The sequence below is a fragment of the Astyanax mexicanus genome, chromosome 5, assembly GCF_023375975.1.
Source record: "Astyanax mexicanus isolate ESR-SI-001 chromosome 5, AstMex3_surface, whole genome shotgun sequence".
Classification (NCBI taxonomy): domain Eukaryota; kingdom Metazoa; phylum Chordata; class Actinopteri; order Characiformes; family Acestrorhamphidae; genus Astyanax; species Astyanax mexicanus.
In genome coordinates, this window is record NC_064412.1 from 50,497,910 (window position 1) to 50,569,998 (window position 72,089).

At 37.9% G+C, this 72,089-nt stretch overlaps 2 protein-coding genes and 2 long non-coding RNA genes across 9 annotated transcripts; 3 read left to right on the top strand and 1 right to left on the bottom strand.

The window, feature by feature from the left end:
- The first annotated feature begins 5,479 nt into the window (after positions 1–5,479).
- Positions 5,480–22,507, top strand: lrrc8db (leucine rich repeat containing 8 VRAC subunit Db). Of its 4 annotated transcripts, none has more exons than XM_022675436.2 (3): positions 5,480–5,755; positions 7,568–7,667; positions 18,694–22,507. In XM_022675436.2, the coding sequence occupies exon 3, from the start codon at positions 18,696–18,698 to the stop codon at positions 21,207–21,209; it is 2,514 nt and encodes an 837-aa protein (XP_022531157.2). In that variant the 5' UTR covers positions 5,480–5,755; positions 7,568–7,667; positions 18,694–18,695; the 3' UTR covers positions 21,210–22,507. The 4 variants fall into 4 exon arrangements, with proteins under 4 accessions (XP_022531157.2, XP_022531158.2, XP_015458406.3 ...); XM_015602920.3 differs by lacking the exons at positions 5,480–5,755; positions 7,568–7,667 and adding exons at positions 7,728–8,348; positions 9,208–9,305; XM_022675437.2 differs by lacking the exon at positions 5,480–5,755 and having other exon boundaries at positions 7,479–7,678.
- A 184-nt stretch (positions 22,508–22,691) lies between these two features.
- LOC125802174 (uncharacterized) lies at positions 22,692–23,805 on the top strand. Its single transcript, XR_007439146.1, has 2 exons — positions 22,692–22,917; positions 22,976–23,805. It is a non-coding gene; the product is annotated as an uncharacterized LOC125802174 (long non-coding RNA).
- A 2,773-nt stretch (positions 23,806–26,578) lies between these two features.
- LOC125802175 (uncharacterized) lies at positions 26,579–28,514 on the bottom strand. Its single transcript, XR_007439147.1, has 7 exons — positions 27,973–28,514; positions 27,643–27,892; positions 27,498–27,602; positions 27,378–27,457; positions 27,258–27,337; positions 27,153–27,217; positions 26,579–26,902 (listed from the first exon to the last, which is right to left on the bottom strand). It is a non-coding gene; the product is annotated as an uncharacterized LOC125802175 (long non-coding RNA).
- Positions 28,515–31,100: 2,586 nt separating this feature from the next.
- znf326 (zinc finger protein 326) lies at positions 31,101–38,800 on the top strand. Of its 3 annotated transcripts, none has more exons than XM_007238943.4 (14): positions 31,101–31,531; positions 31,623–31,715; positions 31,853–31,899; positions 33,078–33,156; positions 33,269–33,617; positions 35,338–35,503; positions 35,871–35,887; positions 36,007–36,049; positions 36,208–36,289; positions 36,928–37,075; positions 37,193–37,286; positions 37,374–37,504; positions 38,250–38,345; positions 38,430–38,800. In XM_007238943.4, the coding sequence occupies exons 2-14, from the start codon at positions 31,633–31,635 to the stop codon at positions 38,544–38,546; spliced, it is 1,452 nt and encodes a 483-aa protein (XP_007239005.3). In that variant the 5' UTR covers positions 31,101–31,531; positions 31,623–31,632; the 3' UTR covers positions 38,547–38,800. The 3 variants fall into 3 exon arrangements, with proteins under 3 accessions (XP_007239005.3, XP_022531156.2, XP_022531155.2); XM_022675435.2 differs by having other exon boundaries at positions 31,101–31,409; XM_022675434.2 differs by having other exon boundaries at positions 31,101–31,715.
- Positions 38,801–72,089: the final 33,289 nt, after the last annotated feature.

Below are 72,089 nucleotides of genomic sequence, written 5' to 3' on the forward strand. Positions count from 1 at the left end.
ATGACATGGAAATTTAAGATCTTCTACTTATGATTAATCATTGATGATTTTCACGAACTCTCATGAAGCATGAATTTTCATGCTTCTTGGGTTGAAGAGGTGTAGACAAACACCTTCATGAGAGTTCATGAGAATCATTAATGATTAATCTTTAATAGAGGATCCTAAAATTCCGTGATTCCACAATATGTTTGGTAAATGTTTTAAAACCAGTGTTGGGTGAAGTACTCAATTTAGACCTTTACTTGAGTAAAAGTACAAAAGTATTTACCTTTAAATGTACTTAAGTACAAAAAATAATTAAGTGACTATTATATCACTATAATGTCATAATGAATTGTTAATAATGTTTAATTATTATTTATTCTGCAGAATTCTGAATAATTAGCCCATTTTAGTCTTTCTTCCTTTACGAATGATTTAATAGGATGTCAATAATTAATTGTTGTCCGAAGCAAGTTGCTGAAAAACGTTTTTTTTTGTAAACAAGTAAGATTTCAGTATTTCATTATTATTAATAATATTAGCTGCAAGCTTATATATACATAATTTATGGCGGTATGGACATGCTGCCAAAATTTTACACTGCTGCACTGTAGGGGTTGCACGACTAGTATTTTTTACTAGTGTATTTCTAACTAGTGTACTTTTCCAAAAAGTAGTTGACTAGTCTATGGAACCCTACTGCACTTACACTGACCTTTTTGCTGCACTGGGTAGCTTTGTCCAACAGGTCAAAGCCAGTCTAAAATTTAAAAAGTGGACAGATCCTGTTCTCTGATTGGTGAGGTGCTTTCTGATTCTTTTGATTTGATATGTTACATTTTTACGCAAAAATGAATCAAAAAACTAAAACTTGCCTTTTATTTTTTTCCCAGAATGTAATGGAGTAAGAAATAAAAGGAAGTAAGGTAAAGTATCTGAAAAGGGAAATGCTTCAGTAAAATACTTCTTATATAAAGTAATTGCTTATGTACATTTACTTTGTGAGTGAGTGAGTTGAATCAATACTGTTCAGCACTTACACTACAGATCTCAGACTCAGACAGATGGCGGTTGAAGGCGATGCCGTTGAACTTGAGGTTGTGGCTTGTGCCGAAGTGCGAGAGTTTAACCTTCGTTAACCTTTAGACAGAAGTGCTTTAGCTGTGGGCCTGCGGGTCTGCACAACATACGGCCTGCTGCTGTTAGTCATACTTAGTTAAACATCTGCAGGAAAAGCACAGGCTCCACTGTATATGGTGCATATATGAGGTGTTATACAGTATGCCCAAATGTTTGTGGATACCCAAGCTATTGAGTGCTTTCAGCTGCTTTAAGTTTCACCCATTGCTGTGCAAATGCACACACACAGCTTGCATAGTCTATGTGGAGAAGTACTGCCAATAGAACAGAAAAAAAAGGATGAGCAAGGATGGGGTAGGTCAGTTGCTGCTGTCCCCATGCTTAATGCCAGGCGTGGGCTATAAAGGGGTATAAAACCCTGAGCTATGGAGCAGTGGAACTGCATTCTCTGGATTGATGGAGCTCCATCCAATACTTTATAGTGAGATGAGTTGAGGTGGTGAACATCACACATCCTGACTTAAGCTGTAGAGAGGTGCAGTTACTCCAACAACAGCAGGATAACCTCTTTTAATACCCTTGATTTCAGATAAAAACAGTGAATGAGCAGCTGTCCCAATACTTTTAGCATATAAATCCCTTCTACCAGTGCTACTGTTCTACATATCTACAGCCGTAAATCAGGACCGCTGTTACCTTTATTGTCCTCTTAATAATGGTTTATTTACTTATGATAAGTGCTGATAAAGTGTGTTTGACTGGAGTGTTTAACAAATGATAAACACAGATAACTAAAAGCTACAAGCCAAAGGAAAAGGACATTTACAATATACAGCGACATGCTTGGGTACCCTGTCAAACTTTTGTTATTTAAGTGAGTACACAATTAAGTGAATATTTAAATATAAAACATATTTTCCATAATTTTAGGAATTTTAAAGTGAAACAAAAAAATGAGCATCATGCTGAAGTTTAAATACACTGTAAAATTTGTGCAGGAACAGTTTAAATTAGTAAATGATGGCAAAAAGAAGAAATGTAACATTCTTCTCAGCATTTTATTATTTATTATTATGATTATTTTTATTATTTATTTTATTTTTACAAATTTAAAGTGACCCTCAAGAGATTTGAGCATTCATAATATGGACTTACACATTGTTAGTAAAATGACTTTAAACAGTCACAAACAAATTCTAGCTTGTCTGTCTGACTCTTAGCAAACTGCAGACAGATAACAGTGTTCTTTTTTCTAAAATTATCTGCTAATCCTAAAGGTCCACATACTTTTGCACCTCAGAGATAAGCAATATTCGATAATTTCCCCCAAAAAAATAAACAAGATTGTCTAGTATGTAATTTTAAAATACTACTACTACTAATAATAATATTTTTTGTATAGTACCTTTTATACATACATGTATCTCAGAGTGCTCTAAAAAGAGGGGTTTCCACAAATTAAATTATGCATATAAATCTTGAAAACAATATAGTAATAAAGAACTGTAATGTAATTTTAAATATAAAAAAATAAAACTGATATGGTAAAATTACAAAAGGTGGTTTCTGTAAAGTATTAAAATAAATTGATTTAAACAAAGGTAGCATATATAAAATCGAATTAATAAGGAAGGTAGAACCAGAGAAACCATTTAAACAAACAAACAACTAAATAAATAAAAAGGTTATACAAATTTGTCTTCATCTGTTTTTAGAAAGTTCTAAAGGGTTCACTTACTTTCTGTGAACACTGTAATTGTTTTGTAAGAAAGAAGAATTGTCTTAGAATTGTTAATTATGTAGTTTAGTGCTCAAAAAACTACAATGCACCCATCTGAGCTTCAGTCAATGAAGATAGCAGACACAGCACAGCATTGTGAGTTCTCATAGTTAAACACTGACTGCACGTAGTGTACCTGAAATATGTTCCCTGCACTCCTGCCAAATCTCCTTTGTGTTGCCTCTGAAAACACACACACTCGCACACACACGCATCTCATTTCCCCAGGCCCTGACACTACAGCTAGACCACTTTTATTTCATCTAGTTAGAACTGGCTAAAGCCTGCCCATTCTTACTGAAGAGCCGAGGACCTGAATGCCAGGGAGTCTCCCCGTGTGCCGGAGCTCTGCCTGCAGTGCAGATCTGCAGCTGGAATGTGATTCACCTTGTCAGACCCTGTTCTGATCAAACCCCAAAGACTATAAGCCTCAGGACTTAGTTTGGGTCTGTCTTTCATATTTCTCAGTTTTACAGTCACACAAAACCTTTGGCTTACAAACTGGACTCATCTAAAGAGTGATAAAGCTGATAAAAGCTTAAAACCTGTTCTTACCAGACGTTTATTATACCAGTTTCTCCTATGTCCATACAGTGAATATATATATATAGAAATTCATACAGTGTATATATACACTAGTAGTGGGACAAAATGTTGATATTGTGATATATCCTATTGTTTTTGATACATTGTTGCTATATGACATTAAATATGTATATTTTTATTAAAACAGGCGCTCTAAACTCCCAATTTGACCTAAAGTTGATGCTTCATTACTCCACATGGTGGCACTAATTAAATGAATAGGGTTAACCTATGGTGAAGTATATTAGTTGTCAAATTCTGTGAAACAGACACCAATAAATCCAAAATTACTGATAACTGCTTTTTTAGGAGTATTTTATCCTCTTTAGTAACACAGATGCAGTGAAGTATAATAGAGAATTGACTTGTGATATATCAAGTATCGCAGAATCACAGTATCATGATATCATCATTATCGTAGGCAATGTATCGTGATATCATAATGTGAACACCCCTACTGTTCTTGCTTATATACACTGATATGCCAAAAACCATAAGACAAAAACTAGCATCATATCCCATGTATTTTGTCATGTCCCAAAGAAGTTGAATGCTGCACTGACCTGGGGGTATGTGAATGGGGTCTCCTTTGACATTTCTAGCTAGAAGCTGCTGCTCACAATCATTACACCTCACCGCGATGTCCACTGTTAAACAAGTAACATTTAAAAAGTGCAAGATCAAATAAACAATTATAGAAAAAAAACTGACTACTCAAACCAAGAGAAATAAGAAGAGGGAAATTGAATAAATAAAAGAATAACAGAATCCTAATTAAATATAATGGTAAAAGAGATGCTTTTAAGAATAAATCAAATAATAAACATCATGTTGGTTATTGTCTTGCTTTTAAACAAATAATTAATACACAAATAGTCAAAATAACAGGTAATTGTATAAAAAAGTACACCTGCCCTGTTTTCTATTAGATCTAATAGATCGATGCCGTGTTTCACACATTGCGGTGCAGGCGATACAGAATGCTTGCCCAGCGTTATTTCTGGGGAATTTTTTAATATTTACCTTTTTTCAGACTTTTTTCAGATTTTTCTTTAATATATGATAACATACAGGTGGTTTCCAAAACTGAATACTTCAGTTGAATGTCCACTCTTATAGTACATGCAGTGGTTTTAGCCTTGTCCTGCTTGACCAATAGGGCAAGGATTCATAAAGGTGCACTTAATATTCTCAAGGCCATATGGCTTACCAGCCCAAAGCAGGGATATATTTTATACAAGCAGGACTCAAGGCTGAAGAGAACTTGCTGAAGAGAGAAGCCAAGCTAATTCTGAAAGGTAAGCTGTTACTCTGGTGGTGTCCATACCGTAATATTAGAAGAAGAAAAAAAGTTTGTAAAAGTTTATTTGGGTTGCGTCCTAGTTAAGTCCTGCACACTAATACTATTAAGACTAAGACTACTATATACTAATCTTAACAAAATATTCAAAATACATACTAACCCATTTTGTACTAGTTGTTATTGCAGCTATATCTGCATCGTTATCCTCAATTTTTGTAGCTCCATGTATGAGCCTTCTACAAAAAAGTAAGAAAATCCACATCTCTGAAAAAATAACACTAACTGTGCTTCATTCTGGGAAGAAAAGGGTTTCAGCTTCCCCACTCAGTCACACATTGTGGTATTTCTATGTTAAACTCCTGTCTTGGCATTAAATTAAAATTAAAATTAAAATTGGCTTAAAGTGCACTTTAGTGTAGGTGTACAAATATTAACTTGTACACAATATTTGTATCAATATGCAAAGTAGTATATTAACAATGTACATCCAGTGTATTAAAACTGATGTTTAGAAAAACACATACTTAAATCTACATAACATTGCAGAAGTTATATAAAAAAGAACTTGCTTTAATTATGCTTAATTATAGCTTAATTACAATTTAAATGTATTAAAGTTGCCATGAGTGGTTCCAAAATAGTACATTTAGTATGTATTTAAGTATGTATTAATTTTAATGTTGAAAGTATGTACTTTTCCATGTTAAGTATACTTTAAAAAAAAAAATAGCCGTTTAGCTCCGTTCACCCCAGTCACTGAGTGCTCAGTGCTGATATAAGAGGAAAGAGATATGAAAGTAAGTAGGGTCTCAAATCTGTAAAACAAAAGCTATATAACACACTTGCCCAAAAATAAAGGCTAAAGTGAGCTGGAGATCATAGAATCTGTAGGAGCACAGCTTTTCTAATAAACAGCAGGAGTTCAGTTCTGAGGTAAAATCGTTAGCTTAGCATAGCTAGGTTAGCTTACTTTTACCTCAGACCCGTTTCTGACCTGAGGGGCTTCGCATTGTGTTTTTCAGGTAAGAACATTGTGTAAAATGAAACATAACATAAAAACTCATTCTATCATTTCTAGTAGGTGAGTATACCTATTTTTTTTTTTTAGCTAGCTAGCTAATGTTAATCAAACTGTAAACAGTTGTCAGTAGCAACTACACTAGATGATTCCTGATACTGAATGACATTTAAATTTAATTTATTTGATTCTAATTAAAAATAGTTTGACTTAATTTTACAGCAAAAGTAAAACATGCAGGTGCTAGAAATATTATTTAATGTTTTTTATAAGTATTAAATGAATTCTGTTCTACTCTAGTCTCGAATTGTGTAAAGAAAGAGGTCTTCTCAGCTGACCTGTGCACACTGGAATAATATTAGGCAGATGATTTTAATCTTTGGCTGTTTAGAGTAATATATATTTAGTCAGTCTATAATTTTAAACAGACTTATCAAGCCTTTTGGTTTTTTTAATCAACTGACACCACAAATTGTCATTTTGTATGCATTTGTTGTTGCTGTATGGAATCCTATTCCCACCACCTAAAATAATATATATATATATATATATATATATATATATATATATATATATATATATATATATATATATATATATATATATATATATTATTAATAAGTAAATTACTATTTCATCATGTTGAGATACTAAGATATTATTTTGATCAATTGTCATTATGTAGAGATACTAAGTCATTATTTTTTATAAATTTAGTCATTATGTTGAGATACTAAGTCATTATTTTGAGATACCAAGTTGGTATAGTGGAGAAGGATGCATCTATACCAATTTTTTTCAACAGAGCATCAGTACATATAGTTGGGTATTCCCAGATATGATACTCTTTGACTCTTTGACTTCAAAGTGGACGTCCACTCCAGGTTTAGTGGGGCCTGGGGAGCAAAATTTATTTTGAGATGCTAAATTGTTATTTTTAAAAGTAATTTCATAGTTTTTTGATACTAATTTGTTATTTTGAGATACTAAGTCATAATTTTAAATACTAAGTTATTGTTTTGAGATACTAAGTCGTTATTTTGAGATACTAAGTCATTATTTGAGATGCTTAGTCATTACTTTGAGTTGTCAAACAACTTTTAAGTTTTTTGAGTTTGAGCAAGTCATTTTATTGATATGCTATGATGAATTCTTCACCAAAAAGCATCGTCAAATAACAACTAAGAATCTCAATATTATGACTTAGTATCTTAAAAGAATGACCTTATCTCAAAAAAATGAAGAATAAAAGAATAAGCACTTAGTGTATTAGAATAATGACTTAGTATCTCAAAACAATAACTTAGTATCTTAGAATAATGACTTAGTATTTTAAAATATGAAGCAATTAACCTTTGAGTAATTTTTAACACACTGATGTATAGTGTTTTATTGTACTATATTGTATTCTATTGTATTGTATTTTACTGTATTGTGTTGTATTGCATTGTACTGTGTTGTATTTTTTTTCTGTTGTGTTGTATTGTGTAAGTGAACTGTGCTGTATTGTTTTGTACTGTGTTGTATTTTTTTCTGTTGTGTTGTATTGTGTAAGTGAACTGTGCTGTATTGTTTTGTACTGTGTTGTATTGTTTTGTATTGTATTGTTTTGTTTTGTGTTGTATTGTTTTGTATTGTATTGTATTGTGTTGTATTGTATTGTATTGTGTTGTATTGTGTTGTATTGTGTAAGTGAACTGTGCCTGCTAGGACCCCGTGAGTTAGGTGGCAGCGCAGCACCGGCTCTCAGAAACTTAAGAACCGCCCCTTACGCACTTCCTGCTTCTGACAGTAATAAAATCTGTATTTCTCCCAGGCTGAACTCTGCTTCTCCTCCACCGCCGCGGTCTGGAGCTGATGGAGCTGAGGGGAGGACCGGGCTTCTGACATGGACTGAGGAGGAGCGCTGGGCTGAGGTGAGGCTGAGGTGCGGACGCTGCGCTGTGAGTGTGCGGCGGGGAGCGCGGTGAGCGCTGGGGGGGCTGGAGGATGAAGTGCTGGGGAGAACTGGTGCAGACTGGTTGGTGCTGCCGCGCGCGCGGTGCTGCTGCTGCTGCTGCTGCTGATATTATACAGGGGGGACAGGGTGAGACCGGCTTTACACTGCAGCAGCAGCCGAACCGAACCGGGGACCGATGTCGTTTAATCACAACATTCAGACAAGGATCTGTCGTTTTCCTGTCGTTTATTACTGAGCCTTAATGTGGAGGACATCATGGAAGAACTGCGTGTTTATACTCATCACCTAAACCAGAGGAAGGCTCACTCAAAAGGCGTCCCTCGCGCGTGATGACGCTCTATTTGCTGTCACTCTATTTATCTGTCTTGGATCTGTCATAGCGCTCGGCTGCTGGGTTTGTTCTGTCTGCTGTAGAGGAGGAAGACATGGCGTGTCTCGTGGTCACGCAACTGAGTTGCTGAGGCTCTGGGGTTGAATAGCAGCAGCAGCAGCAGCAGGTTGCTCACATACAGACAGATAGCTGCCCAGAGAAGATGCATGCATGTCTGGGACATCCTCATCTCTGTAGGAGAACCTTAAGCTCATCTTAGGACACAGTGGAGATAGTGGATGGTGATGTGTGTCATGTGATGCAGCAGTAAGTATGCTATGTCATTTTTACAGTACTAAGTATAGCAGCATACCTGTTATATGATACCCTTGCCATGTTTTCTCATACATTACATCATCATATGCACCTTTACCTTTACATGGCATGTGTGCATGTTAGGGCTGGATGGACTCTGGTACCACAGAGCACTGTTGGTCCCCCTGGATCAGTGTAACATTTTGACTATTTTAGGCAAAAAAAAATAGTGAAGTAGGTGTTTATTTCCTGTAGTTCATGTTGTGTAGTAAAGGATAAAACAAAGATTTGTTTGTTTGTGTAACACGCTCAGAAAATTGATCAACTCCACTGCCCTACACATTTAAATATTGTCAATGCTCCCAGCTCAGAATTCAATTATTCAGCTCATTAATAGATCCTTATGGTGGGTGAAAGTGATTGTGTTAAAGCAGCAAAAGCACCTGGAACTTGTCTCTCATTATGGCGTATACATCATTTTAGCAGAATCCAAGGTGGCCCGACATAAATGGATAAATTCAAATGTCTAATGTGATTCCCTAATCCCAAATCCTGATTTCCAGACATTATTCCAGAAAAAAATCCCTTTGTTCTCCCAGGGGCATGTGGCACCGCCTAAAAGTTTCCAGTTCCAACTCGTTTGAGTTTGCCCTGCTTGAGTGGAGTATGGTATGTGATTGGAGCACTGCAGTAACTGTATTAAGGAGTGTTCATATATATAGCAGGGATAAATGTGATTCCCATTGAAAAGGAATTCCAAAATTTTGAAAAACCCTTCTGAACATGGATAGTCACAAAGAATGGTTTAACACAAGAATGTTTTATTGTGTTGAAAATGACTACACATGAAGCATCTTTTATCTACTTTAAGTACAATTGGAGGAGAGCTGTGAACACTTTGTCAACTGTGTTCTCTGGAATGATGGAGTAGGGGATGAAGAGTAATAATCATCCAACATCCTGACCACAGTAAGGTTTCTTTATTTATTCTGCTGTGTTTTCCAAACTACTTTTAATTATTTATCCATATAGTGTATTTGGAGAAGGAGTAAATGCAGGACATTGGGAATTTTGAATGGACTTACCCATACTTGTTTGGTTTTATTTTAACCTTTTAGCTAGATACAGTTTTGAGGCTTTTTAATTTGTCATAGTTGAACACCCACCCACTTTTTTGTAGTGTGGTCCTCAATATTTACTAGTATCAACATACACTATATGGACAAAAGTATTGGGACATTTTTTTAATCTATTGTTTCTTCTTGATTTATGAGCTTTGAATTAAATTTAATAATAAACATGTAAGTGGGGGCAGAACGTTGGATGATCACCATCATACAGGAAAGGAACCAGTAGGTTTGTGTATATTTGCTCTGGATAGTTCTATTTTATTGGCAAGCAATGGGTGCAACTTAAAAGTAACTGCACACATTCATTAGAAGGCTAAGAAGGGTATGTACATAAATGTACATATTGTGAGTATGTACAATTAAATTTTGTGCTTGATTTATGTTGAAACTTTGAAAAACATGAATATTCTGTTTTGCTAGGATGGTCTAGACAAATAGTGTTTCTAAATAGTGCATTTGAATTGGTTTGTTTTACAGAAATACACATATTCAGATTTTAATGCAGAACCCGGGGCATTGCTTTAATAATTTCCTAACTATTGCTGGAACCAATTATGAAATAATGGGTAAATATTTTGGAGCAAAGTGGGACCCATCACATTAAAAGGCTGTCGGTTAACAGACACGCCATATTCATCTGAGCTGTGCCAGGAGACTCGCACATAGTGCTGTCCCGACAAATCAGCTTCCACTTCTGGATACCTGCGTTCTCCATTGGGACACTTATGGTGGGCCCAAGGCTGATTTAATCGGCTTGTGTGTGCCTGAAGATCTATGATTGGCTTCCGTGCCTGCCACTTTCAATTGCTGCTCAAGTCCCAGCCAATCAGAAAGCCCACTGCCGCCTGTGACCTAGATAAGAGTGAGAGAGTGAGTGAGGGGGAAAAAACAGAAGCAGACTGAGGTTAAGCAAGGCTGACCATGGGAGGTAACTATTCGTGCGTGGGTGTTGCATTATTCAAGCATGATTACAACACCACAGCACCCGACACTATCAGCCATCATATCAGGGTAAAGGCCTTACACACGCCTGCTGGAGGTAATGGCATTTCTCTCGCAGTTCTCCAGTCCTCTCAGCCGACCCTGCGTGTCTGAACTGGTGAGTTAGGAGAGGTTACTGATTACAGAGTGCAGCACTGATGATCGCTATTGTATGTACCAGTACTTAACGCTCCTTTGTTCTCGTTTTAAAGGATACAGACATAAGACCATAATGTATGGATCTGCAGCTTCACAGTGATTAACACCACCCCTCCCTCTTTAATTGGATGATGAGCTTGGTTTGTCTTGTTTTTGTGCTCAATTCCATACCTGAGAAAAAGCAGAGTTCACCAAAATTGGGTACATTAATGATTACAAAGGATTATACACTGACATGCCAAAAATCATGGGACAACAGTATGTCAATCGATTTTAAAACTGCCTCAGGAGATCAGGAGCTTATTTCTTGGGAATGTCCACACCTGTGTAAGTTGTGAGGTGTTATTATTTTGTGAGTAAGGTTACACACTTGCCATTCAGGCAGTTGGCAGAGCGATGTCGTGATACATGGCTCACGATTCAATATATTGCAGTATATTGTGATACTTTAAGCATAGCAAAATATTATATTTGTTTAAATGAAGTTTATGGAAAAATCTCACATTTTGGTATTAAAAAAACATACCATCATATTTATAATGTTATCAATCCAGAATCTAGTGGAATGCCTTTGCTGAACATTGCATTTAACATTATAAACCGAACAGTAGAGGGAGTTAATAAAACAGAATCAATTTGTTTTAATACATTTGATTTAGGAAGAAACAATGATTAGCACACAACATATGATACGGTATTAAGAGTATATAGTACCAGTCAAATGTTTGGACACACCTTCTTATTCAATGTTTTTCTCTACATTGTAACTGAATACTGAAGTCACCCAGACTATAAAAGAACACATAAGGAATCATGAAGTAACTTAAAAGTGTTAAACAAATCAAACCATACTCTGTGAAGCATTTAGGTGCTCTTATCTGAGGAGCTGTTGACTTGTGGTTTCTGAGTTTGGTAACTGTGATGAACTTATCCTGTGGAACAGATGTAACTCTTGGTTTCCCTTTCCTGAGGCGGTCCAGATGAGAGCCAGTTTCATCAAAACAATTGATGGTCTTTGCGACTGCACTTAAGGATACTTTCACAATTCTTGAAATTCCTTAAATTATTTTTTTCTTTACTTATTTGAGAAGTTCTTGCCATAAAATAGATTAAAACAGTATTCACAACACATCTAATGCTCTCAAACACATTAAGAGGCAAGAAATTTAAGTAACTCTCGGCAAGGCAAGGCTGAAAGCCATCTCATAAAGCTGACTGAGAAAATCCAGCCAAGATGTGCAAAAATGTCATCTAAGCAAGAGGTGCTACTTTAAAGAATCTTCATGTTAGTATTAATCTACAATGCAGAAGATGTTAAAATAATGAAAAGAAAAACATTTAAGGTGTGTCCAAACTTTTTACTGATACTATTTGTTGATAAGAATTCAGGAAACAATAAATGACAATAGAGGTGTGCAGTATCACAGCGTTGTATCATTATTGCTATGAACTTAAAGTCACTGATATGAACACACACTGTAGCAGTCACTCTGTTACGCTGTGAACACTGCTGTCATAGTTTCTGTTCTCTTGATAAATGTTTAGATTATAAGTGCCGTCAATCGATAAAAATAAATAAATAAATAATTCAGATTAATCACAACAATGTTCTGTGATTCATTGTGATAAATTGCACATGTTCTTAAGATTGCATGAGTGCTTGAGAATGAATGTTTAGATGTGAACAAAAGAATCAATGTAAGATTAGCAAAATTTAATTGTATTTATATACAATTGTTCATTGTTAAAAATTGTATTCAACAGTGTATACAACAATATTCTCAAACTCAAAGCCAACAGCATTACATCCCACATTGAGTGTGTGTGCTGTTTAGGCCGGACTTGATACAGGATCTGATCAAATTCATATTCCTTTTTCACCATATTGACCTGATACTGATACCTATGTGTAGTGATAAGGGAGATTATCCTGGAGTGGTTTGTCTTACTGTAAGTAACAGAGCCTGAATTACACACCCAGCCATGCAGTTTGTCGTTGCTTCATTTTTTCCTCTTGCTTTTTTTAAAAATTTAAAAACAAGTTACTTCAGCATTAATAGGTTCTGTTATTGTAAACACATTGTTGTAAACATGTAAAAAAAAAAAGTGAGCTGATACACATTTTATTTATGCTGAAATTTGGATTAAATCTGATAACTAACTCAAACTAATACCCCTCAAACACACACACACAGCTTTTTGGCAAGTTTCCTCTACTAAAGCTCTTTGTTAAACTTTTACTAAGCAAATTAACACGACCTGAATTTATTTTAAAATAATATAAAAAGCTCTAGTCTGTTTGCAAAAATATTTTAATACTTTCAATTTTTAATACTTAAATACAATTTTAACAATAAACAATTGTATAAAAATACAATTACATTTTTCTAATCTTACATTGATTCTTTTGTTAACATTTAAACATTCATTCTCAAACACTTATGCAATCTTAAGAACATGTGCAATTTATCACAATGAATCACCAGAACATTGTTGTGATTAACCTGAATTATTGTTTTTTTTTTATCGATTGATTTTATTGGCACTAGTAATCTAAACATGTATCAAGAGAACAGAAACTATGACAGCAGTGTTCACAGCGTCTCTAGTTTTCCTCTGAGTGTTTAGAAACATAAACACTGAGAGCGGATCCGGCCATGCAGAATCAAGCGAATGAATGAATGAAGAAGTTTACATTATTTATCAGAACTTGGATGATATCCTGCAGCACACTGTAGTCTCTAATGATTAGAAAGAGAAGCTGAGTGTTTACGTGTTCTATGTGTAAGCAGGAATCACAATCACAAACCCCTGAGACTGGATCTCTGAAGCCTAGTGGGAATTTCTAAACTGTTTTTTAACCAGGACAGTTTGGGTCATTTTGGGACTCTTCTGGAAGATGAGACTGTTCTAAAAGTAAACTTTTTCTAAACGAAAACAGATGCAGTCTAGATCTTTTGTTTTCCGCCATTACTGCTTTTTCCAGTGCCAGGACTGGAAAAAGCGTGACGTCACGTCTCACATGACTAATCTGGGTACGTTAACCACACTCCCATTATTCTCTGTGTGTGTTTGCATGTGAATGCATTAACACAGCAGATACAATCTCGGGTCCAGTAAGTGCGGTACAGTGATGAAAAGAAAGTAAGTGGTGTTTTGGGTGCTGAGAAGAGAGATGGAAATGTGTGCAGATGGCCTCAGCTCTTTTAAGACTTTAAAATTGGAGGAGAAATGATTTTGTATACAGAAAGCATTAGAGCCCATTAAGAAAGTGGAAGATGAAAGACTACTATGAGTCTGACAATACTTTTTGGTGCTTTTTGTCCATATTTGGCGAAAATAACATACGACTGGTATACTCAATATGAATTTAGTGCACATTTATATCATTTTAATTACAAATAAGTAGTAATTAAGTACAAATTATGGGTCCCAAAATAACATAACTTAAGTACAGACCTATTTCAGCATAATTTAAGTATACTTCTTTTTCACAAGGGACCATAATACTCTGTGAAGCATTTAGGTGCTTTTATCTGGGTGCGGTTAACTTACAGTTTCTGCGACTGGTAACTCTGTTAAACTTACCCTGTGCAACAGAGGAACTCTTGGTTTCCCTTTCCTGGGGTGGTCCTGACGAGTGTCTTTTTCACCATAACATTTGATGATCTTGGCGACTGCACCTAAGGATACTTTTTTAAAGTTCTTGAAAGTTTTAAACTTTTACTCAGTTGAGTAGTTTTTTTTTTTTTTTCCATACTATGGATTTAAAATAGGGCTATTCGCTGTATACACACAACACAACTGATTCCCTCAAACACATTAGGAAGGCCAAAAATTGTTATTTAGAATATATTAGATTGTGTGATTCTCAGAACTGCAGAACTGGTGCTGATATGAGTGAACACAGCGGTATCCACTCACAACAGTTAACGCCAATTTAAAGATTTCCCTTTCAGATTTTCACAAGCATTCCTGACCTTTCTGCTCAGTCAGTTTATCTAGAGACCACTAAACCTGTCTCGCTGTCGATGGGAATGATAATGAGCCAGCAGTGTTGTGTAAACAGTGGGGAGAACCTACAAAGTCAGATGGTTCTTTAAACGGTACATTCACAAGCTTCTAACAAGTCCTGTTTAAAAGCAGTGCCAGTAAAAGCGACTGACGTAATGTTTTGTGCAGTCTGGGTCACAGTAATGTTCAGCATGTTATCAAGATTTTATGGCAGCATTAGTTTTGTGTGTGCTTTGAAGGTCATGGGTTTTATTAGTGGTCTAGTAAAGGGAAGGGGTGATGAATTCTGCAGAACCTTATGAGAAAGACTGATGTTTATTTCCATGTAGACTTTAGATTTTTCCTTTAAATTGATTTCTGCTGTAGTTTAGGTTGTCCTTGAGGATATTAATCTTTTCTGTGTCAATCATTAAACATTAATTTACAATAAATAAAATAAATACAATCAGCTACAGTATGTGTCCAAATATTTGGGGACACCCTATTTTGTTGTATGCATTCAAATAGTTTGCACCCATTGGTGAAAGAGTGGTTACACAGATGGTCTAGTCCATGTTAGGCCTGTCAAAATATCCGTTTTGTTATTTTCAGACCATTTTGTATGCCATTATATTTATGGTATAGTGATAATATGATGGCACAACAATACAATTTGGAATATAACTTACGTTTACACCAAATAAATAAAGCATAAATAGAATTCGACCACTGTTTTAATCAAAGTCAACATTTTCAGCTCATGTTAATGCACTCTTCTCCTTAAGTAAATTAATTGTGCAAAACACTATTGAGATTATGGAAGTCATCTCCTTATATTAAATGATAAGTTGATGGGCCTAGTCTTTGTAGAAATATATATTCCTTTTCTTTTGGCAATAGAGTAATTGTAGATAAACATGAACCTATTGGCACCAGTACTGAATTCTGTTCCATGACATTCGGTATGTCAGTTGTAACAATTGCCTACATGTATTGTAGTACTGCAATATGTGTGAGAGGGAACTGTAGTTTTCTTGGGCAGGTAGGTGAGTGAACTGCTTAGCCTTTAGTTTGATGTGCTTGTCCTTAGCTAACTGTGTAGTTGGTGTAGTGCAGTGGATAACACCACTACCTGCCAGATAACCACCACATTGTGTGGAGACTGCAATTCAATTCCTGACCTGGATGACTGAATGCTGCACTACACCAATAAGAGTCCTTGGGCAAGATTCCTTAACACTACATTGGCCCACCTACATTGTGATAGGAATAACCTTGTAAGTCACTCTGAATAAGAGCGCAAGATAAATGCTGTAAATGTAACCGGACAGTAAATTCCAGTCCATTTAAGACCTCTTCTACCCTGCATGGAGTGTGTGTGTCTTCAAAGAAACCAGGAATTAGTGCCTTTTTTTATATTTATCCCATTTTTTCCCCCAACTTACAAGGCCTACTACCCAACCCACTCATTAGGACTCCCCCTAATACTAGTGATGCCCCAACACCAGGAGAGTGAAGACTAGCGCATGCTTCCACTGATACATCTGAAGTCAGTCATCACCTCTTTTTGAACTGCTGCTGATGCAGCATTAACGAGTAGCATCACAGCGCACTCAGAGGAAAGCGCAACGACTCGGTTCCGATACATCAGCTCACAGACGCCTTGTGCTGATCGACATCACCCTTTGGAATGATAAGGGGAAAAGAGCACCATGTACTCTGGCCATGGGCTCTGGCAGCTGATGGCAAGCTGCATGACCGGGATTTGAACCAGCAATCTCCTCATCATGGTGGCAGCGCTTAGCCCGCTGGACCACTTGGAGCCCCCTCCATCTTATGTTTTAATCAACATAATTTAATTGCAGTTTGGTTAATGCTGTATTTGAGCATTAGTGCTGGCTTAACCCACTTTTATTAAACTTCTCCCATGGCGCACACTGGATTACACTATTCTGTGAAAGCTCAAGTTCATATGTTCTGGTGTATTCCAGAATGCATGTTGTACTACACTACAAGACAGGCTCATTTCTCTCTAAGAAATATCATTCTAATGTGATTAAAGTAGAAAAAAAATCTTTAGCTCTCTGAAATACTAGACACACTGCTTCCCGTCTTTACAGTTGAGATGCTGACATCAAAGCCGACTTAGCATTTTTTTTCAGGCAGGGATAAAACTTTAGAGTCTGCAGGACAAGGGGAAAAGCAGAGAACAAAAGGTATGACTGGAATCGTTAGTGCACTTAGTGAAGGGAAGGAATGTGGTCTCTGTAGGTAAAGCAGGCCATAACATGTCAGCAAGTGAAAAATATGCAGGACCCCACTGCTGAGAACAGCATGCACTGCCTTTTCTTTACCAAAGCAACAGTGAAATTTATAACCTATATCACAAAAGTTATTTAAAGCTGTTTGTACACCTGCTAGCTCATGGTTTCTTCTGAAATCAAAAGTGTCTCTACTTTCCAGGAAAGAAGGGTATTTTTTTAGTATTGCAGTATGAACTGATCAAGCATAACATTATAACCACCTCCTTGTTTCTGCAGCAATTATCTTTTTTTTCAGCTCCACTGATCACATACTGTAGGATACTTTTGTAGTTCTATAATAACTAACCGTAGTTCTGTATCTGTTTCTCTACATAATTTTTTTATTATCCTTCTTTCACCCTGTTCTTCAATATTCAGGACCCTACAGGAGAGAAAAACACCACAGAGCAGCTATTATTATTATTATTATTTGGGTGGTGAGTCATTATTCTCAGCACTGTAATGTGTTAGTGTGTATTGTGCTGGTGCCTTATGTTGCCTCAGTGACGCTGCTGTGTGTCCTGTGTGTGGCGTCCTGTGAGTAGTGTCCTATGACCCCTGATTAAAGACTAGAGGATGACCTTCAGATTCAGCAACAGATTCAGAACTGATGTCTCTGATTTTACTTTATCTACAAGGTAGAGCAGCTGTAGGTAGGAGTGTCTAATAGAGTGGAGAACAGTGTGTGTTTACACACAGTGTTTAAAAACTACAGCAGCACTGCTGTGTTTGATTCACTCGCACCAGCAAAACACGCACATACACATAACACCTCATACACTTTCATGATGCCATTAAGTGCTAATCACTGCAGTGCTGAAAAGTATGAACTAATGCCACCCTGATCTGTGGTGGCACTGTGTGGTCCTCAGCATTCAAAAAAAGGGTAAAACGAAGATGATAAAATATGCAGGGTGTCCACAAACATTTTAACCTATATATTAGTTGGTATTATTTTCAATAAGAGTAAAAGTATAAGTTGTTTTTCACACTTGTGATTCTATTGTTTTGGAATAAAGCCTAGATGGGTCAAATCTCTGCTGTGTTCATAAGCACCTTGGCCTGGAATGGAAGGATACAGAGTGATTCTTGTAATTGAATATTAGTAAAAACATTGTTTTTGGCCGTGACCCATCACTATGACCCAGCTTCCCTGGTGTTGTTTTTTTTTTCCCTAAGTGTGAGGTTGATAATGTAATCAGGACGCTGTATGAACTTTATTTACTATCAGGGTTAAGGTGAGACACTTGGAGGATGGAAAAGTCTGGCTCGGAAATTGATACTAGCCAGGGACCCGACATCCTGCTTTCTCCTTCATAACCATTTCATTGTGATCATTTGTTATCATTATGGGTGGAGTACACTGGTGGGATGGACAGCTGGGTGTTGTGCATAGAATATAATAATAGACAGTTAATATGGAAGTATTACATTCTCAGGACTGCTGGACATTTGTATTTATTATGGTTTAAACAAAATTGAAATTGTATTTAAGGCCCTTTGGGGGTACAATTGAATTAAATGGTCATATATATGAAGTCCAGGTATTTTGTCCCAAACTTGTATATCAACTGTATTGAAAATTGTATAGTCAAACATTTTGCACTTAAAATAATCTGAAAAACAGTAAATTATGAAAGGTGAACAAATCTGGTCAATTGCTGTTTACACAAATCCTCAAACAATTTATTGCACATATTTATATCATGTATTTTAAAGAGCAATATGAGGAATTATTGGAATTGACCATAATAATGAGTTGTTGTTTTTCCTTCCTCTTCTCTCCCATAGGAATGTTCACCCTCACAGAAGTTGCCTCTCTGAACGACATCCAGCCGACCTATCGAATACTGAAACCATGGTGGGACGTGTTCATGGATTACCTGGGCATTGTGATGCTCATGGTAGCAATATTTGCTGGGACAATGCAGTTAACCAAAGACCAGGTTGTCTGTTTGCCTGTTCTGGACTCGTGGCAGGACTCTGTAACTACAGAGAGGCCACCAGAAACAGCTTCTGGCACCGGGACCGGAGGAAACAGAGTGGCATTAACAGCTGCACCTACGAGCAAAGACCAACCTGAGACAGATATCCCCTTCCCTTCTCCAACTGCTCCCAGGCAGCCTCAGCCGACAGGTGTGAAAACAAACCTGGACTTTCAGCAGTATGTCTTTGTCAACCAGATGTGCTACCATGAAGCCCTCCCCTGGTATTCAAAGTACTTCCCATATCTTGCTCTTATTCACACGATCGTGCTTATGGTCAGCAGCAACTTTTGGTTCAAGTATCCAAAGACGAGTTCCAAAATCGAGCATTTTGTTTCTATTTTGGGGAAGTGTTTCGAGTCCCCATGGACCACTAAAGCACTGTCCGAGACGGCTTGCGAAGACTCAGAAGAGAATAAGCAAAGACTGACTGGTGCTCCTTCGTTACCAAAGCATTTCTCCACCAGCAGTGAAGAGGGAAGTCCAAACCAATCCACTCCAATGCTTGCAAAATCCAGTGTTAAGTTCTCGACAGAGAAGCCCGTAATCGAAGTCCCGAGCATGACGATACTTGATAAGAAAGACGGTGAGCAGGCCAAAGCCCTTTTTGAGAAAGTGCGAAAGTTTCGGGCTCACGTTGAGGACAGTGACCTGATCTACAAACTCTATGTTGCACAAACCGTGATAAAGACCTTTAAATTCATCCTGATCCTGTGTTACACCTCAACGTTTGTTGCATCCATTCAGTTTTACCACGATTGTAAACCAGATATCAAGCACTTGACTGGCTACACCAACTTTAATTGCACTCACAACATGGCGTTCATGTTGAAAAAGCTGCTCATCAGTTACATTGCTCTCATCTGTGTTTATGGCTTGGTATGCATTCACACGCTCTTCTGGCTATTCCGGCGGCCCCTCAAAGAGTACTCCTTCGAGAAAGTGCGAGAGGAAAGCAGCTTCAGTGACATTCCAGATGTGAAGAACGACTTTGCGTTCCTCTTGCACATGGTAGACCAATATGACCAGTTGTACTCTAAACGCTTTGGCGTCTTTCTCTCTGAGGTCAGCGAGAACAAGCTGCGAGAAATTAGCCTGAATCACGAGTGGACCTTTGAGAAGCTACGGCAGCATGTGACTCGCAATTCGCAGGACAAGTTAGAGCTCCATCTGTTCATGCTCTCAGGTGTTCCTGACGCTGTGTTTGAGCTCACTGACCTGGAGATATTGAAACTGGAGCTGATCCCTGAGGCAAGGATAACGGCAAAAATTTCCCAGATGATCAACCTCCAGGAGCTGCATTTTTATCACTGCCCAGCCAAAGTTGAGCAGACTGCTTTTAGTTTCCTTCGAGATCACCTACGGTGCCTTCATGTCAAGTTTACGGACGTTGCAGAGATACCCACCTGGGTGTACATGTTAAAGAACCTGAGGGAACTCTACCTGGTTGGAAACTTGAACTCAGAAAATAATAAAATGATTGGTCTGGAGTCGCTCAGAGACCTGAGGCATCTCAAAGTCCTCCATCTCAAGAGCAACCTCACGAAGATCCCGACCAACATAACAGACTTGTCTCCTCATCTGATCAAACTTGTGGTACACAATGATGGCACTAAACTCTTGGTTTTGAACAGTTTGAAAAAGATGATGAACCTCTCGGATCTGGAGTTGCACAATTGCGAACTGGAAAGGATACCGCATGCCATTTTTAGCCTGACCAATCTACAGGAATTGGACCTGAAATCCAACAACATTCGCACCATTGAGGAGGTCATCAGCTTTCAGCACCTCAAAAGGCTTACCTGCCTGAAACTGTGGCACAATAAGATAATCACCATTCCACTGTCCATTAGTCATGTCAAAAACCTTGAGTCCCTCTACCTTTCGCACAACAAACTCGAGTCATTGCCCGTCCCTTTGTTTAACCTGCTGAAGCTTAGATATTTGGACTTAAGTCACAACTCCATTGTGGTGATTCCACTAGAGATAGGATTCCTTCAGAATCTCCAGCATTTTGCCATCACAGGAAACAAAGTGGAGGTGGTGCCCAAGCAGCTGTTCAAATGCACAAAGCTGCGTAACCTGTGTCTTGGACATAACTGTATCTCTACCATACCGGAGAAAATTGGCAATCTGATGCAGCTGACCCACCTGGAACTGAAGGGAAACTGTCTGGACCGCCTTCCAGCCCAACTTGGCCAGTGCCGACTTCTGCGTCGGAACTTTCTTGTTGTAGAAGACCATCTATTTGACTCCTTGCCAATGGAGGTCAAAGAGAGCATAAATCAGGAAACCAATGTTACCTATGCTAATGGAATATGAGAGTGGACTGGAGAAAGCCTTCTTGCCCAAGGTCTTGTAATTCATGTGGAATGGGACTAAACAAATTGGGCACTGTGCTCTCCATACAGCTGGCATGTTTTAAAATAATACATTTGTCAACTGGTGTGAGAGATTTGGCTCAGGACGTGTAGTCGAATGGAATGCTTTAACCCTTTAGAATTAACAAACATATTTCATGAGGGGTGACTCAGAACTCAAATAAATGAACAAGAAAGCTGTTATTAAACATGACATGAATCTGATGTGCTTATCAGTTTGATATGAAACATTGTCACTAAAGCAGCTGTTCTCAAAACAGTCCAGATCCTTTAACCCAACTACAATAGAGATAGAACAAAATATCCCTGAGGACTACTGCTTTACAGAAGATAAAGTACAATGCCTGGGAATTATTCTTGTGTTTAAAAGCAATGGGCTCTTTTCCACTGAGGGCTGAATAGTCCATTCTGGTGGCTTTTGCACATGGTCAGTTTTCTCAGCAGAATTAGCGAGTTATGCTTGGGACCACAGAAATGTTCAGTTGGAGGGCCTTATGACATTGGGATCTGTTAACTGGATTACCAGGCCATGCTAACTCAGTAGTATTTATGTTTTACGAGACCAGTAGCAATGTGGAAAGAGGCCTGTAGCCGGTTAACTAATGCCACATGAACAATGTAGGATGAGGCCCATAGCTGGTGTGTTAACACTACGGTAGCGATGTGGGAAGAGGCACATAGCCGGCGTGCTTACACCACAGTAGCAATATTGGAAGGCCAGTAGCGATTGAAGGACATGGCCTATAGCTGGCGTAACAATGGCACAGTAGCGATGTAGGATGAGGCCCATAATCAGCAGGCTAACACCACAGTAGCAATGTTGGATGAGGCCCTTACATGCTTACACCACTGTAGCAATTTGGGACAAAGCTTATAGCTGGTGTGCTAACGCAATGGCAGGAATGTTAAACGAGGCCAGTAACCCGCATAAAAACTCAGTTCTCCATTTTGCATGTAGTTAGTAGGCTCTGTTTTGCAAGTTAGCATATTACACAGCAAATGTAGAAAGATATACAGAACCTGTCCAAGTGTCCACACCGGCCTAGAATGTTACAGCATGGCCCTGCAGTGAAAAAGAGACCAATGTTTGCAATAGGCTACATTTACGCAGCAGTTCAACATGCTCAAAAGGTAGATTTTTCACCAAATTCGTTTTTTTTGGCTGTTCACACCATCACACTTTCAATGTGATATATATCCAACAATTATCCACACTCCTGAAGTAATGCACCTACACAAGAAGAGTTTTTTTTTGCCTGTCAAATCCAATACAAATCCGTCCAGTCAAACTACTTCAGGAGGTGGTCTGAGACACGTTTAAAACAGCTATAAATCCGATCACTCAAACCACTTCAGGAGGTGATCTGAAACGTATTTAAAACCGATATTAATCTGATCACTCAAACCACTTCAGAAGGTGGTCTGAAATGTATTTAAAACCGATATTAATCCGATCACTCAAACCACTTCAGAAGGTGGTCTGAAACGCATTTAAAACAGATATTAATCCGATCATTCAAACCACTTCAGGAGGTGGTCTGAAACGCATTTAAAACAGATATTAATCCGATCATTCAAACCACTTCAGGAGGTGGTCTGAAACGCATTCAAAACAAATATTAATCCGATCACTTAAACCACTTCAGGAGGTGGTCTGAAACGCATTTAAAACAGCTATAAATCCGATCACTCAAACCACTTTAGGAGGTGGTCTGAGACACTCCAAATAACTCCAATCCAGATTAATTAATTTGCATATTCCTTCCAATGCAGCAATCAGATTTCCGTCTGACTAACCCAAGACACATAGCTATCGAGTGTGAAAGCAAGTGGTTAAAATCTGATCAAGACAAAATGTGTAAAGGGGTTTGACATTCATGAATGTGAACTGCCAAGATAGACAAATCCAATCTAAACAAAAAATCTGAATTGATTAGTAAGGTTTGTACTGTGAACATAACCTTTAAGTGGCCCAAATCGGATTCGAACAGGTTGGATTTATTGTGTTACTTGCTGGTCACACTGCCAAACAGAAACCAAAAAAAATGATCAGATTTGGACCACAGTTAACCTGCTGTGTGAACGTAACCGTAGTTTTTTTTGTTTTTAACTGTTACTGTTTTAGTCATATTTTAGTTTAGAGGTACTTATTTACTAACAATGCATCTTTTCTTGTTTATCAACAGCTTTTTTTGTGCAGACTTGCTAATCCCTCTGTATTTTTCATTTTGTATTTTGTATTTCACGTTTTGTATTTTAGCTAGCAGGTGTTCGCACAGTACAACCCACATTGTGGTGCAGTTAACAATTATAATGATTCATGAAAATCAAACCAATGTACGACTTACGGTTGTTAACCTGATTTGACAGTTTGTGTATAACACCATGTTCTAAAGATCTGCTGCTTTTAAATCCCAATGTCGTTGTCCTTGTATTTATTATTTTTCTCCCGTAACTTTACAGATATGTATGAAATTTGCTGATAATCACTGTACTGCACTGTACTGATTCCTATAAAAACCTATATAAATACTTTATTATAAGTATGTTGAATTCTACATGATTTTAGATAATAGAAAAAAATATATATCACTGCTGTTAGACAAAAAACTAAAAGTCAATATAAAAGGATTTTATTCCAGTTCATTTTGGAGCATTTATATTTTATCATGTATTTTTGAAAGGAATACATGAATACAGAATTGCCAGATTAGCTTTGTCACAAAGTCATAAACTAAAAAAAGTAGATACAATATGGTCTTTGTATCTACAATATTCTGAAAAATAATGGAATTAAATGAAACTCTCTTGATCAATAGTATTACGATAATTCAGGCGAGGTTCAAAAAATGTCTTGTATAGTGTTATTAGTGCTTCACAGGTTAAGAAATGCCTCAATTTGAAAAATAAGCTAACATATTATGATCATTTCTTTGTTAATTTATCAGTATGGCTCCTGAAATTTTGGAACTCATCCATATGGACCCCCAGGAACATAGTAGATAATAATCTCACAATAGGACTGCCATTAATTTCTAGTTTAACTTGTTCAATATTACTCGGGTTTGTAGGAGAGCGAAAAATGATGATAAATTGAACAGCCTAACACACCTGGCAACAGCAGAGATGGGGGCAGCATGCCCAAGTCTTTCTCTGTGGTAACACTTGATGGTCAGTGTAAATACTGCTTTATTGTGACCTTTAAAAACACATTCACTAGTGCGTTGTCTGTCTAAATAGTTTTATATTATTGACATCAGTTATTCCAAAGTTTTGAACAGTAATGCACATATGAGAAAACCATCAGAACCCAAATCATCACATGATCCAAGAACTAAGGTAGAAACGTTCTTAAGTTCAAACAATACAGCAGGCACAGAGCCACAGCTTTCCCAGGAGCCTGTTCCCTGCACTGCTTCTGAAAAGACGGAAGTTCCTCTGAGTGTAAAAATGTGCACATGCTGAAAGGTTTAACTGCTAATTTCAGAATACAGCACCAGCAGGACTTGGATTAGCTCCTTTGTAGCACTTTTTAGTTCTATAATAGGTCCAAATACAGACAAAATACATACTTTTTTGTTTATTATCCTCCTTCCATCCTGTTCTTCAATGCTCAGGATCCTACAAAACCACTACCCAAATAATAGCAGCTACTCTGTGGTGGTTTTCTCTTCTGTGAGGTCCTGGCCATTAAAAACAGGGTGAATGGAGGATAATAATAACGTATGCAGAGAAACAGATACAGAACTAAAGTCTGTGAAGAACTTAAGCATAGTGTCCTATATGATCAGTGGAGTTGATTTAAAAAAAAAAAAACATTAAGGGTAGAAACAAGAAGGTGGTGTTAATGAAACCTCCGGTCAGTGCAAGTGAATCATGCAGGCCCAATCAAAGCTCCTAACATTTCATTCAGATCCACTAAAGAAAGACATTCTTGTGAAAGGGACAGAGACACAGTGGTTGATTGTGTGAGGAAATAATAGTGAATACGGTTATTAAAATGTAAGTGGGCAGTAAATTGTCCTTCTTTGTTGTCTGTTTTTTTCTCATTCGGAACAGGACAGCTGATGTCATAGCAACAATGAAACGTCCGGAAAATAAACTGTTTCCGTCTTGGACTCGTTATTCTAAATTTACCCTCAAAGTCACTGTTTACTTCAGGAGAAAAATCCAGTCTGGCAACAAATTCAAAACTCCATGATTTAAAATAATTACAATTCTGACTCAGCATTTTAAACATTTTACATGTGAACCTTTTTACAGAGTAAGTATTATAATTACATATAACATGGACAGAACAAATGTGATGTCTGAACGTTGTTGGATATCCCAATATTGAAGTAAAACGTGATAAAATAATATCGTAAATTAGTTTAAGCTTCTCAATGTTTTTTGGAACTTAGCATGGGTGTACAAATTCTTCCCAGGATAAAAAGTAGTTTGGTATGAGCTCTACCTCACTATCTCTTTCTCTGCCTTTTTCTACCACCCTCTGCCTCATTCTACCTCACACTACCTTGCTCTACCTCTAACTTACTATAACTCACTAGAAGTTACTCCATCTTAAAATACCTTGCCCTACCACACATCATCTCACTCTACCTCACTATAACTCACTCTGCCTTACTCTTACTGCCTCCCAAAATACCTTGCCCTACCTCACTTTACCTCAATCTACCTCACTATGCCTCACTCTAACTTACTCCAAGTCACTGCATCTCAAAATTCCTCGTCCTACCTTACTTTCCCGTATTCTAACTCACATTAGCTCACTCCACCTCACTCTGCCTCTACCTTACTCTAACTTCTAAGTCACTCCATCTGAAAATACCTTGCCCTACCTCACTTTACCTTAATCTACCTCACTTTATCTCACTCCACCTCACTCTAACTTCTAAGTCACTCCATCTGAAAATACCATGCCCTACCTCACTTTACCTTAATACACCTCACATTATCTCACTCCACCTCACTCTACCTCACTCTAACTTCTGCCAAGTCACTCCATCTCAAAAAACCTTGCCCTAGCTCACTTTACCTTAATCTTCCTCACATTATCTCACTCCACCTCACAATATCTCACTCTGCCTCCCTCTACCTCACTCTAACTTCTTCCAAGTCACTCCATCTCAAAAGGCCTTGCCCTACCTTACTTTAGTTTCCTTCTACCTCACACTACCTCACTCTCACTGTAACACTTTGATTTACTGTACCTCCCTCTACCTTGCTCTGTCTCACTTTACCTCACACCAACTTGCTGTAACTCACTATAACTCACTCTGCTTTGCTCTTTCTCTAACTCAAAATACCTTGCGATACCTTCCTTTGTCTCCCTCTACATCACTCTAACTTCCTCCATCTCAAAATACCTTGCCCAACATCACTTTACCTTACTCTACCTCACGTTGTTTCAGTACACCTCACTCTGTACACTCTCCCTGTACCTCACTCTAACTTCCTCCAAGTCACTTTATCTTAAAATACCTTGCACTACCTCACTCACTTTACCTTACTCTGCCTCACACTACCTCACTCTCACTGAACCTAACTCTGCTTCATTGTACTTACCTCTATCTTGCACTGCTTCACTCTACCTTGCTCTACCACACTCTGCTTAAATGTACTTCACTCTACCTTGCTCTACCACACTCTGCTTAAATGTACTTCACTCTACCGCACTCTGCTTAAATGTACTTCACTCTACCTTGCTCTACCACACTCTGCTTAAATGTACTTCACTCTACCGCACTCTGCTTAAATGTACTTCACTCTACCTTGCTCTACCACACTCTGCTTAAATGTACTTCACTCTACCGCACTCTGCTTAAATGTACTTCACTCTACCTTGCTCTACCGCACTCTGCTTAAATGTACTTCACTCTACCGCACTCTGCTTAAATGTACTTCACTCTACCTTGCTCTACCGCACTCTGCTTAAATGTACTTTACCTTGCTCTTCGGCACTCTGCTTAAATGTACTTCACTCTACCTTGCTCTACCGCACTCTGCTTAAATGTACTTCACTCTACCTTGCTCTACCACACTCTGCTTAAATGTACTTCACTCTACCTTGCTCTACCACACTCTGCTTAAATGTACTTCCCTCTACCTTGCTCTACCGCACTCTGCTTAAATGTACTTCACTCTACCTTGCTCTACCACACTCTGCTTAAATGTACTTCACTCTACCTTGCTCTACCACACTCTGCTTAAATGTACTTCCCTCTACCTTGCTCTACCGCACTCTGCTTAAATGTACTTTACCTTGCTCTTCGGCACTCTGCTTAAATGTACTTCACTCTACCTTGCTCTACCGCACTCTGCTTAAATGTACCTCACTCTACGTTGCTCTATCACACTCTGCTTAAATGTACTTCACTCTACCTTGCTCTACCACACTCTGCTTACATGTACTTCACTCTACCTTGCTCTACCGCACTCTGCTTAAATGTACCTCACTCTACGTTGCTCTATCACACTCTGCTTAAATGTACTTCACTCTACCTTGCTCTACCACACTCTGCTTAAATGTACCTCACTCTACGTTGCTCTATCACACTCTGCTTAATTGTACTTCACTCTACCTTGCTCTACCGCACTCGGCTTAAATGTACTTCACTCTACCTTGCTCTACCACACTCTGCTTACATGTACTTCACTCTACCTTGCTCTACCTCACTCTGCTTAAATGTACTACACTCTACCTTGCTCTACCGCACTCTGCTTACATGTACTTCACTCTACCTTGCTCTACCACACTCTGCTTACATGTACTTCACTCTACCTTGCTCTACCTCACTCTGCTTAAATGTACTACACTCTACCTTGCTCTACCGCACTCTGCTCAAATGTACTTCACTCTACCTTGCTCTACCACACTCTGCTTACATGTACTTCACTCTACCTTGCTCTACCACACTCTGCTTAAATGTACTTCCCTCTACCTTGCTCTACCACACTCTGCTTACATGTACTTCACTCTACCTTGCTCTACCTCACTCTGCTTAAATGTACCTCACAGCTCCCTCTGTTGCTGCATGTAAGTAATGCAGTTTGAGGTTTACATTCTTCTCTTCTTTAATCGCATCTTTTCTGACGTGTTTATTGTGAAAACTCATATTAGAATAATAATAAAATAAAGATAAAAATATAATTTACCGTTCAGCCCTAATTATACTGGTCCAAGTATTTACAGTCCCCCTGAAAGGAGTAGGAAACAGCCTGCTAATTTTAGGCCTCATCAGGCAGCTGTCTGACAACACTTTACACCAACAACAAAGAGTTCCATAAATAAGAGATGAATGGGAGTATCTGATGCTTTGTCGTGAATTATTTATACCCAACTAAGCTACAAAAATATTTCTAGTTTTAGACAAAATGCCAATTTATTGGTTTTCCACCAATACTCCATTTACTTATTCTTTCTTCATTAACCTTATTAGTAAATGTAGCAACATTTCCAATAAACCATTTATTAGACATTACAGTCATTGTCATTGTTATTATTATTTTTTTTAATAAAAGTGTGCATGTATTTTTTAAGAAGAACAAAACGTTCCTAATATTTTGTAAAAAAAAATATATATATATATAGATATTGAATGAATTAGGTTTTTTTTTTTACATTGTTAACTAAATAATTTTCAAATCATCCCAGACCTAGTTATTATTATTATTTTTCTCTCAGATGTTTGTAAAATTTGTCTTAATTCTGAATTTTCTAAAATAAAAGTATTGGCATATTTAAAATCAGCTTGTCAAAAAGGTATTTGAATATACATAAGTTAATAAAAATAATTATTATTAAATAAAAAACTAAATTATTTTTAAATCATATCAGAACTAGTCTTCATTATTTTATTTTTCTCTTAGTAGTTACTTTTTCTGAGTAGTTTTTCTAAAATAAAAGTATCTGCACATTTAAAAGAATTGAGAAAACCACCAGGGGTAAACAGTCAATTGGTGCCAATCGTTTCATCTTAGTGAACTTGGCATTCTTGCAATCTGATTTGCATAGTATTAAATATATATTTTTAAGACAGTAGGTTGCATATGGACCCCGTGTGGTCCAGAGTCTGAATGCTGTGACAAATGCTGAATATGAAAGCGTTAATGCATTAAATGGGCAATAATTGGCCCAAAATCAGTTGATGGACAAACCATAAATTGTTAAATTTATTTAATTGATGACTTTCATGTTAAGCACTAACCACTAACATATTAGATTAAGAGTTCCCATCAGAAACACTAAGCCTGTTTACTGATTGTGAAAGGGCCTGTGCTGAAAACAGAGTTACACAAGCAGGCTATCGGCTGCTGTTAAATAGTTAGGGCTTGGATTTTCCAGGGGAAGTAATTACACTCTATTTGGCTTCATTTCATCACTGCTGTGGTTCCTAAGAGTTAATCCGCCCTCTTGTGGAGAAACTGTATCATTACCACGATTAAACAGGCCTGGGACTGCTTGTAAACCAATAGGCCATCCATATAAAAACTCCCATCTATTGTGTGCTTTTAACACATTCAGGATGTTGGAAGATCATCCAAAAGTATTGGATGTAGGGCAATAATTCCAGAGAACACAGTTCTGTTGCTCCATAGCTCAATACTGGGGGGCTTTATAGCCCTCTACCACCCACACCTGGCATTATACCCTTGTGAAAAGGAAGTATACTCAAATTAGGTAAAGAATACTAAAAGTGAATTTTCAAGTTAATATAAATAAAATAAATAAAATGTATTTTTAAGCAATATGCTGGAAAAATATATAATCACAGCTGGCACACAACCAACCTTCAACATTGAAATGTGTTTGAAATATGACTAAAGTAATTTATGTTGTTGTTTTAACGTTTAAAACAATGTTGAAACAACATTTCATGTTCAATGTTTGTGCTAACATTGAAATTTTAACGTTGAATCAACATAATGTCCTCAACCTTCTGCCTTTTGAATCAGCATTTTTCATTTCATCACCATATAATTTCTAAAAACGGTTGGATGGTGGAATTAAACAGTGTTTTACTTCTATTTACTGTTGTAGTGTTTTTGAGATCAGATGTTCAGTAATCAGATAGATAGTGGTAGTGGTGGCGGGTAACTTTCTTTATACTCAGCTTTACTACAGTGATGTAAGTTTATTGTTAACACTTTGTTCACCATAGGATTTTCTAATTTTAGTGAGCTATTGTTTATTAAAGGTTGAACGTATGGCATTGAAACAACAACTTTTCAAAATCAACAGTTGATTCAATGTTGATTCAACCATAACATCTACGTTGATCAACGTTGGTTCAGCATTTTTTCAATGTTGAAATGCCAGCTGGGATAGCATTAAATACTGCTTTAAGTGCACTTTAGTGTATTTTGTTACCAGTGGCATTAAGGTGTACACAATACGCAAAGTAGTACATTTACAATATATTTCAAGTGTATTAAAAATTGTTTAAAAAAACATACTTAAATCTACTTAAGTTCGCAGTGGTACAAAAAAACAAAAAAACATTTTAATACTTTTATGTTGTATTTAAGTGTAAATTAATTGCAACTGAAATATACTCAAGTTGCCATAAGTTGTTCCAAAATAGTACATTTGGTATGTATTTAACCTTTGTGTGGTGTTCGGGTCTGTGGGACCCGTTTTCATTTTTCATCAAATGATACCAAAAAAAAAAATATTTTTTCTAACTCAAACTCATTGGCATTGGCTCATTTTTTGTGAAAAACATATATCAAAACACATTTTCGATAAACACACACTGTACATACAACAACATAATTTTGCTGAATTAAATACAAGTAACAAAGTAAACGAGTAACAAAAATATGAACACCACACAAGGGTTAAATACATTTGTACATTTGTGTCAGCAATGACTGTTCTTACCTAGAGTAAACGGAGCAACGACAACACTCACACATTTGATAGTGAAGGAGTGAAGCTTCCACACCTGAGTCACATCATCAGCCAATCAGAACCCGTCCTGAGATTGAGTTCAGGTGAGTTAGTGAGGTCTGATTAACCAGCACCGCAGTGCTGAGCTTCCTCGCGCTAGTTTAAACTCTACCGCTCTGATTAAACCCTGGCTTCAGATTAGCTGTGGTCTATTTAGCGTCTAGTTAATCCCGGTCCTCTGTTTGGGTGAGTGTACCGTCTGTTTTGGGTTTTTGGGCCTTTTCTGCTTCTGTTAACGGTGTCTGGACAGGCACATGTTAATCAGACACTGTCCAAATCCAATCATCCTGAACTATAGTCTATAACTGGCGAGGAACTGGCCTGCTGGATTCAGTTAATGCTGCAGTTCAGGCCCTGTATAACTCAGCAGTGTGTGTGTGTTTGTCTGTGAACTCAAAGTTGTAGGACAATGACTTCTGGAGATTCAAGAGGAAGGTTCTCTGAATATGCTCCAACACCACTGGGTCAGGAGACCCATGGTCTTTTTGAAAAGTAGGTTCTTTCTTTATTTCCCTCATATTATAATGGTGGTATGAATCATCTTGGTTTTGATTCAGGTATTTTTTTTCTCTCAAACTGTAGAAGAAATGATTAAGTAACATGTTTTTTTAATGTTTTGTATGATCTAGTTTTGCAGATGGAGGTCAGTCATTGATGTCAGCACCTGGGAGTGCAGGTAAATCATATTTTTTGAGCGTTCAATATCAAATGCTTAAGATTTTTGCCTGAAAAAAAAAAAAAAAACTTAAAATGGGGGAAACTCATAGACTATACAGATGTATTACATACAGTCTCAGAGTGTGTCAGTTCAATTTGGGCTTATATATATTATAATCCAATTTTCTGAGACACAAATTTTTGGGTTTTCATTGGCTGTAAACCATAATCAACAATAAAAAAAAAAGTAAATAATTAAATAGACACTCCGTGTGTAATACATCTATATAATGAGTTTAGAAAGACTAAAATAAAGTAACTTTTCAATGATATTAATTTTTTTGGGACGCCCCTCCAGTTTCCCATGACTTCTTAATTCTAATTGAATCACTACTTTATACACACACTACACTTATGGCACTTCTACTGCATGGTACCCACTCTACTTCAGTCGCTTTTACTACCTGGTACCTGGTTTGTTTTCCTCTACCATAGCTAACAGCTCCATGAGAATGGAGACACTTGAAAAGATTAAGTTGATCAGCTCTAACTCTCTGTAGTGTTTTTTGCAAGTGATTATCAGACTTACAATGTTGGCGATGGGGACATATCATTGCCCATGCAAAGAAAATAGAAATGCATGAATATTATGGATATATATTTTTTTAACAGCAGAGTAAATGTATGTCGTTCAATTCATTTTTCAAAATCGCTTATTGCAAAATCACTTATCCTACCTTTTTTTTCGTGCTCATCAATCCTGGCCAACTACCATAGAGTACTGTTTTTTTTTTTTTTTTAAGTAAATTATCTGTGCACTTTCAAAGTACAGTAATTTGAGCTTTTAAATTTTTTAAAAAGTGTTTATTATTATTATTATTATTATTATTATTATTATTATTATTATTATTATTAATTAATTTATTTATTTTGTTATGCCTCTGTCGCTAGCATTGTAAAACTGTTGGGACCATTGACTAAACACTTTACTTTGGCATGCTCTAATCATGTTTCACTACAACCCAAGTCCATTTTGCAATTTATCCTTTGATACTTTACAATATGTGGTGTTGATTTAAAAAAAAAAAGGAAAAAAAGTGTATTTTGATTTCTTATTTTGTATTTTTTATTTATTTAATCTTATGCTTTATAGCTCCATGCTTTTCTTGCATGTTTATATTTTTTTCCTTTCTTTAGAGAATTGTTGCGGTTGGCCAGAGTTCAGGTTGTTTCCATCTGACTCGTCAGAATCCTTTGAGACGGACAGCTCTGGCGGGTAAGATTTAAGCTGGTTTTCTTCTAAACTTCATATTGACTTCTGGTAAAAAATTTTTTTTTTTTTAAGTTTATTGTCCAGGCCTGTTTACATTTGTAAACTATTCCACCAGATATGGAGCCTATGAATCTTTTCACCTGCTGACCCCGAATATCGGACACTGTAACAGAGGATATGGGGACGTTCGCTCTGGTGCCTGGACTGATGACATGCCGATAGGTTGGCGAATGCCGTACCGAGGATCTTCTGGAAGGTCCAGGTCTCCACAGTCGGACTGCGGTGGGAGAAATAACTATTCCTCCTATAATGACCATCCGGCTCCTTTCAGCTCCTGTACCACCTCACACACCAAGCCTGCTCCCATTGGCTCCTGTGGCAGAGCCAGGTCTGTGTATATAGAGCACCTGTATGGAGTGAGGGGAGGAGACACTGCAGCAGAGTGCAGAGCCAAAAGCAGAGGCGTGAGTATAGAGCGGATGCTGATGTACACTTGTACACCTACAGTTTATTGGTGTTGTCTCAGAAAACACAGATTAGCTATAGCATTTGTGCAGTCTATGGTTACTGTTGATCTTATTTGCTTCACTGAACATATCATTCCAGATTTTTCATCTGTCCAATGAAAAACAAGCATCTTCTTTTTTGTCGAACCCATAGACTGTGTATAGCTGGACAGAGCATCTTCTGTCAAAAGTGAAGCCACCACAGGTTGGGCGCCCCCTGCTGTTCGGTTGCAGAAAGCTGTGTTCCCAATATACTGTAATTCTACCTCCATTATTTAAATGCAGCAGCTAATGTAACCATTGCTTATAGTTTTTTTTATAGTCAATTTTTTATATCACCGCCGAATTTGTTTAACGCGTTATTCAGCTCTATTCAAAAAGGTGTGGTTATTGTAAAAGGGCTGGGTTACACCTAGACCAATGACTGTATGGGTGGGACCATAGACTGTGTGAGCTCTGTGGAGTCAGCCCTCAGGGGCGGGGTTATTTAAATGAGTAGGCTGTCTCTCCACAGTCTTTCTCCCTCCTCTGGTCTCTATTGCGCAGACTCGGGTTTCAGGATCACCAACATGGTGCAAGATTTTGGCTTAATTTTCATTAAATGGATTGGAACAGCGACACAGCGTCCATCTTTTTTACAGTCTCTGGTCGGACCATGTAAAAAAAAAAAAAAAAAGGGGAAAAAAAAACCACAAGGTAAAATCTTAAAAAATATTCTTATTGTGTCTTAAACTCAAACTCCTAATGTAATATATAAGTAGCAAAATATGTTTCCCTTATTGTGCTAGAACCTTTGAACGACTTTGCTCTGGACACATAAAACCAAATGTATGCCACAAATTGCCAAGTATGCAACCGACCAACCAACCATTTTTGTCGATTTTTAGTTTGCTACAAACTTTGAACGCAAAGTTCATCAGTCTGCGTCATTTTGTTTTTTAGATAAATGGACTAATAGAAATTCAAAGATCTGAAATGAACTGTTTTCACATTGACTTCCTTTAAAAGTGATTAAGGTTTTATCTCTCTCCTGTAAAGTTGCACTTGTTTTTCATTGGACAGCAACGATATACGCACTGAGGACACCTTATACTTCTATAATTACAGACTGTATCCTTCTGTTTCTCTGCGTCCTTTATCCTCATTCTAAGTGATGCAGTGTCACTCTTGGTGGTAGTGCTGCTGGAGTTTTTAAACACCTCAGTGTCCTTGCTTGGTTGAGTAGTCCACCAACAGTGTCCTGTAGGCAGTGTCCTGTGACCACTTATGAAGGACCAGAGGATGACCTGCACAAACTCTGCAGCAAGTGTCTAACAGAGTTGACAGGGACCTGACCGTGTTTTAAAAACTCCAGCAGCACTGCTGTATCTGATTCACTTGTACCAGCACAACACACACTAACACCTCATACACCACCACCATGCTAATCAGTGCAGAGCTGAGAATAACGACCCACCACCCAAATAATAATGGCTGCTCTGTGGTGGATTTCTCTCCTGTGGACTGTTGACCATTGAAAAACAGAGTGAAAGGAGGATAATGATTAAGTATGGAGAAAAACAGATACAGAACTTCTATAATTATAGAGTGAACAACAAAGTGTCCTATATGATTAGTGGAGCCGACAAGGAGTAGTAGTAATGTATTTTTTTACCCCTCCCCCCCCATTCTGTGTTAGTTTTGTGGGCTGAGTGGAGCTTCTGGGATTCAGAACAGTCGATCTAATGCAGCAGTGCCAGTGTTCAGAGGGACTAAGCGGAAGATGACGGCTCCAGCGTCTCCGGGCAAATTCGGCAAGAAGCCGAAGATTGTTAAAGCAGTTCCTAGAAAGGAAACTGGTGCAGGTGTGTCTCAAACATACCTCATGGTGCTTTTCAGTAGATAGTGCATAAATATTAATACTTGTATAAGGTATCTGCTAATTTAATTGTAATTGCAAACGAAGCTCAGATACCAGCGTCCAATGCTAGGTGCTTAGCATGCCATCTATCTTTCATCCACCTTAATTCCCGAGTTCATACCATACTAGTCAAAAGTTAGAATGCCTTTTCTCTTTCAATGCATGATAAAGAAATCAAAATGTTTTTTTCTTTTAGCTTCTTTTTAATAGCCACAGTTTTAGCTTTGACAGTTACAGTCTTTAAAGCTGTTTGTTTTACTATAAAGCCTCTTTAGTTTCTAATTAAGGCTTTTTCTTTTTGTCTTGTTCAGCACTGAAATTCACACAGGTAAGACCATTGCTATATAGATAATCATCATCTTCTGGTATCCTTATTAGTTTAGTTAATCCTGCTAAGATGATAAACTATATTCATTAAATTGCCCCCCCCCTTTTTATATCTAACAGCACAGTCCAGAATCACTTGGAAAGGATATGAGCACAGAAGATGGTATGTACTTACTGTCTGTTGCATGAGGTTAAAGAAATGTGCAACATAGCATTGCATGGTAAACAGTTTGTGTATTGCTCTAGATTATTTAGAAAAATACATTAGCATGATATGAGTGGAAGTGGAATGTAATATTTGTACCATGTGGTTTTGGTCAGCGGAGGATAAGAAATTTCGTGTTCGAGAGAAACGGAGACGCAGACGAGAGAAGAACCATGAGAAATATGGAGACAAACACAGGTAATTATTAAATTATACAAATTTAAGGTTCTCCCACAATAATTATCATGAGGGTTTTTTTTACACAGAGGTATACTCTGTGCCCCCTTTACTTTCTTTTTTCTGCATTGTAGAATAACAGACAAACAATTAAGGGACACATGGAATTAAGTAGTAAACAGTAAAATGGTGTTTGTCCTATACAACTGAGGAAATCAGCAACTATTGTTCAGCACCTCCAGGAACTCCTTTAAGATGCTGAGAAAACTATTCCAGGTGACTTTACCTCATAAAGACACTAGAGATTAAAATACAAAGAGTCTGCGGATCTTTCCTCAGATACTTAAATAAACCAGAATATGTCCTGGTCATCTTCCCAAAACCAGAAATGTTTTATAGTTGGATTCTTTGAACACTTTTTGTTTACAAAATAATTCCATGTGTCCCTGTATATATTTAACGTCAATATTAAATTGACAATAAAAAAAATCATAGAAAGGAAACGCATTGAATGAGAGGTGTCAAGTTTTGACTGGAATTGTATACTGTGGCCCTCCACCTCTCATGACTGCCCTTTTTTATTAGTGTTGCTGTTAATAAGATATGCGTTTTATGTAGTTCTAAATATTGGAGTAATTATTGTGTGTTTCTCGATTTAGACTGGCCTTCACGTGTGCGTTTTGTAAGTTTCGCACATTTGAAGACAAAGACATTGAGAAGCACTTCGGGAGCACATATCACCGTGAAACACTCGACTACATCCGACGACAAGCCAAATTTGATGACCGTGTCATCGGCTTTCTTCACGTAAGTATATTTAGCAGTTTTTATTAATTTATATAATTTTTTATTTATTTTTTTATTTTTACTATTTAAATTAATTTATGTGGTGATATTGCTAATGCTTCCTTTCCTCTGGTAAAGGACTGCATGGTGCACAAGTTCCGGAAAACAGTGTCTGCTTTGTGCAAATTGCGAACAGTTACTGACAAGAAAACAAATCAAGAAATAATGGAAGGTAGAATTCCCTTTTAAAGTTTTCTCTGTAGAAAACATACATTTTATGGTTAGTTTGAGTGATGCATTTTCCCTGCTGGTTTAACAGGTGTGACTGAGGATGACTACATGAGGAAGGTGGAGGTGGTGCACTGTATGGCCTGTGGAACGTACGTCCCTGCGTTCTTCACTTCAGTCCAGCAGCATCTCAGTTCTCCCATTCACTTAAAGAGCAAAGTGGTAATGACCCTTTTCACTATACTGTACAAACACATGCTGGAGAGCGTGGACTGGATTTATAAATGTTCTGATATCTCCTTTCCATCTAGTTTGCTTTATTTATGAAAGTGTAGTTTAGTTTCCACTGCACATAATTAATTGTATAATAAGTGGTTTAAGTGCCTTATTTGAAAAGAGGCATACACATCTAAAAAAGTACTTCACAAAGGGTCTTAACTCTAAAGAAAATAATTCTTATTTTTATTTATAAATATTCTTTTTTTTATGGATCTGTAGATAGATGAACACAAGCTTTCCACAAAAAAGGAGGTGGCACAGGAAAGATTTCTCAATTCTCTATTCAATGTTTTTCTTAATTCTCTTATTTCATTTGTAACTAATTTATGTTGCTCATGAAAAAATAATGCAAAATACAAACTTTATTGGAAAAATAAAATGATACAAAAATATTGAGAAAAATCCATGCAGAGAGCAAAACGAAAAAACGAATATAGAAACACTGGTGGTACTTTTTAGGAACACTCTCCAAATAGTCTGAGTCTATAGCTCTATTGTAAGGATATATTTTATAAGAAATTATAGGGATAATATTTTAGAAGAAATGTTAAATACAATTGTACTTAATTGTGATTGTTTATTTTAGTAGTATTTTTATTTAATATTAATCATGAAGTGAAAAAGTTCTTTGGGGGTGGGGGAGGTGCTACCTGTAAGTGCTACTTCTGATTCTGCATCCCCTCTACAGGTGTATAAAGAGCAGCTGAAAAGGGAGAGCGTGCTCACAGCCAAAGCTATAATCAATAACGACAGTGTCAAAGTTCGCTATGAGAAGTATATGAAGGTAAATAGTTCCGGCACATTATATGGCATTAAATGCTCTGATCGTGATTCCATGGTTTATTTGTGGCTGTGTTCTGATCTACAGGGAGAAGACCCGTTTGTAAACGATTGTAAAGAAGAGTTGAGTTCGGATTCGTCTGAACAGGACAGACCTGATGAAGCTGAAGATGATAAAGTGGAATCTGGTGACCTGAATGAATGAGTGTGAAATAGTGATGAGTTGATGAGTACTGAACAATAACTGTGTATTCTGGTCTTCGTTTGTGTTCCTGAAGCTCCTCTAATTGAAGCGAGTCTGGTTGGTTGTTTGGTTTTTGCCTCTTTAGTTAAATATAATGTGTGTTTTTTTTGTTTGACGTTAAGGCAGGATCACTGTTCCTATTAATATGCAAATACTAAAGTAACCCATGTGGCTGTAAGGAAGATGCATGTCTACAATTAAATTATATAACACAATTTTCTTGTCGTCCTTATGGAAACTGTGTGTATTGTGGACATTTGTGGATTGTTTGTTTCAGTCATCTTAAGACCATAGGACCAAACTTAATGAATTAAAAAAAAAAAATATATATATATATGTAAGTCAGCTTGGATCTTTGCACTTAGACTATTGCGAATTCTCCTTCTCTTAAATACATGAGATATGATGAGATATTACACTACACACCAAAAATTCTGAACCAATATACCCACTACATGACCAGGTACATCACAAAAAAATTTATATCATTGAAAGGTTAATTTATTTCTGTAATTCAGTTAAAGATGTATTACATACAAAGTGATCTATTTTAAGTGCTTCTCTATTTTATTGTTGATGATTATGCCTTACAGCTAATGGAAACCCAAAAATCAGTATCTCAGAAAATTAGAATGTTATATAAGAACTTTTGCAACTTTTGGCAATGTGGTCAGCGTGCCAGGTCCTGCTCTAGCAATTTGTCTTATATAATAATCTTATAATAATTTTCTAAAACACTGATTTTTGGGTTTTCATTGCCTGTGAGCCATAATCATCAACAATAAAACAAATAACCACTTAAATTAGATCACTCTCTGTATAAAACATCTTTGTAATAGGAGTTTCACATTACTGAAATGAAGTAACTTCTCAATGATATTAAATTTATTTTAACTGCACCTGTATAAGAGGCAACTTATAAATGTTTTTGTTTTGTTCTATCTCTCCGAAAACCTCTCTCTTCTACACTGTGTTTATTGTATAACTTGCACTCGCCGTATTCAGGCGCCGATCAGCACAAGTAGTCTGTAGAAGAACATGTAGCAAAACACATCTGTACCATGACAGGTTGTGGTAAATACATAAATGTGGTTTATACATATTCTTATTGGCCTCTGACTGGCCTCCCATGTCCAAAGCATCCCATGTTCTTGCTGTAATGTAAATGCCTCACACACTGTCTCGTTTTGCTCTCCCTCTCAGAAACCTCCTTCTTACACCGTCGCTACTAAGGGCGCGTCCTACCTAGTAACAGTCTACACTGAGACACACCTAGTGTCCAAGTCGGAGATGTCTCGCTGTCTAAAGGGTTTGTGGGTGATGCCCATCATGCCTCGTAGAGGCCCGTTATGGCAATCCCGTCACGCCGAGGAGTCAACTTGCCTCCATTGTCTAGAGCACATCATTATTTCCTTTGCATCATGATGCCCCCTTACCCAGAATCTGCCCACTGATATCCAGTGTCCTCTCCGAGACGGCTGCCATCCCTGTGGTTCTTGCAGCTTTCTCTAATGAGACAGGAGCTCCATGTCAAGTGCACATGCTTCTCAGAAGGCTCACAGTGACAGTGCACCTGTGTTCCGGGACGAGATCGTGTCTCATGGATTCATCGCAGCAATAATCAAAGTTCCCAGCAGTCAACAGGCCTTAAAATGCAAGCCCATGGTGATGAAATCGTGCTGACTGCAGCCTCTGGCGTTATATAGATTAAAGACGGATATTATGGGTCTTGTTTAAGAATCTGGTAGCCTTGCACTATTTATGGCGTGATCGCAGAAGGGCAGGTTTGGCAGGATGTAGTGAATATGATGTACGGAGAAATTGCATATGACCCCTAAAGTGTCGTCATCCTGTCAGTGGTGACTTGCCCAGAGTGGGGACTCCTAGGGTCTAAGGTGGATTTCTCATGAGACCATTAAGGCATGGAAATATAAATAATGCCACATGTCATGGGAGAGGAACTAGCATCCCATGAGTTTTACCATATCCTCTAGAACAGGGGTCGACAATAGGTGGCCCGGGGGCCAGATGTAGCCCACAAAGCATGAACCATCTGGCTTGTGAGGTTGTTTGAACTATAATGAACGATAATGAAAAAAATAAATAAAATGCTTCTCTGGTGAGCTTTTGTTTACATCCCTTCCCTGTCTCTCTGTCATGCTGGGTGTGACTTTAGTTTCCACCCGTTTTCATTTTTCTGCCCCTTCTTGGGCTCCTTAAAAGGGCGTTTTTTTCTGGCTCATGCCTAAATTCACTAGCCGGGGCAGTGGAAGTGTATTGGACCGCGACCCTAATGACACAGGTTTTTTCCTTTCATCCTGGGTTTACTTGCTTTGACATCAACTGTTCTGGTTGAGCAACTGGGTTCAACAACCCTCTGGGCTGGAGAGCTACTAGTCTGTAGCACTCAATCCTATTACACTTCATTTTCCAAAAACAGAATTTTTTTTTGTGGCCCGCCACAATGGCTTGGAAAATTTGCCGACCCCTGCTCTAGAAGCTAAAGAATGCTGTACTGACATTTTACCTGTGGGATATGTGTGTGGTATTTCCCACATTAAAGCTATAATGGGTGATGAGAGATTTTTGACTGCCCAACATGCCTCTATGACACACTTAAAGACTTTAAAAGCGGGTGTATCTTTAGACTAAGAGGCACAGAATGGTCATTTCAAAAATTGCTAGTCAACTAAGCCATCTGCCAGCCAGCCAACATTGCCCCATCCCCAACCATATTCCATCTTGTATTCATACTAGAGGTGCCAAACAGGGTGCTAGAGCCTTGTACAGTTTTCCCCAATTCATGTATTTTTCACATATATTTCACTTTACAAAGTTTTATATACATGTAAAATGTAATGTTATGCTTAAGCAATTGTTAATACTGTGCCCACATTCTCATACAAGTGGTAGTGCTGTTTCATCCATATCCTTCCGTATACAGTATGTCCATATAGATGCTCGAAAAACGTGCAAATACAGAAAAAAAATTAACACAGAATACAGACAGAAGGCTCCATCTATATTCATGTCCATATCCATATTTAACGCAGAGCATAAACGAGGCCTTTAAGAGGTCTATGGCCTATTTCTGCACCATTGTACTAAAATGCTTCATTAAATACTCAGTCTGTTTGCTGATTTTCCTGGAAACGGTGCTGCTCTGGTTTTAGTAGGGCATTAACTAGAATATGGGATGCCCTGCATTTTCATGAGATCTGCTAACTGACTGGTGTGTGTGTAAGTGTGTGTGTGTGTGTGTGTATGCAAGCGTGAGTGTGTGAGAGTGTGTGTTGCCCAGAGGAGAAGAACTGAGATCCAGCATTGGCACTTTGTAAGCACTTGCACAGATGATGAGCTGTAATTACGCTTTAATGATTTCTTTAGGGCATCTCTCTCACTCTCTCTCTCTCTCTGATTCACACACACACACACACACACTTACACATACACACTCCTGTGAAACCCCACCCGTCCTCAAATTAAGACATATTTTGAAAACATTTGGTGATGAAGCGCAGCTCTGTGAGGTCCACTAATTGCCACATGAACCTCATGTGAGCATTATAGCTTGGCAGCTTTGATGCCCGGCGTTCCCGAGCAGCGATTGGCCGCTGAGTGGCCGTAATTGGGACAAGTTGTTTTAAAAAGGGCATCCGTTGCTCGACTCTGACAGGCACATTGGCCTGTGCCACCCCTCCAAGCCAGGCCGGCCTCCCTCCTCCTGTGCCCGTGGGCATCAAGGCCTTGTCACTTATTAAAGGAGGCTGTCACCACAAAGTGACAGATGTCCTGATAGGATCTGGCTGCGTCTCATGCCCCTGTCCGGCTTGTTTTAAGGGGCGAGGGTCGTATGTTGCGGAGAGGGCCAGTCGTTGTTCTTTAATAACTGTTAGATTTAGTCTTTAGAGGGCCTGAACGCTCCTGAGCACAGGGGAGGAGTTCTAGTGGCTTTTCCAGCACAGACACAGTTCAGCACAGAACTCTTAAAAACTGGGCTAGGCTTACTTTTCACAGCACATTTAGCTAACAGTACTTGGGGCCAAAGAGCCGTATAGTGGTATTATAGTGGGGCTTAAAGATTGAGGGAAGTGCCTATTGGCTAGACAAACCATCCCACTGCCATAGCAATATTTGATGAGCCCTGTTGTCTGCATTGCTAACGCAGAAATAGCAACATTGCTAACAGGGCATTAGCTATGTTGGATGAGCCCAGTTGCTATCATTGCTAATGTGGCATTTTTTCTATTAGATGAGAACAGTGGAGTGGCTAGTGTTGCTAATGAGGCATTAGCAATTTTGGATCAGCCCAGACACTGATGTTGCTTAACATGGCATTACCTGTGTAGGTAGTGTAAGCGGCATTGGATATGTCCTGTCGTTAGCATTGCTCGAGTGGCGTAGGCGGTGTTGAATGACCCCTGTCGTCAGCATTGCTAAGGTGGTGTAAGTGGTGTTGGATGAGCCCAGTTGCGGGCATTGCTAATGCATCATTAGCTACATTGAATAAGCCTGGTCATAGTCATTGCTAACATGCATTGGGTATGCCCAATCGCAGATATTGCTATCATGCTTTGAATGAGCCTAGTAACAGACATTGCTAACACGCGTTGGATGAGCCCAGTTGCTGACATTGCTATTGTGGCATTAGTGGGTGGGAATGAGGCATTAGCAATGTTGGATTAGCCCAGACAATATTGTTGCCTAACAAAGCAGCTATAAAGGATGGTCACTGCCATCAACACTGCTAAGGTGGTGTAATCAGCATTGGATATGCCCTGTAGTCAGCATTACCAAGGTAGTTTAAGTGGTGTTGGATGAGCCCAGTTGCGGACATTGCTAACACCTGCTGGTGGAGCCCTGTTGCAGGATTTGTAACACGCGTTGAATGAGTCCAGTTGCAGACAGTGCTATTGTGGCGTTAGTGGGGTTAAATGAGGCCAGTTGTTGGTTTTGCTAATGAGGCATTAACAATGTTGGACGCTGATGTTGCTTGACATGGTTAATCACTGTTATCAGCATTGCTAAGGCGGTGTAAGGGGCATTGGATGAGCCATGTCGTCAGCATTGCCAAGGTGGTTAAAATGGTGTTGGATGAGCCCAGTTGCCGGCATTGCTAATGCAGCATGAGCCTGGTCAGTGGCATTGCTAACACATGTTGGATGAGCCCAATAGCAGACTTCGCTAACATGCGTTAAATGAGCCCAGTCACAGCTATTGCTTACACCTGTTGGTGGAGCCCAGTCAGAGGCATTGCTAACATGCATTGAATGAGTCCAGTTGCAGGCATTGCTATTGTGGCATAAATTTTGTTGTATTAGACCGGACAATGGTGTTGCTAATGACGCATTAGCAATGTTGAATTAAGCTGGTGTTGCTTAACACAGCTTTAGCTGAATCATCAGCATTGCTAATGTGGTGTAGGTGGCGTTGGATGATCACAGTTGCTGGCTTTGCTAATGCGCCGTTAGCTACATTATACTATCCTGGTTGCAGGCATTGCTCAATGCTATTGCGGCATTAGTGGTGTTGTATGTTCTTTTCCGTGCAATTTCTGCTCCTGATTAAGCAATGCAGCAAATGGAAACAGAAACTGGAACTGGGCTGATGGATCTGCACCAGCGCGATGAGGTTCTGCACAGCTTTAGTAACCATTTGTCCCTGCAGTGTTAAGGCATCACTGCATCACTCAATCCCAGCCTTTAGTACAGGAGTTAGTCTGGGAGTATTGGAGCCTCTTCAGCGCTTCTCTGTGCTGTTGTCTCCCGGAGGTGCTGGCCCTGTTGCTCGAGGTTTCTGAGTGTTTCTAAAGCTCCATTTTCGATCAGCCCTAACCCCTCCACCACCCCCCTCCCGGAACCGACAGCCCACACCAACACCACCAGCAGGCCACCGCATGAATATGAGGCCGGAGTCCTGCGGTACGCACCCGGCACTTTCGCTCACTCCACACCATCAGCACCACCATCACTAGCAGCAGCGGCAGCAGCCACCCCTCTGGAGAACCACCCGTCCTTTTAGCTTTTTCCACAGGTAAAATTGCGAAGAGCCTCTCAAGGCCCTGGGTTCCCCCCGAGGTAAAATCTATAATGGAGTTTTGATTCGAGCTGCAAGAGCCTTGAAAATGGGCTGCTTTAACCACACAGCTGCCTCTCAGAAGGTCAGCCCGGCAGAGGGGCCGAGAAAAAATCAGCGGCCGGGATTGAAAAAAAAAAAAGAGAAAAAGAAGGGAAGAAAGCGTGAGAAAAGGCCAGAACAACCCGCCACAATTACAAACCAGAAGGGAAGCCTGCAGACACGACTTCTCTCTCGCAAAATAACTTTCACACAGCGCTCGGCGGCTTCTTAAACTTTTACATTTTCGGCCCATGAATTATGCAGCGCGTAAACCCACTGAATTATGGAACTTGTGAGCCGATATCAACTCCAGTGTGTGCTCAAATCTCAAGGATACTCTTGACATCTGCTTCTGGGATCTATTACTCTCATATTTATTTATTAATTTATTTATTTCTTATTTATTGATGTTTATGTATTTATTTCTTTCTCAGCTCCCGGCTGGTGACGACACGAGTGTAGTAGAAAGTGTAACTACTAGCGTAAGGAAAACTAAAATTAAAACATACGAAAAAAAAAAAAAAATGAAATCAATGGAATGGAGTTGTTATAAATGCCTAGATATAGGTTGAAGTCACAAAGGAAAGGGTGATGAAAGAATCCAGCGTGCAGTCTCGTGAAGTCTCGGAGTCCAGCAGCAGAGGGCGCTGCTGTATAACTTTGCGGCGCTCGGTACAATAAAAGTCCCAAAGCATTCAAGGCCTCATTCAGTGCAAAGTCAACTATGTTTTAATGCTTTGAAGTCTGCTGACACATAACTGCTCTCTTTTGTAAAGCACTAATCAGCTTCCTTCAGCTCACTCTCAGGCACAAGCCTACCTTATCGGGTTTTATTGAGCCTTATCGAGCCATATTGGTCCTTATTGAGCCTTATCGGACCTCAATAAACCAAATGATACAATCATCAATCACATATTCTTCAGTGATGCTTCCATTGAATGTTGTCACCAAGACTTACACTAAACTTTAAGAATCACTGTAAAGAGCTCATGCAAGGTATTATCAGTCAGTACCTTTTTGTCCATATAGGAAACATTTGTATTGACCTTTTTTGTGTCTTTTATTAATTTATCATAACATCATACATTTTTATCAATAATTTATGAGTAGTGCATCATTCCAGACTTGAGAATACGTTTTGCGTCTTCTAGTTAAACCTTTGGTTACTTTTATCATCCCAATTTTAAATAATAATGGAAATGACATCAAATTGGCACTAATAATATATTTGATTTATATTTTAGCCACAAACTATACACAATATATTAATTAAAAGTATTAATTAAGCGCATTTATTATTTGCCAAACATGTTATTCTGATATTGATTCAATATCTCATTTATTTTTTGATAAACAATAATTAAAGATAATTTAAAGATCTATATGTTTCAGTTTTTAAACATGCTGTGCGGACAGTAGTTTGAGGTTAGACCACAGTATGAAATGTTAGAACAAGATAAGGCAAAAAATGATGAAAAATGTCAGCTCTGATATAAATGATTTAACAATTCAACAATTTAATGACTCATGAGTCAAATCTTTCAATATAATGTTGTTCAATATATTGAGGAATAAAGTCATCATCCTTTAATTACAATGTTTCTATAATACATAATTTACACAAGACTGTGAGAAAAAATATATTTTTGGAATTAAATTAGCGGACATGAAATAACAATACGGTCAAATGTTTCCTTATCTTGTATAAAATTGTTTAGGATATATTATGCCTTTCTATCTATATACATCTTCATTATTTTAACATAAATTTACTTTTTTTTTTGTTTTCATTCATTTATCATAACAGCAGCTATATATGGTGGTACAGTAACTTTTATAATTTATATAATATCAGTTTGGTCACAGGAGGGTGGGTCCTTCCTGTGAGTCTTAGGAGTTTTTTTTATGTATTTTGTTTATGTTTTTATAAGTTGATCTTTTGATGTATTCCTTATTTTAAGTGAAGCTGCTTTGCAACATCAGTTGTAAATATATATATATATATATATATATATATATATATAATAAATAATAACAATATTTTGTTTTATATTTTTTTGCCTACTTAAATTCACAAAAACTCTGTAGTGTTCTGTAGACAACATAGAAAATGATTTGCTCTTATAAAAGTAATTTTATCTCTCTTAATCTCTTAATAAATTAAGTTATTAATAGTAATGAGAAATTAGTTAATTTGACCTGGGAATATCATTGTGGTTCCTTACCTTACCTTTTCTTAATTTTAGCTTAACATTCATTGGAAGGGGTGTCCACAAACATTTGTCCATATAGTGTAGAATAAATGTTTTTAATATGCATTGAATCGTAAATAATTCCTTATGGGAGATATTTGAGGCTTTATGTTTCACTTATAAACTGAACCATACATGCTTATTCTTTTTTTTTATTTTTACTATACCCAGTTTTCTCCCCAAATTAGCCAATTAACCTAGGAACACTAGGATTCCCCCCTATCACTTACTTGCAGTACTTCTGACACTAGAAGCGAGCAGGGTCAGCCTAAGCATGAATTAACACACTCGGAGGAAAGTGCCAGATCCTCAGCTCTGATACATCAGATAATAGACACACGTACCAACCATCATCACAATGCAGTTAATGAGGGGAGAGAGCGCCACCTGCTGTATTCCAGCCCATCCATGGCCATCTGTGTTCTCTCAGACTCTGGCTGCTGATGCAGTTGCAGCCTAACAGGAGACTCGGATGTTTTTTGTTTTTTTTCCAATGGAGGCATAATAAAAACAAGTAGGCAATTTCCGACTTTAAGATTTTAGGATTTGAACTTGTGATACTTGGGTCATAGTGTCAGTGTTATAGTCTTTGTGCTTGGCCATTCTGAGCCTGTAGAACCATGCATATTCATGTATAAGTTCTTATTGAAGATCCTAAAGAGCTAAAAAAAAAAAAAAAAAAAATAGCAGCAGCAACCCAAACAGCTTGAATGATTGCGAACGGCATCCGGCTTGTTTTCTTTTTGCTAATTTCCCAATCTTAAACCGAAAACTCACTAATGGTTCATTACGTACTTTATTACCCACATCTGACAATCTTTAATAATTCATTAGCTTTCCTTAAAAAAAAAAAACAACACACAGCCTGAGCATGCCCTCCTCCCTCCATGCCTGTTTGATACTGAGAGGAAAAACAGGGAATCGCATTTCCATCGCAGCTATAATCTTTGATAATCTTCCCATTTAAATCACTTAGCCGCAGTGTTTCAAATTCAAATGAAGCTCGCGGCTGGTTTGTGTTATGAGATGCGGGGAGCCCCCCTCGTGGCCCACTCTTCGTCTCCTCGTCTATCCGTTTCTCTCCTGTCTTTTTCTCGCTCTGCATCTTTTCTATCCACAGGCACAGGCAATGATGGCGATGGCGGTGGTGGTGGCGGTGGCGGCGGCATGTTTTTTGGCGGGTAAAAAGAGAAGCAGCAGCCCATCAAGATCGGTCATTACTTCCTAATCGGGGAGGCTGAAACATAATGCTACCTGACAGTTAAATTCTCCTTCTGACAGCAGCAGGCAACTTGTTGAATTCCCACAGAAGTTTCTCTAAATACTCGTCCTTGCAATCAGTTAAACATCCCCTGGAGGCTGCGCCGGAGTCTCCCTTTGAAAGAAGACTCGGGGGAGGCGAGGCTGGGACTGCGCCAGGACCTTCAGGTTTTAACAGGAGGTGCTACTGGGAGTTTATCTAATGGTACAATCCGTAATTTCTCCTGCCACTGTGGAGCCAGAAGAGAGAAGGAGATGAGGGGAGGAAAAAAAAAAGAGCGAAAAACGGAGAAAAAAGCAGAAGAGAAGACAGATAGACTAAGAACGAGAGAGAGAGAGAGAGAGAGAGAGAGATAGAGAGAGAGAGTGAGAGAGTTGGGAACGCTCTTAAAGAGAGAATCTTTAGCCGGGCTTAATTTCCCATGCTTGAGCAGAGTGGAGGATTTTTTTTTCCCTCCTTACAGATCTTTGTCAGATCCTACCTACCCAAGATAGACCCAGGGGCACTCTAAGAACATACACATCACCTAGATTTGCCTTCCAGCCCACTTCCCTCTCCAGCGGTAGCTCCTCTCGCTCCCCCGGCGGCTTCTTTGTGTAGCGAAAGACGAGAGAGCGTTTTAGAAATCAAATTCCTCTCTTTGTCAGAGCGAATCTGCAGCGATTCTCCGGTTTGAACAGACTGCAGCACAGATTGTTCCAAACACCGACACGGTGGCACGCTCTACCCGTAAACGCCCGTGCTAAACAAGCATTAGAGACGTGGCTGAGTGAGGGGTTTGTGGTGAGGTGTTTCCTTCTGAATTATCATTTTATAAGCTACATATAGTATTTCATTATTTCATTTTGTACAGCTTTTCAGCCCTTTTAAAGCTCAGCCCCGGATGAATAAAATGCACCATTTTATAAACGATAGGATGTTATAAGCTTGCTAATTAGGCATCTACAAAGAGAACAAAAAGATATTTAGGCATCCAAAGACATTCAAATCCCATGTCAGGCTGCAACAGCATCAGGAGCCAGAGTCCAAGAGAGCATAATTGTCCCTTTGTCTCCCTGGGTGAGTACAGTAGGTGGCGCTCTCTCCCTTCATCACTTCCAGTATGTTGTTGGTCAGCACAGGCATCTGTTTGCTGATGTATCAGAGCTGGGGATCCGGTGCTTTCCTCAGAAAGCATTCAATTTGATATAGCCTACAGTTTTATATCTTACAAATAGTAATAGTATTTTTTTTATATTGTTTCAACTCTTTTGAAGCCCAACCCAAGATGAATAAATAAGAACATATTATAAATCATAGTTCTTAGTCCTTAGTCTTTCATCATTTGTTCTTTAGCCTACTTGCTAATTAGGCCTCCATTAAGCAATAACAAATCATGCATTTGCTGGATTTAAACCAAATCCAAATCTGTGTAATGCTTCAACTGCATCAGCAGCCGAAGTCTGAGAAAGCACAATTGGTCATTCTCTCTCTGGGTGGGTTTAGTTGGTGGCGTACTTTTTCCACATCACTCCCAGTGTGATGCTGGATGGCACATGTGTCACATGTGATCCAAGCTCTTTTTTTTTTTTTTACGGATTATTTATTTATTTATTTATTTTTTTTTTTTACATAATTTTTATGTCCAGCCCTATATCACTCTATTTACATCGCATGGTGGTGTATTAGCATTCTTTTTTCTTTTTTTTTTGTTGTTGTTTTTGTTTTATAAACATGTCAATATTGTTGACAAGGTAGATTACATTTTATATAGGGATGTTTTACTGTTTCTTTTTCACATTTTGCATTAATGTTTAATTTATTATTTTTTTTTTAACGGATATATACACATAGTTATAAACAACAATTTGTGTTAAAAGTTAAACAGATTAGACACAACAAAAATGTAACATTGATTTTTCTTTTATTTTACAATCAAATTATCCAAATTAAAGTTTTTTTGTTAAGAAGGAAATCACGATTAATTACAGCAAATTGTACAATTATTTGACAAGCCGTTCTTGTTTTAACATAAAGTTGAGGTGTGTTTTTCAAAACGGTGGTCTTTACAAAGAGAAAAACACCATCCGGTTCTGTTATTCCATGGCTTTTCTGTTGGTGTGAGCATCAGAGGGTTAAAGATATAACATGTCTACACACCACTGCAGCGCCTCTCCACTGGGTGTGTTTTTTTTTGTGATTTTCCACTAAACATACTGTTAAATTCCTTTATATTTGGGCCAATCAATGGGTTGAGTTCAAAGTGTTGGATAAACGCTGGAATCCAATGTGGATTGATCAGTTCTAAATCTACGCAATTAACATACACGCTGTTAACAAGCCGCTCCTCTGTACTCCGTCTCTGTACTCAATCGAGTGAGGCGTCGATGAAGGCAGTGCTTTAAAACTTCGTGGCTGCTCTTCCGACATCACCGCGAGTTACGGCAGCAGCAGGAGGAGCAGAATATCGGTGCTCCCTTTGTATCTCTCTCTCTCTCTTTCGCTTTCTCGCCTTTTTGCTCTTTTTCACGTTTTATCTGGCCCTCTGTCTCCGCACGGCACCACCGCTTAGCTTCTAGGCCTCGGCGAGGCATGAGAGCGGCGCTCGGCGTACGCTTTACTGATAATAAATTTATAAACCAAACCTGGGAGGGGAGGAGTATTAAACAAGTCGGTGAATAGCCGCAGTTCACTTTACCAAGCCGGCGTATCCTTTTCATCAACAAAAATAACTCTTCAAAGGCAGTAAAAGCATGCTTAGAAAGTAAAGGGCCATTTGAGCGGGCGTGCCGAGAATCGTAGAGGTGGGGGTGGAACAGAAATGATCCAGTTAGAGAGTAAGAAACATTCCTCGCACCCCCCCAAACCTAAAAGCTAAATCAAGCCTTTGAAAAACATACAGGGCCTTTAATAATTCAGTCTTTGGTGGGGTTGAGTAGCTTCTTTAGCGTAAAAATCTGCAATCTCCTGACATAAGATCAGTCCCCATGGGGCATTCACTCCAGCACTCTCTCCCCGAGCTGAGCTGCCCTGAACTTCACAGCCTGGAACGGTGTTCTCTGAGCGGTTAGGCTGTTACAACGGCACCTGATCACATATCAGCTCTGTTTAATATCAGAGAAAAAAGCCTGAGACTGAGTTCTGATACAAACACACGTTTTAATCCGTCCATATATATATATATGATGAGTAATGAACAGTGGATTTTAATCAGTTTCAAAACCGAGTTATGTAGCACCAAACGAACAAATTAAGCAGAAAACGTTCAAACTAAGCAATTATTGTAGCTGACTAGCATCTTAACTGAGGTTGTAAACTAACACTCGGTTGTAAATATTTAACTAACTCTGCACCCTAAACACATTCATATTTCATAGCGTTTTTCACGCAGTTTATTCTCAAAGCAAAGTGTTGGACTGCATAATTATTTCAGTTTAGCATTTTCTTCCAACCCATTACTTACATAAATACAAGAATTTGAGTTATTGCTCCTCAGAGGGCTAATTTAAGAAAAAAAAAAAAAAAACACGCATTAATTAATATAACCTAGATGGAAAAGAAGAAATCCCTGAATGCGCCGCTGCCGAACATCAAGGATCATCGCCTCCTTCAAAGGAAATTGGGACAATTTTTGGAGGAAAAGGTGGTTATTATTTTATGCTTTCGTGCTTTTTCGAGTCTCGCTGTGCTCAGAGACTGGCAGGTAGCCTGCTCTTCTCTGTTCTCGGGAGAATACGCCTCCCGTTAATCACAAACTACAGAGGATTACGTACAGAGGCTTCAGTGTGAAAGCAAGGTCAGATACAGATACATCTAATGCACTGGAAGCAGCAGCCATGCGTTCAGTGAGATTCACTAATTCAGCTAATTCAAGGCCAACTTTTGTGCTACTTACTGTATATATATATATATAAAGAAAGTTATTGCACTGTACCAAACTACATCAAAATGCTAAAAAAAAAACCCTATTGAGAATATTGCTTAATTATAATTAACAGTAAACCCAGATACTCCCAAAGCATTGTCCTCATTCTTCTTTTTCTTTATTTTATTATTATTAATATTATTATTTTATAATCTTTCTGCATCTAACGTCCATTCGTTCTATGGGCAAGTGGAATGAAACTACTGGTAGACATGCTGTTAAATATTTCAGCCGCTGCCAAGTGTAAAATGGGAGTGTTTTTCTGCCAGACCTCTAGCTGTGTGTTTTTTTTTTTTCTCTCGTCCCTTCACAAATGTATTGTGCGCTCAGGCCCGGCTAGCCCAATCCATCACTCTTTGTCCGGCTTAGAAAAAAAAAAAAAACAGAAAAGAAGAAAAAAGCACTTTCCTAGAGTGTGTGTCTTATTCCGGCCAGCCCGGCTCTTCCTACAGCACTCCAGAGACCAGGCTGATGGACACTCCGCTCTGGTCAGTGAGGAAGACGAGCACAGGGACAAAAGGATGCTACGGAATGTCCACAACTACACCCCCCCCCCCAACCCCCAGACCAACCCCTTCAAAAAAAAAAAAGCAAAACAACAAAAAATTCAATTTTGCACTCACAGTCCTGTCCAACTTCCTCTGAGGACCACCAGTCCATCCCCCCGACGTCTCAGAGGAGAGGGCAGCTCCTTATGATAACCTGCACACCCCCTTATTTTTCTCAGAGCACAGAGACCTCAGACAGGAGGTCATGCAGCATTCTATACCATGATGTACCAGTAAAGCCCACTAGCCTACTGCAATTCTTGCTAATGACTGTTCATCATATTATAAGACTTCAAATATCACAGAAATCATATGGTCCAGGTTAATGACTGTATATTTTCACTGCATATAGTTTTTATTTCTTATTATGCATATATTTGGCATGGAACATGTTTGAGTTTGAGTTGGAGACACGTTGAATTGTTCATGTCAACAGTAGTTCTTGTTCTGTCTTAAAGATTGGAGAACATTTTGATTATCTATAATTATTTTAATAATTTGAAACATTTTGGGACAGAGATTTTCGATATGGCTCAGGGATGCCATCAACAACAAGGTCGCTGTGTGTGGGGGGCTCTGAGTTGTCCAGGTGGCTACGTGCTGCCACTATGATTTCAGAGAATCGAGACTGGAGCAGTATTAGCATTAGCCACTAACTGTGCTAAGCACAAGCTCTTTCACCGTTCAGAGGTGAATATTATTGGCCTCTAGCCTGCTGCTATCCCCAGCTAGCACTGCTGGAGCAGCATTAGCATTACCTGCTAACTACGCTAAGTGATAGCTCTTTTACTGTTCAGGGGCGAGTATATCTCACTGTAGTCTGAATGTTTACTGTGTTAAAACAAGCTATGTGGAAAGAAATGCTAGCTAATATCAGCCTGGCTTACCGGAAATCTCACAAATCCTCGGTGTAGCACTGTTGGGTGGTTAGTGGATAGCGGTTAGCTGCTAATGCTACTGCATCCAGTTCTAGTGGAAATCTGGAAATCTAAGCTTACTGTAAGTTAACTATATATATATATATATATACGTATATATACGTATATATATATATATATATATATATATATATATATATGTATATATATATATATATATATATATATATATATATATATATACGTATATTATGGCAAGCCAAACAGGAAATATATAATAAAAGCTGATATATATATAATGAAAGCCGATATATATATAATGAAAGCCGATATATATATATAATGAAAGCGATATATATATAATGAAAGCCGATATATATATAATGAAAGCCGATATATATATAATGAAAGCGATATATATATAATGAAAGCCGATATATATATAATGAAAGCGATATATATATAATGAAAGCGATATATATATAATGAAAGCCGATATATATATAATGAAAGCCGATATATATATAATGAAAGCGATATATATATAATGAAAGCCGATATATATATAATGAAAGCGATATATATATAATGAAAGCCGATATATATATAATGAAAGCCGATATATATATAATGAAAGCGATATATATATAATGAAAGCCGATATATATATAATGAAAGCCGATATATATATATAATGAAAGCCGATATATATATAATGAAAGCGATATATATATAATGAAAGCCGATATATATATAATGAAAGCCGATATATATATAATGAAAGCGATATATATATAATGAAAGCCGATATATATATAATGAAAGCGATATATATATAATGAAAGCCGATATATATATAATGAACTCCGATATATATATAATGAAAGCTGATATATATATAATAAAAGTGATATATATATAATGAAAGCTGATATATATATAATGAAAGCTGATATATATATAATAAAAGCGATATATATATAATGAAAGCCGATATATATATAATGAACTCTGATATATATATAATGAACTCTGATATATATATAATGAACTCTGATATATATATAATAAAAGCTGATATATATATAATAAAAGCTGATATATATATAATGAAAGCTGATATATATATAATGAAAGCCGATATATATATAATGAAAGCTGATATATATATAATGAAAGCTGATATATATATATATATATATATATATATATATATATATATATATATATATATATAACGAAAGCTGTTAAGACCCTTTAAGAGGTAAACGGGTGGTCCGCACAGTCAGCCTGAGAGACTGAAGGTGGCGTTGTGGTTCAGCCGGCCGCAGCTCCTCGCGCAGGGGAGGCCGACCACCGGCAGGCAGCGCGGCTCATTCTCTCCACGGAGGTGCAGCGCGACCGGCCTCGGACTGGCTTTAAAGTGTCAGGGGGCGAAGGTGGCAAAAAAGCACCGGCCCGCGAGCTGCTTTCACTTTCCCCGAGCCGGGGACGGTCTACCAGCGTTCATTATATATATATATATCAGCTTTCATTATATATATATCAGCTTTCATTATATATATATCAGCTTTCATTATATATATATCAGCTTTCATTATATATATATCGCTTTTATTATATATATATCAGCTTTCATTATATATATATCAGCTTTCATTATATATATATCAGCTTTCATTATATATATATCGCTTTTATTATATATATATATCGCTTTCATTATATATATATCAGCTTTCATTATATATATATCAGCTTTCATTATATATATATCAGCTTTCATTATATATATATCAGCTTTCATTATATATATATCGCTTTTATTATATATATATATCAGCTTTCATTATATATATATCAGCTTTCATTATATATATATCAGCTTTCATTATATATATATCAGCTTTCATTATATATATATCAGCTTTCATTATATATATATCAGCTTTCATTATATATATATCACTTTCATTATATATATATCGCTTTTATTATATATATATCGCTTTCATTATATATATATATCAGCTTTCATTATATATATATCAGCTTTCATTATATATATATATCGCTTTTATTATATATATATATCGCTTTCATTATATATATATCAGAGTTTATTATATATATATATCAGCGTTCATTATATATATATCAGAGTTCATTATATATATATCAGTGCTATCCTTACTTCCTTTTCCTGATGATTTAATTTCCTGTTCCTATTTTTCCCCCCAAGCTAGCTGCTGTTGTTTAAAAAACTTATGGAGTGTTATTTGTAACAATATCATATAAATAAATGAATAAAGAAATAATTGCTTAAAATGTTAAATAAATATTTAAAATGAGATTTAATTAATTAAAAAATAATTAATAATTAGTTTCCCAAATCCCTATATTTCCCTATATATATACGGAAAAAATAATTAATAATTAGTTTCCCAAATCCCTATATTTCCCTATATATACATATATAGGGAATTATAGGGATTTGGGAAACTAATTATTAATTATTTTTTAATTCCTATATGTATATATAGGGAAATATAGGGATTTGGGAAACTAATTATTAATTATTTTTTCCGTATATATATATATATATATATATATATATATATATATATATATATATATATATATATATATATATATGGAAATATAGGGATTTGGGAAACTAATTATTAATTATTTTTAATTAATTAAATCTCATTTTAAATATTTATTTAACATTTTAAGCAATTATTTCTTTATTCATTTATTTATATGATATTGTTACAAATAACACTCCATAAGTTTTTTTAACAACAGCAGCTAGCTTGGGGGGAAAAATGGGAACAGGAAATTAAATCATCAGGAAAAGGAAGTAAGGATAGCACTGATATATATATAATGAACTCTGATATATATATAATGAACGCTGATATATATATAATAAACTCTGATATATATATAATGAAAGCGATATATATATATAATAAAAGCGATATATATATAATGAAAGCTGATATATATATAATGAAAGCTGATATATATATAATAAAAGCGATATATATATAATGAAAGCTGATATATATATAATGAAAGCTGATATATATATAATGAAAGCTGATATATATATAATGAAAGCTGATATATATATATATATAATGAACGCTGGTAGACCGTCCCCGGCTCGGGGAAAGTGAAAGCAGCTCGCGGGCCGGTGCTTTTTTGCCACCTTCGCCCCCTGACACTTTAAAGCCAGTCCGAGGCCGGTCGCGCTGCACCTCCGTGGAGAGAATGAGCCGCGCTGCCTGCCGGTGGTCGGCCTCCCCTGCGCGAGGAGCTGCGGCCGGCTGAACCACAACGCCACCTTCAGTCTCTCAGGCTGACTGTGCGGACCACCCGTTTACCTCTTAAAGGGTCTTAACAGCTTTCGTTATATATATATATATATATATATATATATATATATATATATATCAGCTTTCATTATATATATATCAGCTTTCATTATATATATATCAGCTTTCATTATATATATATCGGCTTTCATTATATATATATCAGCTTTCATTATATATATATCAGCTTTTATTATATATATATATATCAGCTTTTATTATATATATATCAGAGTTCATTATATATATATCAGAGTTCATTATATATATATCGGCTTTCATTATATATATATCGCTTTTATTATATATATATCAGCTTTCATTATATATATATCAGCTTTCATTATATATATATCACTTTTATTATATATATATCAGCTTTCATTATATATATATCGGAGTTCATTATATATATATCGGCTTTCATTATATATATATCGCTTTTATTATATATATATCAGCTTTCATTATATATATATCAGAGTTCATTATATATATATCGACTTTCATTATATATATATCGCTTTTATTATATATATATCAGCTTTCATTATATATATATCGACTTTCATTATATATATATCAGCTTTTATTATATATTTCCTGTTTGGCTTGCCATAGTATATATATATATATATATATATATATATATATATATTTTTTTTTTTATATATATAGTTTTGTTTACCTAACTTAGTTTAGCTTTACAGGTCTCCCCACCCAGCAGTGAGCTCTGCTGAATTTGGAGGAAGACATGGCAACACCCCTGTTCCTTACTCGTGTCGCATATATGCCTTATAATCCGGTGCGCCTTGAGTATGAAAATAGACCAGAAAATAGACGTTTATTGATAGTGCACATTATAATCCAGTGCAAAAAAGTATGCTGCATTTAAGACCTAATATATGCACAGTTCATTGAGAGACTGGATTAATCTTAATATTTTAATATTTACCTGCTTCTAATGTACATTATTGGAACATCTGCTAATTGGTGTTAAAATCCCAATTATCCTACTTTTTTTGATGAGAAGAAGACTTTCTAATAGATTCTAGAGCATTGCATTTAGGATTTAATGGAACTTAATGGAGAGAGATAGACTACATGGTGTAAATTAGCTAGCATTGAAGTTGCTACTGGCATTTACTTTGCTACTACTGACTAGCTAGCATCTAAGCTTTTAGCTACTATTGATACTATTATCACACATTCAGTTTACACAATGTAGTTGCTGTAAATCAATCAACTACTTAATCAATCATAAAACATTAATAATAATACTAATAATAATGTTTTAATAGTTTTTTTTCTTTAGCTTATTGTGAAGTTAACTGTGGTAGAATCATTAGGCTTAAGGTTTTCTGTCATTATTCATCAGTTAAAACAATCAAGGAGTCTGGCTCTAATTTTGAAGGCAAATAAAATATAAATATACTATAAATATAAACTGTGGCATCCTAAGCACCTCCGGTTGTGGCCGGCCGCCTCCCCCTCCTGCTCCCTGCCCCATGTAATGAGCTGGCAGGCCGGGACAAAGCGCAGGGTAATTACAGCAATAAGACACAGAGGACATCATTGATAAAGATTGGAGGCGAGGCAGCTTTCTGCTTTGTGTCAGCAGCCCGGCGCTCTCGTCCCCCTGATCCCACCATCGCCTCTTTCATCTCCTCCGCTCGGCCATGAAAAATTCATCCAAGACCTCCAGAAATATTTATAGGCCAAAACTTAGGAAGAAGTGTTCGTGCTGAAAAATTCATGGTCACATTGGCTTCTAACAGTTGTATACCCCTGTAATGAACTTGATTGCTCGCATTATACAATAAATTCATTTATCCAATATTTATTCATTTCTCTCCCTCCCTCCCTCTCTTTTTTCCTCTCTCTCTCTCTTGACCAGGACTGATCAAACAGACATGCGCAAAAAATGTATGAAAACTCTCATCGGGCTATTCTGATGTATTACTCTGGAACACGTACTGGAGCTTGGGTACCGTTCTCCTGTGGCTCGGCTCCTCAGAGTCCACAGACAGGTATCTTTTATACAGTATATTATTTTCCATGCAGAAAGACGACTGATATATATATATATATATATATATATGTACAGTATACACGTTTTTCTTCCGTGTTAAATCTCAATGCTGAGTCTATTCATACTTTATATGTAACACAGTTCACGGCATTGCCCACAGGTCCTGATTTTACAGTGCATGACATATAAAGGCTTAAAGGTCCCCAAAGCCTGTGCAGAAGGGGGGGATCTAACGAGACCTTGCCACAAGGCCTTGTTACAGCCAGCTCAATCATCTCGCTGCATATGCGCTCCCTGCCTGTGAGGACCTCATTTAATGTTATCACCGCTATGGCTCTTCAATGTCAAAGGAAGTCGACCCGAAGGATTATTGTGAAGAGTGTGTGTGCGTGCACTTTCGGCTGGTGATGGATGCGGATGGAAAACATAAGGAAGGACTGCAAACAAAACAAAAAACAAGTCGTTTTATAGCAATATATTCACTTGTATGCTGTGGGTAATGCAAAGCACTGCACCTGTGAGTCATCAGCTTATATACAGTATAGGCCAGTCAAGGGTCGATCATATAAATCCTCATTACTTGACAGTACATAAAAAAAAACATTTTTATCTACTAAGAAGATACAGTTCATACATTCTTTCTCTATGTTGAGTCTTTACAGTACTTACCCAGCTAACCAAGAATGTAGCCCTAATGCTACGGCGGTCAGACACAAGACAGTCACTACCAAACACACAGTGTATTAACAAAGGGGCTAGGCTACGGGAGTAGTAAGGGACAGGCAGGGTCATCAACAATATGGCAAACAACATACCACTGCGTAGTCTGGCAAAACAGAGTCATACATGGTAAATTCAGCATAGAAAGGGCAAATGCTAAAGAGTAGTCAGAAATACAAAAATAGATTGGAATAATAATGGAAATAAACAATAGAGAGGGAACAAAGGCAATAAACAAAGGAAACGTGTTGAAGAAGAGCTAGATAAATAAACTCAATACTCAGCAGGGAACAGAGCAAACTGAGAGGTATTTATACTAGAAAGGTCAGGTGGAAACAATCAGTAACTGGGGGAGAGTGATCGCCATAGCATAATGTGATCAGCATGATAGTGAATCAGGGAAGTCTTGTGTATGGATGCTGGAAAGTGGAGTCTATATTGAGTAGATCAAATATATTGAGTCCAGAGCAAGCAGACTGACATCATGAGAACTGACATATAAAAAGGGTTTCTAACAATTTGAAAAGGTTTCATGAAAGTTTATAGCTGTAATTTCAAAGAAAAAATATTACAGGATTTTGTAGCTGGGTAGATTATTGTTTCTTCACAATAACCATAGAAAGGAATAAACAGCTTGGATGGACAGAGCTACACATCATATTCATTATATTGCAAAGAATCATATCATCCAGCAGAGGCGCTAGACTTGTGTTGGCTTCACTTTTGAGAGACGTTGCACCATCAATGCTATCTACAGTCACTAGCATCTGTTTTAATTTGCCTTTGATAAACACGTTACAATTTTTTATTTACATATTACAGTTTGTAACGATAAAGTTTGTTCAATAGAGGCAACAATGCTTTAAAAAAATAAATTAATATATATGTCTCAGCCTGCTCTGATGAATGTCAGCACCGCACACTGAGAGTTGGTGCCTGTCCAGCTCCACAGCAGATGTGTGGTAAAGCCGGACAGGGCGTGCAGGTCAGGGCAGGGTCAGCGTTCATGCAGTGGAGACATGTTCGCACTGTAGAGGTTCATCCACACTCCCGCGCTACCAAACGCTCTGCAGTGGATCAGGTAGAGGTAACAGGACCATCAATCAATCTCACCGCTGCTCTTCATTAGCCCTGTTAAATGCAGCCAGTGTCTGCAGGGCCCAGCTGATCATACGTCCTTCTCTGTCCCTGCCGTCTTCTGACTCTTCTGATGAGCCCAGAATGTGTGTTTTTCCAGTGGATATATACCGTCATATGCTAAACTTTAGGCACCATTGGTCAAACAACAAATTAAGTAACTATTTTAAATTAAGTAGTAGCAAAAAAACAAATGAAACATGAATAATATTTACAGGTTTCTAATGATCAGCTTTGTTGTAAAGGTCTCAAAGGCATGTCTTCATCTGGACACATGTTCTCTGACTCATCAGGTTTTTACATGAGGTTAAATAAATAAATAAATAAATAACAGCTAAAAATAAAACTTCTGAATCAAGGAAAGCTCACATCTGCTGTGTGGAATTTCTTAGATTCCAGCTAGATGCAGCTTGCAGTTTAAAAATTTTTCCAGATTGTTATTAAGAAATGGCAGTTCAGGGGAACTGTGGAAGTCAATATGAGATCTGGGGCCAGATCTTAAGACATAAAACACAGTTTTCCAGTAAGCCAGGGTGATATCAGCTAGCGGTTTGTCCCATGTAGCTTGTTTTAACAGGGTAAGCACGCAGGCTACAGTCTGATAATACCAGAGGTGGAAAGTAATGAATTACATTTACTCAAGTTACTGTAATTGAGTAGATTTTATGAGTAATTTGTCATTTTTAAAGTAGTTTTTAAAGTAGGTAATTTTACTTTTACTCAACTAGTAGAATTTTAGCAAAGTAAAGGTACTTTTACTTAATTACAGTTTTTCAGTACTTTTTGCACCTCTGGATAATACTCACCTCTGGAAGAGCTAGTGATAGATAGATAGATAGATAGATAGATAGATAGATAGATAGATAGATAGATAGATAGATAGATAGATAGATAGATAGATAGATAGATAGATAGATAGATAGATAGATAGATAGATAGAACACAGAAGAATAGAAAATATATAAGGCTATAAAAAACTTACTATACAAGGTAAATATATATCTGTAAACGGTGGCTAATGCTACAGTCTGATGATATCTCTGAACGGTGAAAGAGATAGCGCTTAGCACATTTAACAGCTACTGCTAATACTAATCCAGCAGTGCTAGCAGGGATTAGCAGCAGGCTACAGGCCAATAATACTTACCTCTGAATGGCAAAAGAGCTAGCATTGAGCATGGTTAGTGGCTAATGCTAATGCTGCTAGAGAACTAGGCTGAAGCTCCTGTATAAGGCTGTACTTCAGCAGAGTGGCTTTACTGCTCCTTACAACCTGACTGGTAAAATTCATACATAAGGCACACCTGATTAAAAGGCGCGTTGACGATTTTTGGGGAAATTAAAGGATTTTAAGGGATTTTTGCGCCTTATAGTGCAAACAGTATTGTAACTCAAGCCAAATTTGTACATCTTATCTGTCATCCATTGCTCAGATCAGTGGGATGTCATGGATATTGCCTTGCTGAACTGGCCCCCCTTTATTCTTTGTTTTATTTACCTCCATATCTTTTAGACTGGCACTAACCTGTTGACGTGCCGCATTCATGCTTTTGTGGAAACACTTTTCCTGGGTCTTTTCCGGTTGTCAGTGGTGGTGGAGGGGCCGTGACTTACCCTTCAGTCTGTACACATTATCGGGACAGTTCACTGAGCTCCTGTCTTGCCTCTGTGGAGAATCACCCCACGCTGGGAGTGAAGGTGTTGAGGTGATGATTGCTTCCTGACCTCGGCGGTCCCTCCATTACATCCACGAGTAAAAGCCTCCGTTTCCTCCTCACCTGTCTCTAAATGGGTAAAGGTGCCTAACCACACCGCCGTCCCTTTGATTTCACATCTGCGCTGTCATTTGATCCTTAACTCACCTCAATGCAGCACCTTCCACTCCTCCAGCTCAGACGACTTGTCATAGCTCAGCGGGCAAACAGCCTCTGCCGGGGCCACCCCCGCCACTGCTGCTGCCACCGCTGCCACCGCCATCTCTGGCCTTTTCCGCGCCTTTTTTTGATCAAGGCCTTTGACCACACAGGAGAGTCAGGTTTTATAGAGCCGTTTGAAGATGCTTTTCCTTTTGCTCGTACACCAGATGACCCTGATGCAAATAAACTGACCCATCACCCAGTCTCCCAGCTTTCCGTTCCGCTGATCTGGGACTGGTCCTTTATAGACAGTGCTTGATGTGACAAAGGGAAGCAATTACAGGAGGATGTGTTCTGATACAACTGGAGGTCAATGCGATATTCAGGGTTACAGATTAGACAGCAGCCTGATGTTCCACTTGGAGTGTCATAAATGTCATACTGTTTCTAAAAAACAATAACACAGAAAAATGCTTATGTGGTTAAAAATAATATAACTGGTTAATGTTTTTTTTTTAAATAATGTAATTACAACAGGGGTATGAATAAATATCATTAATCATTATTCTAACGTTATTCCTTTGCTTTAATAAGGCAATACTGACTTTTACTGAATTTGTGTCAGGGTGTGGAGCAAGGAGTGGAAGCGGAGAGCGGACACAAATGCAAGTCATTTTATTTATAAACTAAGAAAATAAATAAACAATAAACCAAAAAACAGAAACAGAAACTTTAACTAGACATGGAAAAAAACACAATCTAAACAGATGTAACAAAATACCAAAAAAAGAACTGACAAAAGAAACAGGAAACAAAGGGCTATAAATACATATACACAAGGCAGGAAAGGAAACAGCAAACACCTGGGGAAAGGTAATGAGGGGGCGGAGCTACAAATGAACACAGGTGGAAGCACTGAAGACAAAGGCGGAGACAAGGAGAACAGAGAGAGGGCCAAGTGCTTAGAAAAAACAGAGACAGACAGGAAAGACACAGAACGAGACAAGAACGTGAGAATTTGAGAATTTGACTATATTCAAAGTCTCTGAGGAGCAAAGATGAGTAGAGGATTTCTAGTTTGTAGAAATGTTTAAGAAAACGATTGTAATTACTTTGTGTTTATCTATCAGATCTAAAAAATCTCGGTACCACTTAAAAATAAAACTACCTTTATAAAGGGTTTATAAATGGTTTACAATTAGTTTATTAATGGTTACTAATTACGTTGTAAATGCCTTAAAACCATTAATAATCAGTTACAACACATAATTAGAAAGGGCAACAATATAGATGGCTGTGCAATATAGTTCACTATTTGGCAAACAATAGATCATTGTTCCCCTTTCTACGTATGTGTTATAACTGATTATAAATGATTTTTAAGGCATTTACAATCTAATAAGTAACCATTAATGAACTAATTGTAAACCATTTATAAACCCTTTATAAAGGCAGTCTTAGTTTAAAGTAGTACCAACATCTCAATAAAATACATTTAAGTTTGTGGTTGTAAGGTGACAAAATGTGGAAAATTTCAAGGGGTATGAATACTTTTAATAATACATGCCACTGTACATACATGCATTTTTCATACGTTGCCAACTTTTTGATTTGAAGCTATAATTACAGTAATAAAGCTAACATAAGAACTACTTTGTAGTAATGAGATCAAAACAATGAATTTGTCTGTATAAGAAACAGCAGGTAGAGTGTGTTGTGAATTAATGATGAACTATTAATGCTATTCTTTAAAAGTGTCCCCGATTACCGCATTTATTACATGTATTACTTTGCTAAATGAACAGTCAACTACAGTAATTTAATAATAATGGCTAATTAATGACACTTGACAACATAATTAAATAATTAAAAATGAAATGTTGGCCCTTTTCCTCGGTTGTTACTATTTTTGTCATTTATTGTGCAACAGCAGCTGTGAATCCAGGAACATGTGGTACAGCTCCTCTGCTGCCTCCACCTACACTTACCTGAAATGAATTTAAGAGTGTTTCCATGGCTGCCAGGGTTTGTGTGACTTATTGATTATGGCTGGTTCCTCTGGAGAGCCTCACATTATCTAGAGCTTAAAAGAGCAAGTGTGGAGAGCTGGAGTCCATAGGGGCCGGGCACATGCCTCCGTACACACCACTTTACACTTGTAGCCGCTGTCGGGAACAGACACGCGAATTCAATTTACACCACTTTAGGACAATGTAAACAATCTACACACTGACAAGTGAGAAAAAAAGATAAAAAACAGCCGCCAAGTCTCGGGAGTGCGCGAGTGGTGCGCTGGTCATTTTCACAATTATTTTATATACATTTTTTTGTTGTTGTTGGTGTTCCGGGAATACTGCATTAGTCTGGTTCATCCTAGACTCCTACGAGTGCAGCTGAGAAGTGGGCGGAGCTTCTTCTGGACATGGTGAATATAAGGCTTGTGTTGTGTACAGTAAAGTTGTAAGTGGTATTAGTGAATATAGTAACTCTGTATTATAGTAGAGAAGTGGGCGGAGCTTCTTCTGGTCATGGTGAACATAAGGCTTGTGTTGTGTTCAGTAAAGTTGTAAGTGGTATTAGTGAATATAGTAATTCTAGTAGAGTAGAGTTTGTTGTTGATAACGGTTTGTAAAGAAATCTCTTGTTCATGTGTTTTTTTTATCTGTTACTCTCTGGAGTGTGCAAGTGATCTGCTATGTGTTTTCACAATTATATTTTTTCATTGTTGTTTCTGAAGGAAAGGAGACCAAGTTTCTTGAGACACATATCTCAAGGCGTCTTCTTCATCGCACTGGTTGGCTGAAGTTGAGACGTGGTTAAAGTCGAGAATGCTGTCAAAGTTCACGCAAAGACAGAAAATCACTTTAAGCGCTTGAATTAAATGAGAAATGGTGATGTACAGTCAACTTTCCAATTGAAAATATCAGAATCCACTCTTCAGAGGCTGATTTCATATTACTTTATTTTGCTTCCAGCGGCCGGGGCCTTTTAATTAAAGGGCCAGACAGCAAATTAAAACACTCCCAGTGGAAAAGAAGAGCAGTGAAAGCAGAAAGGCAGTAAAGGCAGGGTCTGGGAGAGAAGCAGGGTTTCACTTGAAGGGGATTGATCCCCACGGAGCGCTGTCAGAATGTCAAAAAGCCTGACTCCACTAATCCCGAAGACGGCGCGGGAATCCCTCTTGCGATTATCTTCCTGATGAACATGCACAAAGGCTGCAGGAAAATGGGTCAGAAAAATGCTCGTTAGGCAGTTTGATACACTTTTTGTCCTCTGTAATGTTGAGAAGATTAAATATTCTTTGTCAACTCCCACAAGACAAACATTTGACTAAAAGACTTGTTTGAAAAACAAGCCATCCACTCCCAGCTAGTTTAATTACTCAAACGAGTGTCTTTTCTGTGGTCTCCCGAGCCTCGCAACAAGCAGAGGCCTTTTAAAATGCTTAATGTTGAGTTTATCAAACCACAGCGTCAGACATCACAGCGCTTACCCGCTGTAAGCCTGGATACATTTAATTTACTTGAACAATTTTGAGAAAACAAATTACATATATAATTAAATAATTTTAACTCAAGTTATTTTGCCTTAATTGTAAGTGTCACGTTCTCATCCTGTCCCTTGCCTGCCTCTATGTTTTTTCTTTCTCATGTTTTAGCCATGGCTAGCCTAGGCTAGGCTAGCCTCTCTGTGTTCTCATTATCTCCTATGTATGTAATTTGTAGCTCCGCCCCTTCGCTATCTCTCCACAGGTGTCCTGTTTCCTGTTATTACTGTGTTATTAAACCCCTGTTGTTTCAGTGTTCTCTTGTCGGTCCTTGTGTGTGTTCGACATCGGTCAGGTTGTTTCTTTGTTTTCTCAGTCTCAGTCTCAGTCCTAGTCTCAGTCTACTCCACTCTGTGTTTCTTTGTTGTTGGTTTGTTGTTGGTTTCCTGTTTCGTTTTCTGTTCATTTTTAATGAATGACGTGGGTGTCAGGGGGGACGAACTGGGGGACATATCCAGTTTGCATAAAGATGATGTCAGAAAAAAATGGAAAAGAAGATGCCATCTCATACCTGGTTTACTAATTTGCAGGCCTTCTCTTTATTTGTGCTCTTTTACACTTACCCATGATACTTTGCTCCAGCAGAGAATCCTGTCAGCTGACAGCAGGTTGATTTTCATGCAGTGTGCTGTCAAGGGGATGTCAATATCATTTGAGAGGGTGGTAAAACTATCAAAGATTTTAATTGTTACTAAACCGCTTTTAGATCCTGTCACGCCTGCTGGTTTTGCTAATAAAAACTACAATCCCCAGAACTCTTAGAACTACAAATGCGGTGACATCACCGAGCACATGTTGGGTGTGCTCTCCCTATATTAGGACGCCAACTTCCTTTGTTCCTTGCAGCTTATTGCATCTCGTGCGTACAAAGCGTTATTTCTTGTGTTACTACTGTATCTGCTATTTTTGTGTATCCTTCCTTTTGTGTTCTCCTTCCTCAACCTGGTTCCCATCTATTATCCCCACAGAAAGCAGTGCACCGATTTGGCAACAATGTTCAAAAAAATAATACAGATTATTAGACCACAAATTATATTTATGTTTTGCTAGGTTTAGACTTTTGGTATGTGATAGTAGTCTTTGCCATTCATTCGTTCATCTTCATATTCACACTGTCCAGGTGAAGGTCATGAAAGGGTCGGCATCTACCCAGGAGGAATACCCCCTGGACAAGCTCCCAGTCCTTAAATAAGTTATACTGTATATAGTGTCGAAATATGTTTCGATATATATTTTTTGGTTCATTGGCCAATAATGGTTCAAAGCCCACACTTCAGGCAGCCCTAGGCTACACTTTAATTGTACAGCTATAAAGTGAACCTATAAAATGACTAGAGCTCATAAAGTAACTGTTAAGAGGAATTGCAGGGGAAGGGTTTCTAAAAAAGTGGCTGTTAACAGTACATTAGCCTATTACAACTTAATTCAATATAATACAGGGTTTATCATATTTTACAGACTTTTTAAGGCACACCATATTATAAGGCGCACTATCAATAAATGTCTATTTTCTGGATTTTAAGGTGCATTTTAAGTGACAATAGTAAGGAACAAGGGTGTTGCCATGTTGTTAATCTACACAGATTTCTCTCCTGAAAACTCCCTTATTCTCCCATTTTCCCCAATTTGAATCAAAATAATTTTTCCAGTTGACAGAAATGACAAACTGCCTGACATCCAGCCACATCCATCCAGTATTGCAGGATAAAAAAGATGCATTTTTCAGCAGGATAATGCTTGCACACAAACAGCAAGTGATTCCCATAAATGTATCTTCCAAACTGCAGCTGGGATGCAGCTTCAGCAACTTATGAGTGTAGAGCAGGATCTACAGGCCCAGCTGTAGCAACACGGTATATCGTCACACCCAAACGTATATCATCTTGTATCCTGGCTAGAGGCTCCAACAGGGTACTAGAGCCCCCTTTCAATTGTTTAGTTTTTCCCAAATTCCCCAATTTGTCCCAATTCAACTCAAAATTTTTTTTTCCCAAATTCCCTAATTTTCCCAATTCAACTCAAAAACAGTTGACAGAGAGCAGGATCTACAGGTCCAGCTACAACATGAGTTGTATGAGTAAATGTGCTGCAGGATGCCATACAGAACCTGTATGTCTCCATGCCCAACCAATGTATCTCATCTTGTATCCAGGCTAAAGGCTCCAACAGTATACTAGAGCCTCCTTTCAATTGTACAGTTTTATCCCAATTCATCCTATTTCAACAAGTCCATCTTGGTGTTAGGCATCAAGACCAAACAGGAAGGAAAACAGTTTTCCAATCAAACAAAAGTCTTGACATTGAGTGGAATGGTCTTGCTACACCCAGGGAGCCTCCTTGTAGTGTTTTGTCCTGATCAGCAGCTCGAGTCAGGTAGGCCTTGTTATCAGAGGCTCTCTGAAAATGTTTTATTTTTTTCCAATCTTTTTGTACCCCGAGACCTCGGACACCGGTCTGTTGTTCTTCTAGGAGTATCCGAGTCAAAGAGGGATTAAAAAAAGAGGAGCGCGAGCGAGGGATTGGAAGAAAAAACGAGTTTTACTGAGGAGTGCTGGGAGAGGCGGGAGAAGTTGTGGTCTCTGAGAGAGTAATCTGTGGCTCACAGTCAGCCGTGGCCCCTGCCTCAACCTCGCCGCTTTTATCTTCCCTTTGTTGGGGTGGCTGCACTGATATGGAGCTTCTCTCACATGCCCACTCCCCCCCCGACCCATCCTCACACTCCTCTTTTTTCTCCTTCTCTCTCTCTCCTCGACTCTCTCCTTCACTCTGACCCCTCCAAGCTAGATGATTACTTTCTTGTGAAGCCACTTCTTTTGGTTCTATCCCTTCATCCCTCTCTCTTCTTCTCTTACTTTCTTACAATCATACTGGTCTCTCCCAATCTTCCCATCTATCTATCTATCTATCTATCTATCTATCTATCTATCTATCTATCTATCTATCTATCTATCTATCTATCTATCTATCTATCTATCTATCTATCTATCTATCTATCTAATTTAGCTCAGTTCAGCTCAATCGCACACTCTGTTGTCCACATCTTTCCCTCTATCTTTCCGTCTCTCTCTCTCTCTCTCTCTCTCTCTCTCTCTCTCTCTCCTGTACCCTCAGCTCTGTGCTTAGAAAACATCAAAGGGACGATGATACCCCGATGGTTTAAATCTTTAAACAGTGAATAACAGCCGGAGACCAGACCCCGCTCGTCCTGCGCTCGTGTCACCGTGCGTTGGTGCAGTGGTGGCTGAGGGAGGGGCGACGGGGTTCCGGGCGAGGAGGCTTGGCTGCCTATGCCAGACAGGGGTGGGCATTAGGTTTTTTTAGAGCATTAGGGGGGGGGGGGCTCTAGTACTCTGTGTGTCATATTTGAAGACCTATGTCAGAAAGAGGTGGGAATGAGATAATTTTGTGTAATTTCTTACATTTTATTGATTTAATATTTTTTATTTATTTATTTTTGTGTGGGGGACTCCAGTGCTTTCTTAATTGTATAAAGAATAGATATGATAGATATGTGCAGAACATCATGTGGCCACTGGTATTGCCACCAGCATTTTTCAGCAGGATAATGCTCACCCAAACACAACAAGGGTTTCACGGAAACTATTTCTTGGCTTTTTATATTCTAAAGCTTTGACAAAAACTGACAAAGATAACTGAAGTCACCCTCCTAATGTAACTAAATACATTAATAAAAATGTATTTATAAAAATCTTAAGCTCATCATTTGCTGGCATGGACCGCATAAAAGCCTCCAAATCTGAAAAATCTGAGGACTGGAGTTACCATCTAACAATCTAACTAAGGTTAAGGTTTGAGATTATTTTACTTATTTTATTTTATATTGTTTTTAAATTGTTATTTATTTAGTTAGTTAATTATTGCATTCAGAAACTTTGCAGCCCTTGTCAAGTCTTGGGATTATTTAATTATATATAATATAATAATATTTTTTATTTTTTTTTATTTTAGCGAGTTAGTTAGTTAGTTAGTGGTTGAATATTTGTTTATATTCAGAGTTTTTGCATCTTATGCCAGCAAAGGTTGGGCTTGAGATTATTTTATGCTTATTTTATTCATAAATTATTTATTATTATTATTTTTTGTATTTAAAAGATTGTGAGGGCTTTACTTAATTATCCAGTTAGTAAGTTACTTAGTTTTATTGATAGTTTTATTAATTAGATTCTGTTATCCAGAATTAGACTGTAAGTCTTTTGTAAGGCCCATGTCAGCAAATGGTGAGCTTAAGATTTTTTTTAAACCATGTTTTATTAATGAAGTTTATGTTTATGTTAGTTAGTTAGGAAGTTAGTTAGTGGAGGGTGCATCAGTTATCTTTGTCAGTTTTTCATATTTGGGCATTTTCTCATGGCCATGTGAGCAGAGGGTGGCCTGAGATTTTTTAATATAATCTTTTACATTTTTGATGTTTCATATTCTGAGATGCTGGGGCCCATGCCAGTGAAGGTTGGGCTTGGTTTTTTTTATTTATTAATTTATTTATTTTGCTTTTTTTTGTGGGTTGGTACTTTCACAGTACTTTCTGTGGTTTTCCGTACTCTGAGGCTTTGCACCCCGTGCCGGTGCCGGCGAGGGGTGGGCTTGAGTTTTTTTTTTTTTTTACAGTAGTGGGGGGACTCCAGTACTCTCAGTGGGTCCCTGCGAAAGAGGGCCCCGGTGCTGTGATCACGGCCAGGCTGATATTCTGTTTGAAATGAGAATGGGCTAATTTTCATCAGCCTCCCTCACACTGGGGTAGTCCCAGGTGTCACAGCATGCCAAGGGTCATTATTAGAAAATGACTGGCTTCAGAAAAAAAGAAAAAGGCAGAAAAAAGGAGGGAAAAAAATGAAAAAAGAGAGAAAAAGAAGACGAAACCCTGCTGTTGCAACTACAACGTCTTGTGGCAATGTTCCACTTTTTTCGTGTTTTTTTTTTCCTTCCAGCTGTCTCTCTTTTTCTTTGTTAAATTTATAAGCATTAATGAAGAAAATTTACACAACCCACGCCGCCGCTTCGCCAGGGCTCCTGAGTCTTCTTTCTTCCTTTATTTCTCTTTTTATCTCGCCTGTTTTATTTAATTTTTTCCCCCCACTTGCTCTCTTTCCTCCCTCGCTCTTTTCCAGCTAAATTCTGGCAGTGGGCCTTGTGTGGTAAACAAGCAAACAAAGTATTCAGAGAAATGAAGGAGACTGCTAAGCATGAGAGAGAGAGACAAAGGGTGAGAGAGAATAAGAAAGAGAAAAAGAGAGAGAGAGAGAGGGAGGGAGGGAGATGCTCATTTCTTATTTTTGAATTCAGAAAGATTCCATGATCAAAGAGGGCTCAATATCTCCCAGCTGTTCAAAGGGACTCGTCTAAAACAAATGTGATGTGACCGGGAATAGAGGCGCGCTCATTAGGAGCTGAAGCGGATAACGACAGGTGAGAATAGGAGCCACATAGCGCTACGCTAATTCTCTCCCCCCACAGAACATGCATTTGTTTGCTTTTCCTTCATTTCACTGCTCCCCCCACCCACCATTCCCCTACCCACCACCCTTCCTGCACCCCACCTCATCCCAGCCCTCGCCTTTTTGTCTTTCTGCCTTTCTACCTTTTTGCTTTTTTGTTGTTGCTCTTGATAGCCTATTGATTAGGGAGGGTGGAAGTGCAAGACATTGAAGGGGGATTTCTTTTTTTTATTTATTTTTTTATGAGCTATAATCTGTTGCTAGTTTATTGGAGACAGCCTATTCCCTTCCTACAACCCCATTTGTGTACAAACGTGGCAATAAACTGCAGAGATAGCATGAAGAATCAGCCCAAGCTTGGCTGAGACTATCTATTCATCTATGCAGAATCAAGCTAATTGTGGTTCATGTTC

Coding starts and splice junctions, on each gene's coding strand:
- znf326 (XM_022675434.2), top strand. CDS start 31,633: ATGACTTCTGGAGATTCAAGAGGAAGGTTCTCTGAATATGCTCCAACA. Junction 36,290..36,927: donor AAATATGGAGACAAACACAG/GTAATTATTAAA, acceptor TTCTCGATTTAG/ACTGGCCTTCACGTGTGCGT. Junction 37,505..38,249: donor TTCACTTAAAGAGCAAAGTG/GTAATGACCCTT, acceptor TCCCCTCTACAG/GTGTATAAAGAGCAGCTGAA.
- lrrc8db (XM_022675436.2), top strand. CDS start 18,696: ATGTTCACCCTCACAGAAGTTGCCTCTCTGAACGACATCCAGCCGACC.